We start from the raw sequence: 60,948 nt of genomic DNA, 5'->3' as shown, positions 1-60,948 counted from the left end.
GTGCATTTTGTTTTACTCTTAAAAAATAGATAAAAGCCATACAAAAGTACATAAATTAAAAAGTAAAATATCACATGAGTAATGCAGGAAGTGAAACCTTACTCAGGTAGCACACAAATACAGGAAACAGATAACGGGAAACCATTCAAGTCCTCCTTTGCCTCCTCCACAGTTAACCACTGCGAACTGCTTGGCATTTGGGCATCGTTGGCCATCAACAAGAAAACGCAGCAGGATGGCTGGCTGACTTTTTTCCTTTCACCAGATGTTAACAATGCTGTAGACACATCTGGGCCCAAGACAGATTAGGGCTGGCTTCTAACTGTCTTTCTGTGTATTTTTATCTATTTATGCCCACATGATATACATATATCATTTATTTTCTGTGCTATAAATAGGATCATATCAAAGACTTGGTACTTGGTTTATTTTCTTTTACACGACATTCTATTTTGGGTTTCTTTTTAAAATAAAACCATAACAGTAATAAAACTTAAACTTTACAGAAGGGTAAAAAGGAAAACAAAAACACAAAATCCTTTCCTTCATTGTATCCCTCCATTCCCACTCCCCAGAGCACACAGATAAATATATTTTCATGTATCCTTCTAGAAATGACCATTGTAAATGCATACACAAGGGCTTAAACACATACATACTTGATCTGTTCACTTTATAATAAGAAAGTGAGAACTCAGAAAGGTCAAATGATACACCCAAGGTCACACAGCAGCCTGGGGCAGAGGCAAGTGTAGAAGTCAGTGCTCTGCCTCCCAGAGGGCAAAGGTTTGTCCACTGCATCTCCAACAAGTTGGCCCAGAGCCAGTCTCGGCTAATGTTCCTCATCCCTCCCTACCTTCGACCTTGTCTGCCAGTCTGGTGACTCTCCATGTTGCCCACGCCCCCTCCCCTCCCACGAATGCCCCTGGCTCAGTGTATTAATAGCCTGCACTTGTGCGGCTCATCCGGGAGCGGCCTGCCTGATTGGTCATTTCAGGAATGCCTGCTGTCTCCCTCAGCGCTGTCCTCACAGAACAATGCAGTGGCGCCTGGCAAAGTGGTTCAGTGGCCTTGTGTTTGTGCTTTTGTGCCTCAAATTACAAGTGACAATTAGGTGCAAAAGACCTTTTGTAAGGATAATTCCATTTAAGTAACCCCTTGCCCTGGGAGGAACCGACATCCCGTCTATTCTCTGTGCTAGGCTTCGGGTCCACATGTCTGGCCCTGGGGAGTTTGCCGCTTGATGGGTGAGGATGGGCACACGTGCTGATAACTGGCCTTTGCTCCTTCTCGCTTGTCTTTGTGTGTGTCAGCCTTATCTGTTGTGGGCCCAGATGTGTCTGCAGCATTGCCAACATCTGGTGAAAGGAGAAAAGTCAGCCGGCCATCCGGATGCGTTTTCCTGTTGACGGCTGATGATGCACATGGGCACATCTGGGAAACATCCAGATGGCCAGACCATGCGTGCTATCCACTCACATGTGTGGTCCTGCTGCCTTCAATGACATCCACTGGGGCAGACAGAGCCTGCACCTGTGAACTCTCCCCGAGCCAGGCCTGTTCAGCTCAACTGGACCTCACCGATGGACATTTTGTTGCAAGGAGAAAAGAGGAAAGCCCAGAACTGGACACTGGGTATGGGGAGGGTAGAGTTTTGCGGGGAAGGCGGCGGTGGTGAGAAGCTGACAGCTAGAGAAACTCTGACCTTGAGCATGAAGTCTCTTGACTTCACAGAGATGGAGCCTGGAGGTTTTGCCTCTAGTGGGGAGCTTTGGAACAGGGCGCTGTCTTCCCGGCCCCTTTCTTTTTGATTCACGGCCACTCAGGGACCAGTCTCACTTCCTGGGAAACAAACCCTCTCGAGATCTGTGATTCTGCAGCGCCCTCTCGTGGGCAACTGGAATCTGTCTGGAGAGAAAACCTCAGGACACGGGCATACAGTCGTCACACATGTGGGCATTCATGGATTTTAGAATCGTATGTCCAAGTCCTTCCACCTGCTCCCACTCACTGTAATATTAAGTCCTAAACGAACAACTAACTATCTGTATATATGGGTGGGAGCCTGGTGGAAATTTGTTACAAGACAGCAAAGGACTGAGGACAGGGCTCAAAAGTGTTAAGGCGGTGTAGATAGACTGGAAAGAATCCAAAATGGTGACATGCGAATGTGTGTGTGTATTGAGTGCATGTGTGAGACAGCCTGTGCTAAACAGATTCTGCCACGTTTCCAAATGATTTGGGCACACCCTCTTTACATCCTCCAGCCTAAGTCAGGACACTCTCTTTAGTTTCCTTCTGTGCTCCAGAGAGTGTATTGTCCAAGCCTTCCCAAGCCTGTGCAGAAGGGAAAGTACAGACTCAACAGAGGGAAAGAGGTTCCAAGAGTGTGTGGCCTCAGGCTGGTAAAACTCCAGGTGTGAGTTTCCCCGGTGGGTTGTGTGCCTCCCCAGGCTTGCTGGAAATTAAACACAATCCGGTTGGAAGGCCCCAGCACCAGGTCTCCTGGCCCTGTTGACTCTCGGTCCCGGTAGATGGAGGCTCGGAGCAAGTGTGATCCCCACTTTCCGCCCACCCAAATCGAATTAGCCTCTCCTAGACTGCAGGGCTGGCAGCCAGGCCCCACTCCTCCTCTCACATTCTTCTTCCTGTTCCTCCTCATATCTTAAAGACCACATCCTCACTCCCATCCTGATCTGTCCCAGTCCCCAGGGTATGTTTTGCCTTCCCCTCCCTGGGGCTTGCCTCAGCTTCTTCCTCCACCATCCCTTCCTATTGCCCCTTTCAAAAGACAGCTTTCCCCTACCTTCATTCTTCCATCTGCCCAACTGGCTCATCCCCTGCACGTCACACCCAGCCTCCCCCCCGCCCCCAATCTGCTGCATCCCAGCCCGACCTTAGATAAGGGATGTCATCGTCCAGGTTATGATCTGGCTTCTTCACCTCCCCCTTCCCAACCATGGACTTCCAACCCATGGAAAAGAAAGGTGCCAGCTACTATCCCATTGGAAAGTGCCTAGTTCCAACCCCATGATGGCAGCCTTGGGGAAGGGTGCTTTACACTGTCAAGAAGAGAACCTAGCAGGACTGACTGCAAGGTGGAGGATGCCCAGGAAATGTGGGGCTCACAGGACCTCATGGTGTGGCACAGATGGAAATGTCCAGATCAAACGGAGGAGGTGAGGCCCCCCCCCATCCTCTGCCCAGGGCCGCTCCTCCCCATAGTATGTACTGAGAAAGCCTTTGCTGCCTCTGCTGTTCCCCGCTGTCCAGACAGGGACAGATGTAAACAGAGGCTGGAAAACAGAGATAGAGGGAACCAGGAGGGGAGAAGTGATGTAGACGTACGAAAGCCTGGAGCAGCAAGGAGCTGCACTGAGGTGGGGGAGGAATGTCGTGAGCACTTGGCATCTCATTTCACCTCACAGCAACTGTGACTGAGGGATGGCATCAGCCCATTTCACAGGCGAAAGAAACAGACATGGGGAAGCTTCCAGGGCCACACAGCTGGGGTGTGGCTGAGCTGAGCTTCCGGGCTTAGCCTGCTTCATCCCCAGGCACTTGACCTTTCCACGACACAGAGGGAGGCACGAAAAGAGGCTGTCTCCATCTTGCTTCTCAAGTGACTCAGCACACAGAGAGAAGGAAGAGGCCAGCATACAGAGACTGGAGAGGCTCTGGGGGACGCGCCAGGAGAGAGAGGGAGATGAGGAGACGAAGACACAAGGAGGGGCAGGGAAAGATGCTGCTTATTTCTCCCGATGCAAATGGATTTGGTGGAAAATACATATTTCAGGTTTCATTCCCAGATCATCAGAATCAGAATTTCTGATAGTGGGACCAAGGAATGTGCATTTAAAGAAGGTTCCTCCAAGTGGCAAGGTGTGCTGAGATATCTGCACCTAACTTGAAAATGCATGCAAGGCCGGGCGCGATGGCTCAAGCCTGTAATCCCAGCACTTTGGGAGGCCGAGACGGGCGGATCACAAGGTCAGGAGATCGAGACCATCCTGGCTAACATGGTGAAACCCCGTCTCTACTAAAAATACAAAAAAACTAGCCGGGTGAGGTGGCGGGCGCCTGTAGTCCCAGCTACTTGGGAGGCTGAGGCAGGAGAATGGCGTAAACCCGGGAGGCGGAGCTTGCAGTGAGCTGAGATCCGGCCACTGCACTCCAGCCTGGGAGACAGAGCGAGACTCTGTCTCAAAAAAAAAAAAGAAAATGCATGCAAAAAGTCAGATAAGTTGACAGATGGAAAAGAGGGAAGAGGAACTGATGTCCTATGTGATAAACAGAGCAAAATATTAACGGAGGAGTCTAGAAAGTAGGTAACACTGTTCACTGTATGATTCTCCTCACTTTTTGTATGTTTGAACAATTTTATAAGATGCCGGAGAAACAAGCTTCCAAATGACTGTGATGATTGGGCAGGTTTGGGACCATGGATGTAGGGGAAGGCTCCGTCAGAAAATGTTTGGGGGAGTGGTTGCCCTCGAACCCCACCCCCAAGCTCCAGTCACCAGCCTCTGGTTTCCTCAGTTTCACAGCAACCCCAGAATCTACAGCAGACTGAACAAGGCACTGTCCCTTCCCCTGGGTTCTAGAGGAAGTTCATTTGTCCCTTGGGGTCTCCTGTTTACCGCGTTGAGCAGGATTGGGGGGTACCTAGGCTTTGTCTTATTGGGAGGGTTGTCTGAGGCTGGTCCCTGTGGGAGTGTTTATACTAATGCGATGAAGCAGACCCATGGTGTGGATTTGGGGCACAGCTTGGAGAGGTGAGGCTAGAAATTCTCTTGGAAAAATCGGAAGCTGAACTTCTCACAATGGCCCTTCAGCACCTTGGCCAGAGCTGGGGAGCCACAGAAGAAGACCTGCACCTTGCCTTTCTTCTCAGCAGCCACTTTCTGGAACACCTGGAGTCAGTGGGGTTGAGGAAGAGAAGAGGAAAGATAGGTGGAGTTGCTGACTCACCAGTGACACAACCTCCCGGAGGTAACAGCATAACAGGTCGGCAGCAATAAACATCCCCATTTTCCACAAGGAGCTGCATGGCACAGCTGCTGGATTTTACAGCAGAATTCGACACTCAGCCATTCAACTAACAGCCATTTGTTCAACTGGCAACATGACCCAGAACCCCAGGGAGGGGACCAGGGCCAGAAATAAGTAAGACCCAGGCCCTCCACTCAAGGATCTGCAACTGTGGGAGACAGGCACTAAATTAGATATGCAGAGAGATGTATACAGTGCTCTGGGACTCCCGTGGGAGTCTGAACCTAGTGTTAGTCCCCAGGGCTGGCCACCTGCTGTGATTTAAATCTTTCCTGATGTCAGTCTTTCCCCCAGAGAGGACCCTTTTCTACCCCAAATTCTGCTTATGAATTGCCTTTTTCTGAAAGTCCTCTTTGATGCCCAAGCACTCACCACGGACATTCCCCTCCCACTCAGCTGTCGTGACCCAGACATGGGGTCATCTGCAGCACTTTTAAAAGCAGCACCTTCTGGGCCACTTCCTGCAAACTGTATACCCTGACAGGTGAGTGTTCAGGGAAGGAAAATAATAACAAAACCAATCTGAGAAATAAAATAAAACGATTGCAAACTATTTCATGTCTCTGTGCCTCAGTTTCCCCATTTGTAACAGGAGATGATAAGATCTGGTGTTTTTCCAGGTCCTTGTCCACTCAGGCCTTCTGACACTGGTCCATAGGGAGTCAAGGCTGCAGGGGTCTTTGAGGTCACAGAGACTGACTTCCTCTCTGAACAGATGGGGAAACTGAGGCTAATGACGGAACAAAGGCTAGTGATAAAGCCAGTGTAGGTACCCTGTTTACCTTTTGCACCATGAGGTCCCTGCTGGACTCTGAACTCTTAACCTCACGCTTTGCCCCTGACCTTGCCCCACTGCTGCCTCGGGCTCTCAGCTTCATCCATATCTGCAAGCTGCAGGGCTCCAGTTGGCATTACCTTGCTCCAGTCAGGCCGCCCAGGCTGGGTGCGCGTCTGCAGCCCCGTGATGGAGTCTTTCTTCTCCTTGTTGGCCAAGAGGTCAAGGGCCATCTGCAGGCCAATGGCCTTCATGTCATTCTTGCCCAGTGCAGATGTCATGTACATATGCAGCTCCAGGAAGCGGTCTGTTGGGTAGGGGACGAGGACTGCACTGAGGGTCTAGCACCCATGATGGGCGCAGGGCAGTATGCCAACCACTACCTTACCCTGGGGCTTGGAGGGAGACCCATAGGTCTTTTGCCCACTATCTGTCGTGTGACCAGTGCCATGGAGAGGAAAGGCAGCCCGTCGCTTGAGCTGGCCCTACTATGTGCATGGCACACATTAGTTACTTTATATGCACGAAGGTGAGCCTCACAGCCACTCCAAGAGTTAGATCTTTTATATTTGTTTATTTAGTATTTTTGTAGAGATAGGGTTTCACTGTGTTGCTCAGGCTGGTCTTGGATTCAAGCAATCCACCTGCCTCAGCCTCCCAAAGTGCTGGGATTACAGGTGTGAGCCACTGTGCCTGGCCAAGATCTTTTGTATTTATAGAATAAATGCATCCCAGGGCAGTGAGCATGGCAGTCCCTGGGCTCCAAAGCTCGTGCCCTTCTGTGCCTTACATGTCTGTCCTCATCCTGGCTGGGGACACAAGCCACACACATGAAAAGGTAATTTGGACTAAAGGGTCAAAGGCCGAGTGAATGGATCATAGCGTGAAGGCTACTGATATGCAGGGAAGGGCTAATGCAGACAGAGCTGCTTCCCAGAAGGGATGGGGACTGGGTTAGGCCTGGGATGAGGGGTGAGAGTAAAAGCAGAGGTGAAAGGAAGGCATGCTAAGTAGGACTAGTGTGAGCACAGAGTGAGACGCTGGAACAAATGCGATGTTGGCGGGGCAGGGTGTGGTGCCCAGCTGGAGCCGCGTCCTCGGATGGGAGCAAAAGGAGGTGGGACTGGAAAGAGATTGAGGCCAGAATGAGAAGGGTCTTGAATGCCCAGCTAGGAGAGAGGGGAAGGTTGAGAGTAACTGAGTAGGGCGTGACATAATGAAACAGCGCTTTAGGAAGCGGCATCGGAGAGCTGAGGAGACGGGGAAGGAGACTGGCACGAAAGAGCCCACAAGGCCAGAGAACCTGCAGTTCTGCGCCACAAAGTTACAGGTCTATTGGGATACCGATCCTTCAGCACTCAGGAGCTCCCAGGTGCGCACTTCCGTGTTCCATACTCAGACGTGACATAAGAATGTTATTTTTATGTGTGCCGTGATGAGAAAAAGATTGGTGAGTGCTGCCGTAGGCTTGAGTGTCGCTTCAAGCCAGAGTTGGCAGGGCCTGATCTAGGATGTGGCAAGGAGCATTCCCGAGCTGATGATCACCTCATTCTTCTCCTCTTCCTCTCTTCCCCTACACCCACACTGAAGGAGCTTTGCCGTTTCAACGTGCTTTTTTATTGTTTCCTAAGTCACCATCAGCCCATTTTTCATTTGGCCTAAGGTCTCAGCTGCTGTTACAATGCAAATGGCCCTAGGAGGGATAGCACATTTCATGTCACATGTCACTTAACCCCTAGTCGTGCTGGATGGTGTGGGAGGGAGAGAGATGTATTATGAGATGCCCACCTGGGGGACCCCCTGCTTCTTACCCTGCCTCAGAGTCACCATACCCCAGAGAGGGGTAAGAGGAGGGAAGGGGAGACACCATGGTGGGAGGGAGAAGATAAAGGGGCTGTGGAGGATGACCTGGCATGGTTTTCACCCTCTCCATCCAGTTGTGTTTCAGACAACCATCTAATTTCTGGGACACTTTCCTAAGAAAATCACCCAAAGCAAGAAAAAAACTATGTGCACAAATATATTAATTTCAGCATTTTTATGATTATGAAGAATGAGGAATAAACAAAATGTCCAGTAGTAGGAGCTTGATTAAATAATTTATGGTATAACCACTAACTATACCATTCATTAAATAGCCATTAAATACTACTACTGCTTTTATTAAACAGTTATTACTACTAGAACTTCTACTACAAATAAATTTATTAAGCAGTTACTATTACCACCACCACCACCACTAAATTTATCAAGCAGTTTATTAAGTTCCAGTCACTGTTCTATGTGTTCTGCAGATGACATCTCATCTAATTCCCATGACAATCCTATGAGGTGGGTACTAGTAGCATCCAGATTTTTCAGATAACTGCTTTCAAGGCAAACTGGTTAAATAATATGCCCAAGGTCCTATAGCTATTAAGGGTAGAGTAAAGATACAAACTTAGAATAATTGACGCTTAAGCTATAGAAATTAAAAATTATAAACCAAAAATTATTTAATGCAAACCTTGACGTATAATTAAAGTTGAAATCAGAAGCCACAAATTTCAGCTGCAGTTAATGAGAAACCCTGAAAGAAATTTGATGTGATAGAGTTGTTGACTCGAGTGGCTTTGAGAATACAAAGCACTGGGTTAGCTGTTACCCTTTGTTTACACAGATTAGGAAGAAGCAAACAGCAAATATTTATGTGCCAGTAACTAGAAAATTTAAATTAAATTTGAACTTTTCCTTCAGCTTGTCATCATAAAATTGAGTTTCTAATGAATTAATATAAGTAAAAGCATTTAAGAAAAAGAAGTCAATGGTATATAAATATTTGCTGTAATCGTTATTTACAAGAAAGGGCAAGGAGCTTTACTGAACTATTCTAAGCTTGAAGCGTTATCTTCCAAAGACTGTTGACTTGAACTTTAAGGTTCTGAATGTTTGTTATAGTAAACTAGATCTGTTTGGATAGTTTCTTGTAGAAAACTGTGTTTGATTACTTGAACGTATAAACTGTGTTTATCATAGGAATTTGAATCCACTCATGACAACCTGGTGATAATTAAAGAGTCAAATACAATCTGGTTCTAATGAACTCAACAAGTCTAAAACACTACGCCAATTCTCTTAAAAAGTCAGAAACATATCTAAAGATAGTTCTCCTTCTACAAATTATAAGGAAAACAAAACAATGACTTTAACAGATTAACATTTAAATATAGTGTAAACCCTCGGTATTCCACAAAGATGTCCCATTAAGACTATGATATGATCCAGAGAAATATTTCACCATACTTAATAATGATGAGAGTAAATGCTTAGTAAAATATGTAGAATACAGCAAACATTTGGGCAGTGAGGAGGGAGAGGTTGGAGAGGTTGAGGGGAAGACATTCAAGCCTTCTTTTCTTTTTGAGACAGCGTCTTACTCTGTTGCCCAAGCTGGAGTGCAGTAGTGCTATCATGGCTCACTGCAGCCTCAAACTATTGGCCTCAAGTGATCCTCCCACCTCAGCCTCCCAAGTAGCTAGGGCTACAGGTGCATGCCACCATGCCTAACTAGCTTTTTAAAAAAATTTTCTTTGTAGAGACAGCGTGTGCCTATGTTGCCCAGGTTAGTCTCAAACTTGACCTCAAGCAATCCTCCCTTGGCCTCCCATAGCACTGGGATTACAGGCGTGAGCCACCAGGCCAAAGATTCATTTTTGATAAAAGTATAAAACAAGGGACCAAACAGTTAAAGACTTCATATATACTAAGGTATTTAATCTTTATTTTAAAAAATACGAATGGAAGGAAAAAAGGGTGTCTAATCTTTTTTTTTTTTTGAGACATAATCTTGCTCCTCGCCCAGGCTGGAGTGCAGTGGCGCAATCTCGGCTCACTGCAAGCTCCGCCTCCTGGGTTCACGCTGTTCTCCTGCCTCAGCCTCCTGAGTAGCTGGAACTACAGGCACCCACCACCACGCCCGGCTAATTTTTTGTATTTTTAGTAGAGACGAGGTTTCACCGTGTTAGCCAGGATGGTCTCAATCTCCTGACCTCGTGATCCACCCACCTCAGCCTCCCAAAGTGCTGGGATTACAGGCGTGAGCCACCATGCCTGGCCAAGGTGTCTAATCTTTGTCTTAGATCATTCTCTAAACTTTTTGATTGTCACTCATCAGAAAAAAGGTTGAGCATTCACCCCCAATAAATATATCTGTTTATCCATGTTTGTCTCTAATTACAGCTTGTATACATCAAAAATATATGTTGCAGGCCAGGTGCAGTGGTGCACGCCTATAATCCCAGCACTTTGGGAGGCCAAAGCTGGTAGATCACTTGAGCTCAGGAGTTCAAGACCAGCCTGAGTCACCTGGAGATGACCCATCTACAAAAAAAGGAGATTAGCTGGGCCTGGTGGCACACACTTTTAGTCTCAGCTACTTAGGAGGCTGAGGTGGGAGGATCACTTGAGCCTGGGAGGCAGAGGTTGCAGTGAGCGCCACTGTACTCCAGCCTGGGTGACGGAGCCAGACCTTGTCTCAAAAAAAAAAAGAAAAATTTACATTGCAGTAAAGTGAACCACATTTACCCTTCCACCTGAAACAACCAGAAAAATGTACAAAACACACGAAACAATGGTTTCCAGACATTGGTCAGCAGGTGGCACGGGAATGTCATTGCTGAGAGAAGAGAAACAGATGAAGTAAACCCTACAACAGCCCTGCTTATTGCCTGATGCAGTCTCCTGTGGCGAGGAGACAGAAACTGGCATTCACAGAAGCCAAGACAGCCAGAATATTAGGCACAAAACTGGAAAAGGGAACTGCAGAAAGGAAGAGAGGGAAGGAGGAAAGGAGAGAAGGAGAGATGCAGGGGAGGAGGGGAGGCAGGGAGGAGGCCACTCACTAGCTCTGGAAATCTGCATAGTTTCTCCTAAGTTCCTGACTGAGCAGTAATTTGAATGTGTGAAAGAAAATGACCAGAAAAACTAGGATGGACGATACCTCGAGCTAAGCAGCTGGGAATAGTTTGCGTTCCCACTAAAAGCAAAGAGGCTTTGCCATAAATAGGGCATTAGGTAGAGTCCTACCCCACACTAAAGACTGCTCTAGACTCACCCCAATAGAAGTTAAAAGTGGGCCTCAAGAAGACCCACAGTCTTACATAATTTAACTGTGCACCAGAACGAAGTGCAGTACTATTTAAAGAAATAACACAAAATCCAGGCCAGTGGCTCACGCCTGTAATCCCAGCACTTTGGGAGGCCGAAGTGAGCGGATCACTTGAGGTCAGGAGTTTGAGACCAGCCTGGCCACCATGGTAAAACCCCGTCTCTACTAAAAATACAAAATTAGCCGGGCGTGGAGGCGGGCACTTGTAATCCCAGCTACTTGTGAGACTGAGGTAGAATTGCTTGAATCTGGGAGGCAGAGGTTGCAGTGAGCTCCAGGAGCTGAGATCGCACCTGGGCGACAGAGCGAGATCCAGTCTCAAAAAAATAAAAAATAAAATAAAATAATAAAGAAATAACACAAAATCCATAATACAACAACATAAAATTCATAATGTCTGGCATCAAATAATAAACTATCGGGCATGCAAAGAAGCCAGAAAATACAATTTAACCTGGAGAAAATTAGTAATTAGATACAGACTCACAAGTGACAGAGATGATAGACATAATAGACAAAAATGTTGAAATAATTAATGAATGTGCTCAAGAACATCAAAGCAAAATAAAACAAAACAAATATGATGGTCAGGCGTGGTGGCTCATGCCTGTAATTCCAATACTGTGCGAGTCTGAGGCGGGAGGACTGCTTGAATCCAGGAGTTCAGGACAACCAGCCTGAGCAACATGGTGAAACCCCTTCTCTACAAAATACAAGGAAATGAGCCAGGCATGGTCATGCATGCCTGCACTCTCAACTACTTGGAAGGTTGAGATGGGAGGATTGCTTGAGCCCAGTCTGCAGTGAGGCACAATCACACCACTGCACTCCAGCCTGGGTGACAAGAGTGAGACTCTGTCTCAAACAAAACAAAACAAAACAAAACAACAAATATGTTGACAAGAGAAATGGAGGCTGTAAAGAGACCCAGATAGAATATCTAGAGAAGAAAAATACAGTAACAAACGAAAAATACATTGGGTAGAATCAATAGCTATTTGAAGTCCTTTGGCTTTTTATGTACATTTCAGAATCAGCTGGTCAATCTCTATTTTTCAAAAATCCTGCTGCGATTTTTATTGGGATGGGAATAATAGATAATGTGCTACAGAAGAAAAGATCAGTGAACTTGAAGACATAGCAATAGAAACTACCCAAAATGAAGCAGAGATTGAGAAAGAAAGAGAAGAACAGAGACTCAGTGACCTGTGGGATAATATCAAACTGTGTAACTGAAGTGGCAAGAAGGGGAAGAGGAAGTAAACAAACAAAAAACAGATAAACATGTTTTTTCAAACAGCTGGAAAATTTTCAAATCTCATGAAATCTATAAGCCCATTAAGCCAAGAAGTTCAATGACCTCCAAGTATAAGAAACATAAAACCACACCAAGGCACATCATAATAAAATTACTGAAAACCAGTGAGAAAGATAGACATTTACAAGTGGTGAGATTTTTAAAAGATACATTATGTACGGGGGAACAAAGATAATGGCACCAATCATCTTGTCAGAAATGGTGCAGGGCAGAAGACAATGAGGAGGTATCTTCAAAGTAATGAAAGAAAACATAATCAACTGGTGATAATATCTTTCTTTTTTTTTTTTTTGAGACGGAGTCTCGCTCTGTGGCCCAGGCTGGACTGCAGTGGCCAGATCTCAGCTCACTACAAGCTCCGCCTCCCGGGTTCACGCCATTCTCCTGCCTCAGCCTCCCGCGTAGCTGGGACTACAGGCGCCCGCCACCTCGCCCGGCTGGTTTTTTTGTACCTTTTAGTAGAGACGGAGTTTCACCGGGTTAGCCAGGATGGTCTCGATCTCCTGACCTCGTGATCCGCCCGTCTCGGCCTCCCAAAGTGCTGGGATTACAGGCTTGAGCCACCGCGCCCGGCCGATAATATCTTTCAAAAATCAAAGTGAGATAAGGTGTTTGCGGTCAAAAGCCAAAAGAGTTTCTCACCAGCAGACCTGCACTAGAAAGAACCATCAGTTCTTCAAGCAGAATGGAAATCTCGACCCAAGCATGAAAAATGTAAAGAATCCAGAAATGGTAAATATGTGTATAAAAATAAAAAATTTGTTTTTCTGATTTTTAAATTTCTTTTTAAAAGATAATTGGACAAATGGTGGTACACCCATAAAATGGAATACCACTTAGCAATGAAAAGGAATGAATGACTTACTGATACATGCAACGACATGGATAAATCTTGAAGGTATTATGCTAAGTGAAAGAAGTCAGATGGAACAGACTACATATTATATGATTCCATTTATAGAAAATGCTGTAAAAGGCAAAATGATAGTGATAGGAAGCAGACCAGTGGTTGCCAGGGGTTACAAGTCAGGGGACGGTGTTGACTGCAAAACAGAAAGAGGAAATTTTCAGGAGTAATGGAAAGAAATGCTCCATATTTTGATTGCAGTGGTGGTTACACTACTGTATGCATTTGTCAAAATGCCATTGTATTCATTGTATGCTTAAATTGGTAAACTTTATTGTATGTAAATTATACTTCAAAAGCCAAACACAAATTAGTGTGAATAAGAATCGTTTGAGGGGCATGTTAAAATGTACATTCCTGAGCCCGACTCTGAGAGAATCCATTTGATTTGGAAGGTCTGGGGTGAGTCCTAGGAATTTAAATTTTCAACATGTGCCTATTCTGAATTAAAAGATATGTCATGAAAAAGATAAATTATAAAAATAATGAAATATATTTTTATAAAATGTGAATAAGAAAACAAAAATTGGAAGGGAATCCTTTAAAATGCCTGGCGTCATCTGGACAGCTGGATGAGATTATGAGGGCTTTTTTTTCCCCCTTCTACTTTTTAACTTTACAAAATATTACATTTTAATAGAACCTCCCCCCATCCTGCTTCTCAAGACATGGAATAAACATCTTCTTAAAAAGACTGAATTAGCCTGGGCAATATAAGGAGATTTCCTCTCTACAAAAAAAAAAAAAAAAATTAGCGGGAGTGGTGGCCTGCACCTGTGGTTCCAGCTACTCCAGAGGCTGAGGCGGGAGGATTGCTTGAACCTGGGAGGTAGAGGCTGCAGTAAGCCATAATCATGCTACTGCACTTCAACTTAGGCGACAGAGTGAGACCTTGTCTCAAAAAAAAAAAAAAAAAACCACTCTGAGTTCGCTTAATGGTTAAATGGTTCATTTTAGGTTACGTGGGTTTCATATCAATAAATTATTTTTTTAAAGATGCTGAATGCCCCTGTCCCACTCCCACTGCCCTCAGGCCCTGTCCCTCTCTTACCATGTTGAGTCTCCTGGGCCTGGTCCATCTCCAGTTTAGTCAGCAGGCTCACAAACCACTCAAAAGACCGCTGGTCTCTGTTGATCCAGATAAAGTCCACCTAGGGGGAGAGGCCCTTCAGCTCAGCGGCTGGGTCTCCCTCATTTGCAGGAGGCTCATATCTGTAATCCCTGGGACCCATATGACCACCCTGAAGTAAGCAGGGAACATTCACATACCCATTTAAGGGAGGGAAAAATCAAGGCTCATAGAGGTGAGCAGCCATGCCCAGATCACAGAGCAGCATGGCACCAGAACCAGGTTTCTGACTCCAAGGCGGGGATTTTCTCTAATATCTTCTACTGTTTACAACAAACAGTGTGTTGAAATACTAGCTTAGGATAGCCAGAAAAACATAAATTACTTTTTAAGAAACTCTTCTAAGTGGTATATACAGGATGATGAATTTTCAAAAGGCAAACATGTTTTCATTATTATTATTTGATTATATTATTTTCATTATTATTATTATTTCTTTTTTTTGAGACAGAGTCTCACTCTGTCACTCAGGCTGGAGAGCAGTGGTGTGGTCTCAGCTCACTGCCACCTCTGCCTCCTGGGCTCAAGTGATCCTCCCACCACAGTCTCCCAAGTAGCTGGGACCACAGGTGCCCGCCACCACACCCAACTAATTTTTTGTATTTCTGGTAGAGACGGGGTTTCACCATGTTGCCCAGGCTGGTCTTGAGCTCTTGGGCTCAAGTGATCTGCCTGCCTTGGCCTCCCAAAGTGCTAGGATTACAGGCATGAGCCACCATGCTCAGCCAGTATGTTTCCATTCTTAAAACCACCATAGGGTCATGGATAGGTAGCATTGTGGCGGCAACTGAATCCAGACTGCCTGGCTGTCAAGCTATGCAACCTTTAATGAACTGTTCAGAACATGTCTCAGAGGTGATGGGAACATTGAAGCAGGGGCGGGGCTCAGACATTCAGGAGGCACCAGGGGAACTCATTTAAGAGAATTCAGGGTATCGTGGGGAAAGAAAGATCCCATCAGGAATCACCTATCCGCTCCCACCTTTGCACAGGAGGATGGGCTCCTATTTTAGGAGGTGTCTAGGGGAGAAGGTCTGGAGGCCTGCCTGCAGGAGGTGGTACTCACTTTTTGGAGCTTCATGTTGTCTTGGACACCTTTGATCCAGGAGTGCTGGCAGTTGGGGCAAGTATGCTTTCTTTTCTGGTGCCTGAGGGGAGGCAGGAGGAAGGGGTTGTAAATTTGGGGCGAGACTTTTCAAGACCCCAGAAAATAGTTCAGGGGACAGGGAGCAAGGATGGGGTGGCAGAGTCCACTCTATGAGGAAGGGGAGGGATGAGACACAAAAAGGAGATGGGGGCAGAGCAGGAGAGGCAAGAGAGAGAAGAGCAGAGAGAGACAGGTGAAAGGAGAGGAAGGAGAAGGAATAAAGGGAGGAGGAGTGGAGAGGGTGCCTGGGGGCTCTGACCCAGGATGCCGGCAGGAGCACACTGTTTGCCCACCTGTACATGATACTCTGCAGGATGGAGGCAAAGGGGGTGATGCCGATGCCTGCCCCGATGAGCACGGCGTGCTCAGAGGCGAAGATCCTGCGGGTGGGGGTCCCGTAAGGCCCATCGATGTAGCACTGCGCACAAGAGGGAGTCAGAGAAGGGAGATGGAGGGGTGATGCTAGTCTCCCCTGCTACCAGGGGATGTCCCCAGGACTTCAGGACCCCCTTTATACATAGAAAGACATCTCCTGGGCTGGAACCCAGGTCTAAGTGGCTCCCAATCCAGTGCTCTTTCCACATCCTGTGCTCTCAGCACCAGCCTGGGGAGAGCTCTAGGTGTTAGAATGCAGAGCTAGTGAAAACAAGGACTCGATCCGCATCCCAGGGGTGTGTGCCTGCCACTGCCGGGTGTGTGCTGTGGGTGCCCAGGAGACAGGGACAGAGAGCACGTAGCCCTGTACACTGCACACCCAACCCTGCTCCTGGAGAAGAGACAGGCCGAGTGTGAGGTATGAGGCCGAGCACCCTTGGATATAAAGAGCAGGGAGAGGGATGTGGTTACATGACCCGGATACCTGGATGTCAGCCCATGGGGATTTGAGGAGCTTGAGTACCCACAATCACAACAGCCCTTCCTTAAAGGCAAAGACTTCATTTCCTTTGGTTGGGGCAGGCGTTCTTGCTCATGTCCACCCCTGCAGCCTCTCACCTTGATGTTACAGAATTGGTGGTTCTCCAAAAGTATCCTGGAGCCCTGCAGGGAGTAGAGCAGAGAGTTATGGGTCTTGGTGTGGACAGTATTAGGCATTTCTTAGAAGCTTCTTTGCCTTTGAAGGATAACATCAGGGATGTGCTGGTAAACTGACTTCTGGAGATAACAGTCTTGATTGTTAGCTTCTGCCCATTTCTGTGGTGTAAATCCTGCCCACCGTGGCTCCCACCATAACAACTGTGTTTAATAACCAGCTCACGAAATTCCCGAAAATTTAACAGTGGCTCCTATGGTCTAGCACAAGTCAGTTTCAGGGTGTGACTGGAAAGCACTCCCCTCCTAACCTGAAATATTCTTTTCCCTCTGCCTGAAATACCCTTTCCTCTTTCCCAGCTGTCAAATTCCTTCAGTGCACACTGTATCTTTCATTGTCCAGCTCATCTGAAGTTGCTATTCCTCTTTGAAGCTCTTCCCACCTTCTCCAAGCAGAGAAGCCAGGGTCTCCCCTGGCTCACAGTTCCCCGGGCCCTAGGGCTTTGCTCTGGGGTTGCAGACAGTGTGCTCCTTGGGGGAAGAGAGCAGGCCTCCTCTGTCTTCCTCAGGACTTAGAGCATGGTAGACAGTCAGCCCTGTCCGAGTCAGTATCTTTCCTTCTGGAAGGTGAAGGAAGCAGACCCCAGAACAGGCCTAAACGAGCCTGTGCTATTTCCTGCTCTGGTGCAGGAGGCAGAGTTAGGAGTGACCTTCACAATCATCCAGGCTGAGAGCATGGGAAGGACGTGCCCACATTCCCACGGAGCTCTGGTAAATCCTGGGTCTCCTGCTGCCTCTCCAGGATCGTGACATCATGCCATGTTGCTTCTTTGTCCAGAGATGACTGAAGGCTGCTCCCCTGGTGTGGGGCATGAACTCCTGGTGGTGGTTTGAGAGTTAGGCTATGAGACAGTTCCTCTCCTTTCAATTTTCTTTAGTCCTTCTCATGGCAACGAGAAAGCCTTCCATTCTGGCTAATGCATCTCTACCACCTCTCTAACACTTACTAACCTCTTCTCTTTTTTTCCTTTCTTTTTACAAAGTGAGAAAGGAAAGAAAGAAAAGGAAGAAAGTGTGAAAGAAAGAAAGAGAGAGAGAGGGAGAGAGGGGGGGTGAGAGAGAGAGAGGGAAGGAAGGAAGGAAGGAAGGAAGGAAGGAAGGAAGGAAGGAAGGAGAAAAAGAAAGAAAGAAAGAAAGAAAGAAAGAAAGAAAGAAAGAAAGAAAGAAAGAAAGAAAGAAAGAGAGAGAGAGAGAGAGAGAAGAGAAGAAAGAAAGAAAGAAAGAAAGAAAGAAAGAAAGAAAGAAGAAAGAAAGAAAGAAAGAAAGAAAGAGAAAGAAAGAAAGAAAGAAAGAAAGAAAGAAAGAAAGAAAGAAAGAAAGAAAGAAAGAAAGAAAGAAAGAAGGAAGGAAGGAAGGAAGGAAGGAAGGAAGGAAGGAAGGAAGGAAGGAAGGAAGGAAGGAAGGAAGGAAGGAAGGAAAGAAGGAAGGAAGGAAGGAAGGAAAAGGGAAGAGTGTGGAGCACCACCTCTGGCTTGGAGCGTTAGCAGACAGGCCGTCTAGCAAGAATTTAATAACATTGATTCTCATTGTTTTTACTTTCAGAGCTATCCTGTGTTCATGACATGCAATACTAGTTTTCCATTAGAGATAATAATCTTAAGACTCCTTTTGAAATACAATTAAGTTTAAAGTAATGTTGGGACGTAAGAGAAACACTAAGTAGAAAGTATTACTGGGGCAGTTATTATGCAAAAGTTGGGAAGGTAGCAGGCAGATGATTGGCTTCAGAGACACCCAGGTGATGTGTCATCTTTTCTGAACATGGTTTGACCTTAAGGCATGTTCCAAGGACCCACCATCTATGGGAAGATAAGCCAGCTGGCCCTCCTGCCTCTAGTCCCACCTTCCTCAGCCTTACTAGGCCACTGTCTTCAGAATAGGCTTCCCACCATGTGTGAGTCTCCTCTTTTGTCTTCATGTACACCAGGTCTTCGTCCTGCGGCCAGGGATCTCCCTTGGGCCTGTAGGACGTCAGCTCCAGTGACGTCCTTGGACGCCACAACTCCCTGTGCTGAGATGCAGGAATGGATGGGTGGGGGCTGTACACTCTGCTTTGTTTCAAAACAGAAATTTCTTTATTATTTAAATCACAAATCAATAACGTTAGCTTTAAAAATACAGATATAGAAACTATTAAACAATAGTGAAAAAAGTATCAGAGCACCTAACTACTCAGCATTTTCTCCATGCACTTACAGATTTTTTTCTACCACAGACATACACAATACTTTCACATAAATGGAGCATACGTTTTAGTAGCCTGCTTTTTCCACTTACTACATCTTGACAGGTTTTCCAAGTAAATACATTTAAATTGACTGAATCATTTTCTTAGGAGATTTAATATTCTATTGTAAAGGTGATCAGCAATTTATTTAGGTGTTTTCCTATTGTTGGGCATTTTGATTAGCTTCATTTTCTCATTATTGTAAACAACCACCCTCTCTGAAATAGCACTTTTCCCATCCCTACCTCTTGACACTGACTTATTTATCTTTACAGCATTTATTATCACCTGACATATTATGCATATATTTTATTTGTTCATTGTCTGTCTCCCCACCAGAAGGTAAGCAGTGACTATGCCTTTGTTACTTACTGATAGATCTCCAGCATCTAGAACAGAACCTGGAAAAAAGCAGATGCTGCGCGCCACAAATATTTGCTAAATTAACAAGGAAATTACTATATTTTGTGTGCACCCGTCCAATTAGCATTTTTTTTTTTTTTAGATGGGGCCTTGCTCTGTTGCCCGGGCTGGAGTACAGTGGCATAATCTTGGCTCACTGCAACCTCTGCCTCCTGGGTTCAAGCGATTCTCCTGCCTCAGCCTCCTGAGTAGCTAGGACTACAGGCACGCACCACCCCATCTGGCTGATTTTTGTGTTTTTAGTAGAGACGTGGTTTCACCATGTTGGCCAGGATGGTCTCAATCTCCTGACCTCATGATCCGCCAGCCTCGGCCTCCCAAAGTGCTGGGATTACAGACGTGAGCCACCACGCCCGGCCCCCGGTTAGCTTTTAAGAATACGTCCCTAAAATGGAGTTGCTGGGCATGTAGGTATACATATTTAAAATGCTAACACATACAGCCAGGCTGCCTGCCAGAAAAGATTGTACCAATTTATAGTGGCAGAGGTGACTGAGGTCCCAAGGAAACAGCTTTTAGTGTGTCTAGCCCACTGATCCACAATGTGCCATGACTCGTCTGATTTTGAAAGTCAGTTTCCTCCTTCAGGAAGTTTCCCTGATTAACAGCCGAGAATGTTCTGCTTTTCCTACCTACCCCTGCATATCCCAGAGCTTTGCTCCTGGTGTGGTCCTGGAAAGGTCTTCTGGTCTGGCCAAGCAAGATCTCACCTGGATTTCAACCCTGGACTTTAAATTCCCCAATGGCAAGGCAGGATTGGGCCAGGCCTGGGGACGTCTCCTATGGCAGGGTTTTCATATGTTAACCTGTCTCCCAGCCATGAGGCACAGTCTACTTAGTTTGAATTCAGCCACCCTCAGCCTCAGTGTCTATTCTTATTTCTTTAGCAGTTGCTGTGCCTCTCTCTGTTCCTCCAAAATCTGATGGCACCAGCAGCTCATCAGCTTTATAGGTTTCATCAAGGATCTAAAGAGAATAACATTGCTGATGGTGATGAGGAGGAGGAGGGGGTCCACCTGGACCCTGCTGCCTATTTCATGCAGTACTTTATGTGCATTCATTCAGTTGGTTTTTTAAATAGTCGTAAGAGAAAGGTAAGTAATAGAGGGAACTACTTCTATTTTATAGATGAACAAACCAAAGGACATGCCCAAGGCCACACAGTTAGAGAGTATTAGAGCAGAGACCTGGAGGTGGGTCTTTCTGATTTCAATTCCCACTCTCTTTCTGTTGCTCTCTTCCCCCATCTAATGGGGGACATCAGACTGGGAAGGATCTGGAGTGGTAACACTTCGAGAAGGTTCTTGAACCACGGAGTCAGCAGTTGCCTAACCCCCTTGTGCTGCCATTTGTGTACACAGCAGTTGCTCAATAATTGATACTCACTGAGAAGAAGGAGGCAACTTGGTCTCTGTGGGCTTGCCAGCAGGTTGGACCCCTTCTCTCCAGTAGCCACCTACCTTGGACAACCTTTGGCTCTTTCTCATTGTCACACTCCTCGACAGCCTCTTGGAACCACAGCCCAGGGGGTCTGATACCTTGAAGGACTCATATAGCCTGTTTGTCCACTGGCCTTGGGACCGGATGTGCAGCCAGATAGTGTCTGAGCAAGAGAAGAGTGGGAGGGGAAAGGAGGTCCATAGTGACCGGCACCAGGGAGCAGGCCTCACCCCACCGGAGGGATTGGTGCTGGGCCTCAGCCCTCCAAGTCCTGGTTTGAATGTCCTTCCTCAGGACCAAACTAGCAGCCACAGCCACAGGACTCGGAGAGTTGATCCCTTTGGGACAGACCTTGAGATCTTTCTTGATGAAGTCAACCTGAGCTTAATAAGGGTACAGACTCCTGTAACAAAGAAAGGATCAGAGCAGCTCACTGGAAATTTTCTAAAGGCAGTGACTCTGCCACCTCCATCAGGCCAAGGTCTCACCAAAACAGGCCCTCCTGCTAGTCAATGGCTCTGCACACAGTAGGTGCTCAGTCCATGGTGGTACCAACTGCTTTCATGGTATCCATGCCTGGAATGTAATTACTAAGGTCCTCTGTTGAATGAATGACTGACGGAAATGTGGTGTAAGGTGATGTGAGTCCTCTGCTGAGTGGTACCAAACAGAATCCACAACATCAGAGTGAGGAGGATGCAAGAGATCTCCTGCTCTGAACCCTTGTCCTTTTCCTTTTTTTTTTTTTTTTTTTTTAAACCACGGATTCTTTTAGCAGTCCTGCAAAGGCAGTGGATAGTCTCCTTCTCAGAATAAGGGTCTAAATACATGAAACAGGGATGGCCAACCTTTTGGCTTCCCTGGGCCACACTGGAAGAAGAAGAATTGTCTTGGGCCGCACGTAAAATACATTAACACTAACAATAGCTGATGAACTAAAAAGAAAAAAAAATCACACAAAAAAATCTCATCATGTTTTAAGAAAGTTTACGAATTTGTGTTGGGCCACATTCAAAGCTGTCCTGGGCCACATGTGGCCCAAGGGCCATGGGTTGGACAAGCTTGACATAAAGTAATATACAGAGAAATTACATATGAATCCAGTTATAATTAGTTATCAAAATGTTAAAAAAAAAAATTTGTGACAGGAATCCATGTGCTTCTTTGTTAATACATGAATTAATGAGCTCTAGCAGGCCCCAACTAACCCTGGGAATCAGAAGCAGTAGTGAGCATAAATACTCTTGAAGCATTGGCCGCAGCTGTAACATGATAGAAAGACATCCATGGTTTTCACCGTGAAAAAGTCAGAGGTACCATTAATGCTCCTGGGGTTTGTTACTCACATTTATCGTTGAAGAAAATGCTAAATTTCAGTTAGAGGTTAGTGAAAATAAAGATGTCCCATTCAAGTTGATGAAGGAATTCATGACCTGGTGTTACCATGTATTTTACAGAGGCTTAGAGAGGTGCTTCACAGTTTTATGAGGAGCGGATTGAAAAGTCAGGACTGGAGCTCAAGTTCTAGGATCCTAGCTCCATCCACCTTTCTGAGGTTTCCTCCTTCATTCGGGCATCAGCACCCTTAGGTGCTTGCATGCCTTGGCTACATAAATATACCCTGAAGTGCCTCAAGCAATGACTCAGACCTAGGAAGTCTCCAACAATGGTGGTTGAATTCATTTAGCCACAGTTGCTAAACTGAGTCCCACTCCTGAATCCAGTAAACAAGCTCTATAAACAAAGTTGGTATATTTACCAGCCCCCTACATGAACCCTTTCAGCTCAGGGCAGGAGACTCTCCCAGGGTCCAAGGACAGGCAGATTCCAAACTGAGACCCAGAAGAAATCCCTTCAAGAAATGGTGAAGGTCGGGCTCATGCCTGTAATCCCAGCACTTTGGGAAAGGCGGGTGGATCACCTGAGGTCAGGAGTTCAAGACCCAGCCTGGCCACCATGGTGAAATCCCAACTCTACTAAAAATACAAAAATACAAAAAAATTAGCCGTGCATGGTGGCTGTAATCCCAGCTACTCAGGAGGCTGAGGCAGGAGAACCTGGGAGGCAGAGGCTGCAGTGAACCGAGATCATGCCACTGCACTCCAGCTTGGGTGACAGAGTGAGACTCTAGAAAAAAAAAAGAATTGGTGAAATATAACAAGTTTGGAAAGTTAGGGGAGAAAAAGAATGGGTGAAACACATGACACACCCATATAATATTAATAATAGTCAATAACCATATTAGTATCCATACACTGCAATACCATGCTGGCATAAACAGGAAAAGCTCTATCTTTACTGATATACAAAGATCTCCATGACATACTGCTGCTATGAAACACTGCCTCTAGTGTGAGCCCATATATACAAAATCTGTCCATCTGGTTAGCCATGTAGATAGACAGAGAGAGAGCTGGAAGCCTATTCACCAAATAATTGGCAATGGTTTCCCTTGGATAACATTATTTGAAGGATTCTCATTTTCTTCTGTATATATTTTGATATTGTCTGAGTTCTCTGAAAGCACAGACGTTCTTCACAAAGCAGAAAAGAAAAGGAAAAAACTAGGGAGAAAATAGCCTCACCCTCTCCAACCTCTACCTTTGTTCCATGGTACATCGAGGGCACAATTCAGGTGATTCCAAGGTAAGGGGTATGCAGCCCCACATGTGGAAACCCTGGCCTTGGGTCTACATTGTGAGCTGAGGGATCTGGGCCAGGGGTCCTGCTGGGCTGGGTCTGGGAGGCATCCTGAGTGACACTAAAGCTTGTAACCAGGATGCGTCAGAGAACCCCCAACACGCAGGGCCGGGTAACCCTCATGAGGCCAAGCAAGGGTCTTACTGTAATAGGTCACTCAAGGCCTTCCCTGTTGGAAATGTCAGTGCAAGCCACCCTTGCCATACTTGGAGGCACATCTCATGGTGGGAAGAAGGGCAGGGGTCCAGGTGGCAGCTCCAAAAACAGCCTGGGACTGGAAGGAAGGCACGTGCATGGGTGAGAGTCAGAGAACAGCTGAGCAAAAGCGTCAGCTGAACTGTTCTGTGTGTGCTGGGGACCCAAAAAGCAGTGGGAATGGTTCAGGGCTGGAGGAGAAGGGTGTGAGGGATTCTGCTGCCTTGGGGCTCTATAAAGCCCAAGTCCAGGTGGGAGTAGGGAAACCTGGTCTCCCATCACAGTCCTCTTAAAAACGCCTATATCCTCTCCTAAGCCAGGTACTCCTCTGCTTAAGAACCATTCATGGCTCCCAATTGGCTGCTCCATCCATCTGGATTCCAACTTTGCTTCTGAAATCCTCCTTAGTCCCATCCTAGCTCTAACTGGCTTTGCCAGCAACATCACCTGCCTTTCATGCTCTTTTTCTCTCTCTGTATGTCCCTCCCTTCTTTCCTTGCTACTCCACCTGCCCACCCACCCCCTCCCCATAGCTCTAGCTATAGGAGACTCTTCTGAGTCTCCAGGTTCTCATGATTTTACTTCTGCTTTTCCCTCTGCCTCCTCCCCATCTCCTTCCCTATCTGGTAAACTCCTGCTAGCCATTCAAAGTCCAGCTGAATGCCCCTGTGTCTGCAAAGGCTTCTCCCCACCAAGCCAGGCCCTCCCTGTAAGACTTCAGTGCAACTGGTACAGCCCTTGCCATGCCAATCGGTGTCTGCATGCCGGCTCCCACTTCAAAGAGAGCTTTTTGAGGCTGACTTTGTGTTTCTGGCCTTGTTCAGTGCTGTGTTCCGAGTTCCCAGCCTGTACTTGGCCCACAACGGGAACTCAGTGACTATGTGCAGAGTGACTGGAGGAGGTCGCCGTTACCTTTTTGCTCAGGAGCACTGCTGATGGTGAAGGGGTGCCACTCATAGCGAGCGATGGTGGGGATGTTCAGATACAGGTAGTCACCAGGTCTATAGTGAAAAAAAGGTGGCCGCTTGATGAGGAGATGAGTGACCTGGGAAAGAGGAAGGAGATCAGTATCATTCCTGCAAGCCCAAAGCCACCAGGGGCTCCAGGATAAGAGGGCAGAGGCTGGGCTGCCCTCCTCCTCCATAAAACAGACATGCCCCGAGACACGACACTCTTCTGTGCTTCTGAGTGGGGGCCCACCTCAGCAGCCAACCTGCCGATCTGGAAGTGGGCAACAATCCTAGAGGGGGCAGCCAGGCTGCGTCTGAAGCGGGGCCCCTGGTTTTACGCTGCTTCTCAGGGTGTAAGCACTGCTTTTTAGTGGACCCTCTGTGACGTGTCCCTGTGATGCCTCCCTGGCTGCTCCAGCCCTTTCTTGGAACTTCGGCCAGTGCTTGGCCAGCATTCCAACCACCAATGCGCATCTCTCCTTGGACAACAACATCCTTCCAGACAATTGCTTCAGAGCACTGTGCTATCTCTAGGCCTCACAGCAATTGTATGATGCAGGTACTATTTTCTCTCTACTTTAGGGAGGAGAAGAGGAGGCTCAGAGAGGTTAAATAACTTCCCAAGGCCACCGGGTAAGAAACCGTGGGATCTGAATGCAGCTGAGGCTGTTGGATGCCAGAGCCTAGACACACAGCACAGCCTCATTCTTCAGCCTCCCAGGTCCTCCAATGCAGTGTGTCCAGAGCTAAGCCCACCTAGAACTGCCTTTCTTTTCTCTTTTCTGATACCACTCAGACACCTGGGAGACGTCCTAGACTCCATCCTCTCTGTTGCCGCAAAACATAACCAGTTGCTTCTTGAGTCTTTCTGTGATGTGCGCCTGCCTCCATCCCAGGGCCTCTGCCTCAGTGTCAAGGCCCTCATGAACTCTCATCTTTGTATTTGCAAGAACCTCCCCCCAAGCCCCCTCCAAGTCACCTTCCACAGAGCAACTAAAGAAATCTAACTAGAGTATAAATGGTCCCAGTTTAATACCACCATCTCCTCCCAGCATGCTCAGGGGTTCCCCATGGCCTGCGGGGTGGGTCTCCTAGCTCAGGAGGCCCTTCATGAGCAGGCCTTACTCATCTCTCTGGCTTCCTCCTGGCAACTTGGCTCCAGCTATGCCTAATTACCTGTGGTCCCCCAAGCACAGTATACCCTTTCACAATTCTTGTCTTTACCATGCGGTTCCTCCTGCCAGCAATACCCTTCCTTGTCTTCTCTATCTGACAAACTCCTATTCATCCCTCAAAACCCTGATATGGCATCTTCTCCCTTATTCTGAAGCTTTCTCTGACCTCCCAAAGACAAAGGGTTTAATACCTCCAGCAACACAGCCCTGCACTGTAATGAAAGGGCTGGCTCCCCTAGAAAGCAGGACAGTGCAAAACCTTCTCTGTTTCTTTGTAACCTAGTTCAGGGCCTGGCACCCTGTAGGCACCAATAAATGCTTACTGAGCTGAAGGAGAATGTTCTCCCCAAAACTGGATTTTAGAGGTGTATTGCCTGCCCTGCCATTCACCTTCCTAAAGTCTCCCTCCTGGAGGGCTGGACTGGATCTTCCATTTTGCTTGTCTCCTCCATAGCAAGGGGGCTGCAGCTATACTATTCCCTATTTCCTTGGGGGTCTGACGGGGTACCCAACTGTTCCACCCCACAAACTGTCTCTTGGGATGAGTGGGAAAAGTCTCCCCCCGGTCCTTTGTACCTTGGAGGGGAGGAGGTTGACTTCCATGATGCACACGGCTGCCATGCGGGACACTGCCAGTCCGATGGCCTTCTCCAGGAAAAACAAGATTCCAGGAACCAGCAGCCACTTCCAGAAGTTGGGCCCGTGAAAGATGAGCAGAAGCCACACGAGGAGGTAGGACAGGTGAGTCCAATAGAACACCTGTGGGGGTAGAGGGACAGTAAACTTCCAGAACTCAAGGCTTGGGGGATGGAACAGAGCCAGGACTCAGGGTTATCCGCAAAGCCAGGACAGTGCCCAGAGCCTTGACTCTCTCCCGGGGATGGAGTTGGGTAAGAGGTTGGGGTTGGGAAGCTTCTTTTTCTGGGGGCTTGGCCAAAGGAGGCTGTAAGGGAAGCTTCCTGATACCAGAGGCAAACATCTGAAATATCTGCCTGGGGAGGTTCTGGGCAGACTGGAGTGCTCCCACAGGGATCATGAGCGTCAGTATCCCTGCCCCTTGACCCATTCTCAGAAGGAAGAAAGGAAAGACAGCAGTGGCTTCCTGGGAGTGGAGAAGAAATAGCAGAAGACAATTTTAGCACCCGCTAAAGCTTTGGTATCTTGGGCAATTTCATGACTTTTCTGAGTATCAAATTCCTCATCGGTCAAATGAGGATTCTGATTCCTACTTCAAAGGCTTGTTGCTGGCCCACAGTAGGTAGGTGCTCAGTATATGCCTATTTCTGATGTGGGCAGGCCAGGAGACAGTCAAGCTCCCCAAACCAAGTCCTCTGTGACTTTCTGCATCTTGAGGACGCTGGAGAGACAGAAGCGAAGATGGAACTAACATTTTCAGAGCACCTATGTGCTAGGTATGTAGTTAGTGGTTTTACATGTATTATCGCCTATAATTCCTAAAATAACATAGAGAATTACACCTCCATTTTACAGATGAGAGAACCGAGGCTTGGAAAGGTTGAGTGACCAGTAAGCAGTGGAGTGGGGATTCAAAACTTGCTGAGCCTATTGTCCATCCCCTCCCTGTGCTGTTTTAAGCCCACTTAATCTAAATAGGCTAAAGGGATAAGCCAGCAAAAAGGCAGACTCTTCCACAGCAAAACGTCTACATTTGGCAGACATAAACCACAGTCCAATGGCAGAATCCAGCGGCAGGTCCCAAATCACATGCAAGTAATAGGCAGACCAGCTTGGGACCTTCCTGGGCTCTGGAGTAAATCAGACGGGACACGGAAAGAAATGAAAGTAGAACCCTGGCCTTGGGGGAAGCAAAAGGGCAGGGACTGCGGCACCTCAAAGTGGCCACTTCTGCGGACGCAGGAACTGGAGCAGATGAACATGAGGAGGAGGAGCAGCAGCAGAGCGACACCCGTCGGGGAGGCCGAACCGTGTACCCAGCCTATGCCAGGCCGTGTGGTGAGCAGCAGCTCCCAGAACTGGAAAGGGCTGGCCTCCGCCTGAGCCTGGAGCGCTGAAAACAAGCTCGGAAAGGTTGAGTGACCGCAAGACCAGCTCTTCCCACTCCACCTTCCCTTTGGAATCCCCACCCTGCATCATCAGATACTAGCACAGGCAGAAACTTTTGACCAGAGCATTGGCTTATCCAAGGCACCCCTTCTCTGCCCTCTGTGCAGGTAGCACACATAGGTCCTGGGTCCCACATCCTGGGCTTGAAGCTGCTCAAGCTTCTCCCTGACCCAACTCTGCCCCAGATCACTCACCAAAGTTCACAATGTGGGCCACGCTGTGCACGAGGGACAGCCCCACCACCACGTAGCCCATAAGCTGGTGGAACTGGATGTTCTGGTCCAGTGGTAGGACTTGAGCCAGCCACGTGGCCCGCAGCCAGGTGAGGCAGCGTCTGAGCATCAGCACCTGGCCAGGCAGAGTGGGAGAGAGTCCTGCCTCACTCTCTGTCTGTCTTGTCCTCTTTTCCCAGCCACCTCCCTGCATCCTCCTGAGCTAGCTGTGCTTTCTGAACAGGACACTCACCAAACTCCCCTGCCCCCATGCCTTGCTGCTTCCCTGGATTCACACCTGGGACCGCTAGAGGAGGGTCTCCAGAATTGCGGTGGGAAGAGAAAGTTACAGAATGTCTATTTGTATTAATTTTTATCTAAACACATGAGAAACATCTATACTTTCACTAATATTTAATACATGGGCCAGGCACAGTGGCTCACTCCACTAATCCCAGCACTTTGGAAGGCTGAGACAGTAGGATCACTGGAGCCTAGGAGTTTGAGACCAGCCTGGGCAACACAGTGAGACCCCTGTCTCTATAGAAAAAAAAAATTGTTTAATTAGCTGGGCACAGTGGCACGCACCTGTAATCCTAGCTACTTAGGGGGCTGAGGCAGGAGGATTGCTTGAGCCCAGGCGTTTGAGGTTACAGCAACCTATGACCACTCTACTGCACTCCAGCCTGGGTGAGAGAGAGAGACCTTGTCTCAAATAAATAAAATATATCTGTTGACTTGGTGTCCTCATTCAGTCCATATGTCAGATGGGCACGTGCCGTGTTAGTTCTCAAGGTGCCTTGCAGGAGGACCAGACTTTCGCAAATGCGGAGTGGTTGACCAGGGTTCTCTCATTACTCATTTGCTTTCAGTATATTTATGTTTGCCAAGGATGTGGACTTGTAGGGCACAATATTTGACTTTACCAAAACTAAGCTAACTACCCCTCACAGGAAGGACAAGTAGCTTTAAAAGTTTCCCAGCAGAGAAACCACAGATCAACAGTTGTGCTAGTAATGCAAGAGCAAATGACCAAGAAAACAAATCACACATCTCCCACTCCTGGAATAAAGTCTTTGTCAGCTCGTTGAGCTGTTAACACAAAACCCACTCTAGGGATGGGTACCCCATTTTGCAAGATGTGATTATTACACATCGTATGTATCAAAACATCCCACGTATCAAACCATCCCATGTACCCCATAAATATCTACAACTACTATGTGCCCACAAAAATTAAAATTATCAATTAAAAATAATAAAAATAAATTTAAAATAAAACCTATAAAACCCACTTGAACGAAAAGCTGATATCCAGAAGCGTATCTGAGCTAGAGATGGGCATCCCTGCTCATCAGTGATTAATCTTCCCCTGTAGTTACATTGTGCCATTAGTCTATTAGCTAATGATAATAGGGCATGCATATAAGCATATGTTTTGTTTTAATGGTAGGAGTTGTGTGATCAAAAACTCTTAGAGGTCAGGTGCGGTGGCTCATGCCTGTAATCTCAGCAGTTTGGGAGGCCGAGGAGGGCGGATCACCTGAGGTCAGGAGTTCGAGACCAGCCTGGCCAAAATGGTGAAACCCCATCTCTACTAAAAATATAAAAATAAGCCGGGCGCAGCGGCGGTCACCTGTAATCCCAGCTACTGGGGAGGCTGAGGCAGGAGAATCACTTGAACCTGGGAGGCAGAGGTTGCAGCGAGCTGAGATTGTGCCATTGCAGCTGGGAGACAAGAGCGAAGCTCCATCTCAAAACAAACAAACAAACAAAAAAAAAAAAAAAAAACACCTCTTAGAGACCTCATCCAGGAGCCAGAGAACCACATTCCAACTCCATGGTCTGGTATTCAAGGCTTCTTACAGGATTTCTTCTTGAAGGCAGACCTGCACTGGGGTCTACCATAGGGGAGTTGTGAAGATCAAATGGAGCCTGCTCAGCACCGTGCCTGGTACATAGTGCACAAAATTGCCACCTATGTTATTATTTACCAACTGTGTGACTGTGGACAAGGTACTGTCCCTCTCTGGGCGGCATCCTCCACCTCTGGGCGTTTGCCCAGCTGATTTCTAAGGTGTCACCATGCCCTGACATTTCAGGTGTCCTCTGTGGGTCGCTCTGTCTAGGAGGAGCCCACTTCAGCTCCTAACATTTTCAGAGCACTGTATGCTGGCAGAGCCTACCGCGATGAAGCTGCAGTCGAAGTTGAGGCACTGGCCGCAGCCCTTGGCCACCATGACGCTGGCGCCGAGGTGACGGTGCGCGCTGGCCGCCAGCGCGAAGAGCAGCACGTGGAGGCCTGCATAGGCGGCCAGGCAGAACAGCTGACTGCGGTGGTTGTGCCAGTAGGCGCGGGTCAGCTGGCGCGGCCGGTGCGGGCGTGGGTGGGGGGCGGGGGCCATCAGCCAGCTGGCAGCGCTGCGAGAGAGAGGCGGGCTCCGCTCAGAGGGGAGCGGTGGGGCGGGGACCACCCATGTCTAAACTTAAAGACCCCCTCCAGCTGTGGCCGACCAAGTCTGGCAAGCAGGCCGGCTTTCTTCACACCAGGAATCAGAGAGGTCAAGTGGCTTGGTCACAGTCGCACAGCTCCGTGGAGTTGAAAGGGGACTCTGGTCTGCCTAATGCCACAACCGTGGCTATTTTTATTACTTCTCTTTACTTTCCAATTTTAAAAGAGGCAATCGAAAAGGATGGAAGAATCTGAGATATGTTTTGGTAAGTAAGCCCCAAGAAAGTTAACACGCAGGTGCCCAGTGCGGGGGCTCACGTCTGTAATCCCAACACTTTGGGAACCCAAGGCGGGCGGATCACCTGAGGTCAGGAGTTCGAGACCAGCCTGGCCAACATGGCGAAACCCCGTCTCTACTAAAAATATAAAAACTAGCCGGGCGTGGTGGCTGGCGCCTGTAATCCCAGCTACTCGGGAGGCTGAGGCAGGAGAATCGCTTGAACCCGGGAGGCGGAGGTTGCAGTGAGCTGAGATCATGCCACTGCACTCCAGCCTGGGCAACAGAGTGAGACTCAGTCTCAGGGGGAAAAAAAAAAAAAGAAGTTAATACACAGGAAGAATGAGCTACAAAACCGGCTCTATTCAGAGCCTGGATTCGGACAGACGGGTCTTGTTGTTACACTCTTATTTTCTCCACAGCACTTATTAATTTCGTGCTTCTCTAGTTTATGTGTTTGTTTATTGGTGTGAATGACCTGTCTCTCCGCCTGTAACGGAGTCCCAGCAGGGTGCAGACCTCATTCACTGCATTATTCAGAACAGTGCCGGGGGCATAGAAGTTGCTTAAACATTTGTTGCATAAATAACTACCTTTGTTAATTATTTGTGTGATCCTAGGCAACTTACTTCAGGCGAAGTAACTTCCTTTTAAAAATGAGTATTGCTATAAAATGCACTGGTATATGCAAAAGTGGTCAGCACACAGTAGGTGCCTCATACCGTGAGTTGATTCTGCAGACACTACAGGAAGTGGAAGCAATGAAGATAGCTGCCCTGCAGGACAATCAAGAGTGGATTAAACTGGGGAGTGGAGGGGCGGGGCGGGGCGGGGCGGGGCGGGGCCGAACCGCGGTGAGTTTCTGCCACACTTCCGACCAGGAGTCTAACGCTGCCGCGGACAGTGCCAATCCCCGAGACCCGGCCGTACCTGATGGTCAGGTTCTCCATGACTCCGGGGAAGCGCTGCAGCTCGTCCCGGAGCTCCTCGAAGGTGATGGCCCCATTGCCGTCCGTGTCGGCCGATTCGAAGAGCGCCAGCGTCAGCTGGTCCAGCTTCTCGTCGGGCAGCGAGATGGCGCTCTCGCGCAGGCACGACTGCAGCACAGTACGCAGCTCATCCGGGTCAATGGAGCCACTGCCTGTCCCGAGTGGGGATGAAGCCGGTGGGAGCCTGCCCCAGCACCCGACGCTGTACCTGCAGACGCCCCCTGCCATGCACACACTGCAAGAAGTGGTGGGCCTCTTCTGTTTACCCACCTCCAGCTTTCTGCCCATCAGCTCTCCTTGAGGGTATAGACCATGCAACTGAAGGACCAAATGCCACCTTCAGCTCAGAAACCTTCCATGGTTCCCGACTGCCTAGCTCAAGAGCAATGGACGCCTCCCCACGGGTGGAGAATCTTTGGCTTCAGTGGATGCCTGTCTCCAGAATCTGTAGCTTCCGAAGTACTACTCAACTTCCAAGACCATCTGCCCAGAAAATGCACCTGCTTACTTAATCTATAAGGGGCTGTGTGCCCACAGCCTCAGTTATCCAAAGGCACACTGTATGTGGGTTAGTGCTGAGGGAGTGTGCCTTGTTCAGCTTGGAGCAAATGCTCTGTTTATCATGTTGTCTTGAGAGGGGCCACAGCTAGGCATTCTAGTCCAGCGGTGTGGCCTTATGTAAACATGGGCGGTTGAAAGTGATGGGATAAGCAAGCCAAATCTACCAACAGAGATGCCATTTTTATTTTATTCTTCCTGAGCAGCAGAGCCCGTGATTAATGATCTCTTGGCCTGCTTTGGATGTGGACACACCCAGTGTGGCATCCTGCTCCTGCCCCTCCTTAACTGTGCAATAGTGGACTCTAAGTCCTCTGCGGTAGTGGACCTCACTTTGCTCATCTCTAAAATGAGAGCAATCATTTTTCCCTCTCAGAACTGGTTCAAGCAAACTAGATGATGGTAAAACACCTAATGCAGTATCTGGAAGACGGAAATTGCATATACATGGAAATTCTCATTAGTGTTGTGACTTCGACCCAAGCCAAAGTCCGTAATCACATTACGATGCAAAATCTATTAGAGTATATTATACCACTCTCCAGTCACACCTCCTGTTCTGCTCTCCTAGTGAAGAGCCATGATGGCAGCAGGTTTCTGGACTCATCCAGAGGACCAGTCTCCCCCTGGCCCCTTCATGGCCTCTTCTATCTGCTTTAATCTCTCTGTTGGCCAATTTCAAATCCAGGGTCCTCCTTCACAGTAATTCTCAAGTACACATTCTCCTTCCTTCTCCCTCTAACCTTTCATTCTACTGACTCTAAGAATATCCCATCCCTGGGTGACAGAAGCCAGCTACCTGTTTCCTGCCCTCCTGCATCAGGGCAGCAAAGTGAACATTGCTGAAGAAAAGCTTTTCAGAAGGCAGGTCCATCCCTGGGAATCCCTTGCTCAACACTCTTTGATGGCTCCCCATTGTGCATAAGTTAACTTACTTAACCTTCCTCTCAACCCCATGAGTATGAAATATTATTATCATAATTCCTATTTGATAAATAAATTGAGGTACAGAGAAGTTAAGCAGCTTGTCTAAGATCATATAATAAGTGATGGAACTGAGATTTGAACTTAGGTAGCTTGTACTTAGAGTCTTAAATACTACACGATGATGCATTATACATATAGTGGAGTATAATGCAGCCACTAAAAATGACACTATTACAGTGAGTTACCACTTCACACCCATTAGGATGGCTATTATCAAAAAGCAGAATAGAAGGCCAAGCACAGTGGCTCACGCCTGTAATCTCAGCACTTTGGGAGGCCAAGGCGGTGGATCACTTGAGGCCAGGAGATAGAGACTAGCCTGGCCAACATGGTGAAACCCTATTTCTATGAAAAATACAAAAATTAGTGGGCATGGTGGCAGGCGCCTGTAGTCCCAGCTACTCAGGAGACTGAGGCTGGAGAATCACTTGAACCTGGGAGGTGGAAGCCGCAATGAGCTGAAATCACGCCATTGCTCTCCAGCCTGGGCGACAAAGTGAGACTCCATCTCAGAAAAAAAAACAAAATGCAGAAAATAAGTGTTAGCAAGAATGTGGAGAACTTGGACCACCTGTACATTACTGGTAGGAATGTAAAATAATGCAGCCATTGTGGAAAACAGTAAAGCAGTTCCTTAAAAACTTAAAAATAGAATTACCATGTCATCAAGCAATTCCCCTTGAAGAATTGAAAGCAGGAACTCAAAGAGATATTTGTGCACCAATGTTCATAGCAGCATTAATCACGATAGTTAATAGGTAGAAACAGCCCAAATGTCCACTAATTAGTGAATGGATAAACAAAATATGGCATATACCTACAATGGAATATTATTCAGCCTTATAAAGGAATAAAATTCTGTCACATGCTATGACACGGATGAAGCTTGAAGATACCATACTAAGTGACATAAGCCAGATACAAAATGACAAATATTGTATAATCCCACTTAGATGAGGTGCCTAGAGAAGTCAGATTCTTGGAGACAGAATGTATGAATAGAATGGTGGTTGCCAGGGACTAGGGGAGGAGGAATGGGGAATCAGTATTCAGTGGGCACAGAGTTTCAATGGAAGGATGAAAAGGTTATGGAGATGGAGGGTGGTGATGGTTGTACAGGAATGTGAATGTATTTAATGCCACTGATCTGTATACTTAAAAATGGTTAAGATGGCAAATTTTACATTATGTATATTTTACCACGATAAAAAACGATACTGTAAAGCAATATATTTTTACATTTCAAAATGTTCATTTTTGTAAGTGAAGAAAGGCAGTATGTATAGTATAATCCCATTTTGTTAAAAAAAAAGGTGTGTGGAGTGTGTATGTGCAACCAGTTAGAAGGCAATATAGCAAAATGTTACAGGTGATTTTTGAGTTCTTTCTTATACCACTCTGTATTGTCTCCAATGTTCAGAGTGAGCTTATACTGTGATGAAAAGGAAAAAACAACAGATTTTTTTTTTTTTTCAAACATAGAAAAGAACAAAAGAAGGTTCTGGCCTCTTGTAAGTTGAATAGAAGGCATTTGTCTCCTGTGCCAGAGCCCCCCTTTTCTCCCCACTGCCCCAGAAAGGGAGGCAGGGATCAGAGAGACTGAGGACTGGGGGAGAGATGAGAGGGAATGAAGTGTCAGCCTCACCTGGAGAAACCAGTCCCAGGCTGGGCTCAGGAGGCCGGGATGGCACCTCCAGGCCTGCCAAGGTGAAATGGCCAGTTCTCACTGAGGCCCCCACTGCTCTCCCCACCGCAGCCCACACCCAGGAAGAGCCCTTACCATCGATGTCATACACCTGGAAGAGGAATTTGAGTTTGTCCATGGGGCTGCCGTGGATGAGCAGGGCCAGTGCCTCCTGCAGCTCCTGGAGGGTGATGGTGCCACTTCTATCGGAGTCAAATAGGGCAAAGAATCGCTCTGCAAAGAAGGACTGTGGGCGAGAAGGGTGGAAGACAGCACAACTGTGGCCGCAGGGCCTGGGCTTTGAATTCGTTCACTATCTCCCTGTGTCTGGGGTGGTGGTGGGGGGCTGCACCATGGGGTGGTGGTGTTCAGGCAGGACTCAGGTGCCTGAACACCCATCGTGATCCGCTCTAGTGGAAGACCTGTTCCGATCCCTGCAGTAAGGATGGGCTTGATTTGGGCTTCAGGCTCCCTTCAGGCACTGGGCTTTGTAATTTGTGTGGGCTCTTTGCCCCCTACATACAATCACCCCCACCAGCCTTTAAATCTCAGCCTCTGGGTGGCCCCTTAACCAACATGGGAAAGGGTCAGACAGAGGGTCCTCCTGCGGGCTCCTTCCAGCCCTGTCTCACCCCACTTGGGGTGAGTGCAAGGGATGAGTGAATCTGGGAAGGACTTACAGATTTCACTGGAAGGTCTGAGTCCTTTCTTTTGCTTGTTCTTAAGGCTGCCTACATTTTATACTTAAGGCTTGTTCTTTTTTTTTTTTTTTTTTTTTTTTGAGACAGAGTCTCGCTCTGTCACCCAGGCTGGAGTGCAGTGGTGCCATATTGGCTCACTGCAAGCTCCGCCTCCTGGGTTCACGCCATTCTCCTGCCTCAGCCTCCCAAGTAGCTGGGACTACAGGCGCCCGCCACCACACCTGCCTAATTTTTTGTATTTTTTAGTAGAGACGGGGTTTCACCGTGTTAGCCAGGATGGTCTCGATCTCCTGACCTCGTGATCCACCCACCTCGGCCTCCCAAAGTGCTGGGATTACAGGCATGAGCTACCACGCCCAGCCAAAGCTTGTTCTGAATCACCAGTTCCCTCATTCATTCACTGAGCAGTCTTGTGCTGTGTAGCCTCTGCCTGCCAGGCCTGGTGTTAGACCCTGGGAGCACAGAAATTAAGAAGACAGGCTTGGATGGGTGTCCCAAAGATGCTGTGTCCTGGGATGCTCCCCTGAAGGCAGGGAGAGGACCCTGTGGAGCTCTAGTGTCTGACTTAATAAAACCATGAGGGGCTCACAAGTATGAGGTATAGGCCGAAGGCTGCTGTGGACTGACAACCTTGCCTTGGCTTTCTTCTTCATCCCAGAATCCCTGGGTAGTACTTTTATCAGTCTCTACCATTCGGAATGCTCTTTGTCTTAAGATGTTTTACACCCTCCCATTTGGATGAGATTATCTCATTAGGCAGAATGGGATTTTTTCCTTTTTCATATTTGCTGTGGGAGGAGGCGTGGCGTTAGAGTTCTGAGTAGTATCCCCAGGACCAGCAGGGGAGGATCCTTCTGATTCAAGCAGGGCATTCAGATGCTCATCGGCTAGTCCCTGTCAAGGTCCAGGCCACTATTCAATGCTAGTCCCGAGGACAGCTGGGAGAGGCTGGCGTTTTAGGTTCAGTCCTCTCTTCTCTGCTGGTGTCTCCTGTGTGTCAGGACATGCAGGCTGTGTGGGGTGGGCAGGGTAGCTGTGGAGCCTGGAGGACTGGGAACAGTGTGCCACGGCAGACAGGGCTTTAATGGGTATAGACCATTGACAAGCTTATCTTGAGAGGAAGCTTAAGTCAGAGCATCCGCTCTGCCCATGAGCCTAGTGGAAATTGTGAGGTTAATCATAATGCTTAAGATTTGACAAGCTACTGACTTCCAACTTCATGTGTTGTTTCGAAGACCCAGGAGGCTATGGCTTCTAAGAGGAATGGGAGGGTGCCAGAAACATCCCGCCAGCCCTGCTACAAGGTGGAGACCTCAGGAACCCCAGGGAGCTCCCTTTCCCTCCTTGTAAGGGCTATGCCCTGAGAACCAGAGCACATAACAATAAATGCAGGGCTTCCGCCTTGGTCCAACACTTGCCTCTTTCACATGCAGAGCTGATTTGAATTCTTGCAAGCTGATCTCCCCATCTTCTCCCGCAATGGTCTTAAACTGCTGAGTCACCCACCGGAGCCACCTGGCATCCTCCTCGGCACTCATGGTGCTGGGAGGCAAAGGAAACAGGTTTATGGGCTTGGGGTGGCCAAAGCTTTATGAGGTCTCATGATGGTCCTAGGGCCTCCGCCTTGCTCTAACTAGGGCCTTAGGCATCTCCGAGTTGAATTGGGTCAATCAGTTCTGGCTGTGGATTGGAGCTTCCTACAGCCGTTTCTCCTCCTCTCTAAGCCTCAGTCTCTTCCTCTTATCCTGAGTTGGCTGGCCCAGGCTTGCTTCTCTTTAGGTTCTGAAATGACAGGGCCTGAGTGAGGTGGACCCACACTGTGGGGATCAGGTCAGAGAGTGGCATGCTGCGACTGCATTAATTAACAGCATGACAACAATGACTTTCCATCTTGCGTTTACACAGATCTTTATGGCTTTCCAAATATTTCCCAACACCACTACTTCCTTTGGTCTCTCTGACAGCCTCGTGGGCTCAGACATTTTGCAGAGAAGAAATAGGCCCAGAGCAATTAAGTAACTTAGCTAAATGTATTCAGCAAGTTAGAGACAGAGACAGAATTCAAATTCAAGTCCAGCATTTTCTTCCATTCTGCCCCACCCAAAGCCTCCACCCTCTGCTTAAATGCTTGTAGTACAAGATGGACCAAGCCAGGATTCAGCCCTCAGGTCTTAACTCTTCAGGCCCAGGTTGTCTTCTATGATGGCACCAGGATATTGGCTGTCTAAAACCCTCACAGGTGGGCTGTCTGTACTGTGATCTGAACAGAGGTGAGTGATGAAATTAGGACACTTCCGTGGCATCAGGACCCAGGAAACCAAAATTGAGGCAGTGAGTGAGGAGTTACAGATTCTTGTTACTGTAAATGTCCGCCTAGGAGAATGGCCTTGTCTATAGCTCAGAAGTGTAACATAACCCTAAATGAGTTAGCTACAGTAATCCTCATTCTTTGTGGATTTTGTATTTGCAAACCTGCCTACTTCCTAAAATTCATGTGTAACCCCTGAATCAGTACTCACAGCCCATCTGTAGTCATCTGTGGACATGCACAGAGCAGTGGAAACTGAGTCACCCACTGGTTTACTCCCCACTGAGGCTGAGCAAGGCAACGATGCATGCTTTCTTGTTTCAGCTCTCAGACAGTAAGTGTCCTTTTCCTGATCTATCTAGTACTACATTTTTCACACTTTTGTGTTTTTTGTTGGTGTTTTCACTGTTTAAAACAGCCCCCAACCATAATGTTGCGGTGCTGTCTAGTATTTCTAAGCGAGCAAAGACTGTACTGTGCAGTATGGAGGAAGTACGTGTCAGGCACAAGTGACAGTGCTATTGGCCATGAGTTCAATGCCAACGAATCAACAATACATATTTTAAAGATGTCTTTAAATAGAAACACACATAGAACAAGGCGACTTATTTGACAAAAATATTGTGCCCTGAGGCTCACATGAACCTAACTCTGTATTTCCTTCTAAGAACAGTGATTCCAAATTCACCAATTCGGTGTTTGAGGTGACTTTATAGAACATGAATGAGAATTGATTTTATTTTTAAAGATTAAATAAATGTTAAAAATAAATGTACCAGTTTTCACATAAGCAACTAGACAAAGAATAAAATACATATCACACAAATGTAAGTACATACTACTAAATATAAAGTCAGAAATTAATGTATTAGAAAATCAAAAAAAAGTCAAAATAATACATTTATTTCAATTATGGAAATGGTTTTACAGATGTATGCATATAATACTTCTCCCTTATCTGTGGGGGATACTTTTTAAGCCCCTTAGTGGATGCCTGAAACTGCAGATAGTAGCAAACCCTATATAGACTATGTGTTTCCTATATAACACATACCTATGATAAAGTTTAATTTGTAAATTAGCTACAGTAAGAAATTAACAATAACTAATAAAATAGAACAATTATAACAATGTACAATATACTGTAATACAAGTTATGTAAATGCGGTCTCTCTCTCTGAAAATATGTGATTTTACTGTACTCACCCTTCTTCTTCTTGAGATCTGTGGATCTGATAACAGAGAGAGCAACTAAGTGACTGAGGGGTGGGCAGCGTGTATAGCGTGGATTCACTGAACCAAGGCGGGACAGAGCAGAAAGGCTCGAGATTTCATCAGGCTACTCAGAATGGCTGCAATTTAAAACCTATGAACTGTTGATTCTAGAATTTTTCATGGGATATTTTTGACGTTGGTTGACCATGGGTAACAAACCATAGAAAGTGAAACTGTGTATAACAGGAGGCTATACTGTCCCTCAATACTCATCAAATTACTCTTTTCCTTTTTCTTTATTTTTTAAAAATCATGGTCTTATTTTTTATGCGAGGACAAATCATAGTAAATTAAAGGGAAATTTAAGAATATTTTAAAAGAAATAACAATTTTAGGTAGGCAAATCAGGAAGATAACCATCATACAAGCCAAGGCTATATGATTCTTCCACAAGCCCCAGGGTAAGACATTGATGCCATGGTTTGTCAAATATTCCTTGTCAGTACACATTGGGTAGCCACAGGTATTGTTTACTATTTCACTGAGTCCTGGGCAGAAGTTTTGTTCCAAAAATTCATCAGGCAGCAAAGCTGTAAAACCAGAATGCTGAAATACTTAAACCATAACAGCCAAGATGCAATGGTTGCGAGATTTACTAACAGACCTGAAAAAACCATCATAAACACAAAAGAGATGGTCATGAGAAGCATTGCTATGGAAACCACACTGACCTGCTGCTATGGCCAGTGCCAAATAAGTCATCATCATGAGGGTAAACATCATGATGAAGAAGGTGTCCACCTTTGTATTTAATCCTAACAAGATTAGGATTATTATACAGCATTATTTTTATAATGCAGGTATCATTACACAGGTAAATATAATACTTGGTAACATCTTGCTGGGTAGTAAATTAGCTAACAGTTTGCCAAAGAAATAAGATGACACTCTGTAGTATCCACTAAGATATCTGTGTATAAAGAGCTTCTCTAGCACAAAGAGAGCTCTATGACCGATATGCTGCTGAAACACTGGCTGGTGGTCAAGAAGAGAACCCTGGCTCTATTCGGGATTTCAGTAGAATCATTTTTTAGCCCAAAGTAAATGGCACCTATAACCAGCCTTAGTATGGTTGTGACAATGACCTGAGCTATGGAGGCTGGGGATTTACCCAGCAAGTTTTTGAATAAATGTATGAAAACACATCTGAGAGAAGGAGGTGGCATAGGTGACCTTGAAAGCTGAGATCTTCTTCTTTTTCTTACCCTCTGAGAGTTGATCTAATTCAGCTTTTGTTTCTCTGTTGAAGGAGGAGTTGACATAAAACTCAGCTAATTTTTCTGTGAGTGGCTTATCTCTCTTAGCAGTCTCCATCGTCTCCATGGCTTCACGGTCTTCTTCCTCTCTGTTTAATACCACAGCAGTGAATCTCCATTAATGACACCCAGGAAGAAGCCTGCAGGGTTATTATTGAACTCATAGTGGTAACCAGTTGACGCAAAGTACCCCAAGGCCTCCTAAGCAGACCCATGGAACATTCCTCTTCCTGAGGCCAATAAGGTGAGGCTATCAAACAACTTGAAGATGGAATATCGAGGCTGATGAATGGGGAGAAGATGATTGTTCATCCCTGCTTAGACATCCTTTTCGGGAACAAAAAGGTCAGCATTTGCTGTGCTTGAGTCCAATCCAGTTGTGGGCTCATCCAAGAACAAGATGAGAGGATCAGTAATAGGCTCCATTCCTATACTAGTCCTTTTTCTTTTTCCTTCTGACACACTGCAGATAAATTGAATTCTAACCTTGAAATCTACTGCTTTATCCAGACCTAACTCTTGAATGACCATATTTATCTATTCATTTTTTTCATGATTCATCACAGTTGTTGGAAGCTGAAGAGCTTCCGAGAACTGTAAATGTTCTCTCACTGTTGGGGTGCTCATCATGACATCATCTTGTGACATGTAACCTGAATTACATTTGAAATTGGTAGGTTGAGGTGCTGTGTTCATCAGAATGTCTCCAGATAATACACGTGGGTCTTTCCTTGAAACTAAGACATCTTATAATGCCTCCACTTGTGGGTCCTAGAATGGCACTGAGGCCAGGTTTCACGATCCCATTGGTATTCAATTGTATTTGTTTCTCAACTGGCTTTTGACCATGTAGAAAGCTGCTCTTCACTTTTTCTCGAAAACAGATGTTATGAAAACACAGCTCTTTCAGTAAATGCTTTCAGGTCTTTGGAGGTCATCTTGGGTAAGCCACTGGTGTTTCTTTGTGACATTGGGATAAAAACTTCGACATTACTGGAAGACATCTGGAGAGTTTCTGCCTTTCTTTCCAGACACACACTCTCAGCGCAAATGGCGTTCACTATTTACTCACTCTGCTTAATAGCGCTTGGGTTTATTCGAAGTTTTCAGTCTCAGGATCCATGTGCTCAGAGGCAGAACATTGACCATCATTTATATAAATATTGAGATGAGTCAGCTGGACTTTCCAAACAAACCCTAAAGAAGCAGCTTCCACTTAATAATGCCACCAAGCATGTGCACTGTGCTTTCTAAATCATGAAGAGCTTTCTCGAATTCTCCCAGGCTCCTTTCCAGTCTGCCTCCTTTCATGTCAAAGTATCCATTTTAAATATGCAGATTACGGTACATCAATTATGCCTCAATATAGTGAAAAACAAGTTGGTTCTTTGAAAAAACTAAGAAGAAAAGCATGATTAAGGATAAAAAAGAACAAAACCTCCAAATATACATTAATATTGAGAAAGGCAATAGAACTACAGATAAGGAAAGGGCTACTGAACTATAAGAATACTGTGTGCAAATGTTTGGTGGATTTAGAGAAATGGATTAGCTCCCAAAGAAGGTAACAATCAGAACGGACCAATAATTATTTAAGAATTCAAAATGGCAATTAGGCCAGGTGCGGTGGCTCACGCCTGTAATCCCAGCACTTTGGGAGGCCGGGGCAGGCAGATCACGAGGTCAAGAGATCAAGACCATCCTGGCCAACATGGTGAAACCCTGTCTCTACTAAAAATACAAAAATTAGCTGGGCATGGTGGCACACGCCTGTAGTCCCAGCTACTTGGGAGGCTGAGGCAGGAGAATCACTTGAACCCGGGAGGCAGAGGTTGCAGTGAGTTGAGATCGCAGATGCTGTCTCAAAAAAAAAAAAGAGAGAATTCAAAAGGGCAGTTAAATGCCAACCATTGAAAATAACGTCAGGACCAGCTTGTTTTTAGAGCCGAGTTCTATCTAATCTTCAAAGAATGATAAACCCAATGGTAAACCATCTTAGATCATAGAAAGAGATAATAAGATTCCCAATTCATTTTACAAAGCAAGCATTACCCATTTCCAATGAAAAGAGCATACGAAAAGGAAATTCTGTACAAGTTTAACTTATACAAAGCTTTAAGTAAAATACAACCGAATTAAATCTAGAAGTTTACTTAAAAAAAAAACAGCCTTAGTTTAGTTAGTTAGAACCTAATTCGTTAGTTAGAATTACTTAGTTTAGTAATGTAAGGATGGGTCATTATCAAGACACCTATCAACATAATTTTTGATGTCAACAAATTAAAGAAGAAAAATAGTTTTTATCATGTCAATAAATGCTAAGGAAGCACCTGATAAAGTTCAACATTCATTCTTATTAAAACTATAAGAAAAATGGGATGAAATTACCTAAACATAGCATGGATGTTTACAAACTAGTAATTTTTTCTCTTGTTCTATGATATTTGCAATGTTTATTTAGTTTCTCTAGTTTAATGCATTAAATTCAATCTCCAAATACTAGGTATTAGTGATGGCTAGTTTCTGGGCTCAAGGGAAATAGACCAAAATCATTGATCTATATCTATCTATATTTATATGCATATAAAAATGAATATCTATATCTATATTCATATTTATTTACATCTTTACTATCTACCTTATTAGCCAAAACAGTTACAAATGGAAATTTTTAAAAATCATATTGATAATTGTTATTAAAAGTTGGATAATTAAATAAATGCTTTTGGCAAAATGTCTACATAGAAGAAAACAATTAGATAACTACTGTATATTATCTTATTTACATTTTCTGATCAAATTATAAATACCTAAATGTAAAAATAAATAAGATAATGAGAATTAGCAGAAATTATAGGAAGTTGTATCATCTTTAAGTAGGGGCACAAGATGGGAATCCCAAAAACATTAAGGAAAATGATCTGTAGATCTGTAGATGTAAAAATTAATTTCTGCATGATAGAAGACAATCAATTCAAAAGACAATAGGCTGAAGGAAAATCTTCGCAATAAGCATGATGGAATGGGCACACCCGTTATAAAATAATAACAGCTGAAAGGGCAACAATAACAGTTAATGCTTTTATTAGGTATTGATAAATTGAGCTGTGTTAGTGTTCTTTTAACATAGAAGTCCTGTAAGTTTAATAGAAACAAAAACAAACAAACAGAAACCACCGATGGAAAGTAGCAAAAGACATAAAAGGACAATTCATAAGAGAGAACTTATATTGGTTGATAAACATTTGAAAAGATGGTCAATTCACTTCTCATGCCTGGGGAAATGGGATTTATAACAATTATATCTTTTGTAGTTGGGGGAAGAGCTATCAGAATGACAAAAATTCAAAAGATTGGTAATATCCAATACACATAGTGCTGGTGAGAACATGAATTGTACAATCTTTCAGGGAGTTCAATTTTTAGGAATGTATCCTACAAAAATAAAAGTGTTATTACATAATGGCCCGTATCCATCATCCACCCCCTGTGTACTAGATTGCCATTTGAAACAGCTAAGACCGCCCAAGTTGTCTATAATAGTTGTGAATCGATTTGAATAAATACAGTAGCACTGTGTGGAAGGGAATCGTCAGGCTGTCAGCACTGGGCCTTAAAGAGGCAAGACTGGAGGGGAGAAAGAGGATTTCAGTTCCGTGTTGCTTTAAGCCTCAGTATGATTGATCTGATGGTATCCATGAGTATATACCATTCTTGTGATAATCTTTGAAAACTCTTATTTTCAGATAATTATGGATTCACAAACAGGTATGAGGAATAATTCCTTTATTCCTTTATTCCATTTCTCTCAATTGTAATATCTCACAAAATTGTAGTACAATATCACAAAGAGGACATTGACATTGACAGAGTCAAGATGCAGAACTTCCCACCACTACAAGACTCTCTCAAGTTGCCGGTTCACAGCCATACCCACATCCCTCCCCGTCCCCTTCCATGGAGAGTGGGCAGTGGGCAAAGTCCTGACTCTCCACTGGGCCTCCTCTGACCGTCCCAGTCAGGAGAAGGAGGGGGTACCTCGTTACTGCCAGGTACGACAATTAAAAAGCAAGCAAGGCTGGGGTTGGTGGCCCACACCTGCAATTCTAACACATTGGGAGGCTGAGGCAGGAGGACTGCTTGAATTAAGGAGTTTGAGACCAGCCTGCACAACATAGTGAGACCTCATCTCTACAAAAACTAAAAAAATTAGCCAGGCATGGTAGCATGCACCTGTGATCCCAGCTACTCTAGAGGCTGGGGTGGGAGGATGGCTTGAGCCTAGAAGGTCGAAGCTATAGTGAACTTTAGTCGCACCACTGCACTCCAACCTGGGCAACAGAAAACCCATCCCTAATAAAATAAAATAAAATAAAATAAAAAGCAAGCAAACAAAAAATCCCTCTCCATCCCCTGACCTTTAATCCTGTTCCACCAGTGAGCTCTGGCCCCGGATATGGCTTCCCAGGGCAGCTTCTCCAAAAGGTGATACCAAGGGTGTTACTGGCCTCTTATCCCCCAGCAAATTAATACCTCAGTAAAACAAACATTTTACACGGCAGAACCTCACCCCAGAACACACCTGTGAGGCAAGTGGCTCAACAGGTACAGCCCACTGATCAGATGAGAACCCGCCCTCCCAAGCGCGGTTCCCAGCTTCAAGGGTCCAGTAACGCAAAAGAGTCTTGTGGGGGTGGGGGTGGTCTTCACTTGGTGGGAGAGGTGCACTGTCAGCCTCTCCCTAGGTTGTGTTCCAGCATAACTGTAATTCCCTATCAGAGCAGCGTTTTCTAGGTTAAAATAAGGGGTTATGGAGACCAAGGTTTCATCATTCAGGTAAAGCCTCCAGGCAGCAGGCTTCAAAGACAATAGAGTGTAAATGTTTCTTATCAGACTTACAGAGTCTGTTCTATCAGTAATTCCACAAGGGAAGATGTGTAATGGTCCCTCCTTCCCATTACGGCCTGAACTAGTTTTTCAGGCTAACTTTGGAATGCCCTTTGCTAAGACGATGGGTCCGTTCAGATGGCTGAGGGGCTTGGATTTTTATTTTTGGTTTACAAATATATGTTTTAGTGCGTGTATGGATGTGTGTGTATATATATGCATCTATCATATAGGCTTTAGTGTGTGTATGGATGTGTGTATATATATATGCATATATCACATATGCTTTAGTGTGTGTATGTGCATGCATGCTTCAGTTTCCTCATTTATTAAAAGTGTTAGTGATAGCTCACCTTGCAGAGTTGTGACGGTCATAGGACGTCTGTCTAGCACCTGCCGATTAGGTACGTACACCTTTCTCTTCTCTTTTTCATGCCTATTAACTCACTTCACTTTCCAAGTCAGCAAGTCCTATATGGATTCCCATTTCCCAGAGGGAGCACAGAGAGATGCCCTCCCAGGGCCCCTGCATTGACTTAGGGCAGAGCCAGGCTTAGGTCCCAGGCTTCAGACTCCTCAGGTTCTTCTTGCAGATCACCTGTCCAGGTCCTCACTCTCTCCTCGCCTATAAACTTGTGGTCCTAGTGAGTTACTGGAGCTGCAGGCAGCAAGGAGGGTGCTCCAGGCAGCCCCTGCTAGAGGCCAGTCCAAAGCCCCCAGGGCCCAACTCACTGTGGAGGAGGGGGATGAGATGGGGCATTGAGAGAACCTGTAGCTAGAAGTGTTAAGGGCCAGGGCAATGCCCCCGCCCAGCCTCCCACGGAGATAGGCCAGCTCCTGCAAGCTCCCAGGCAGGGATTCCAGGCCCTCCAGTGTTCCAGGCACTTTCCTGAGTTTATTGGCCTCTTCTGTCTTTGGTGCAGCCCAGTGAGGTAGGTATTATTCCTGTCCCTGTGTACTAGAAGCAGCCCACAGCTGGAAGGGAGCTTCCCACCAGAACTTCTCATCCCTCGTGGCTTCAACATGAGCCAAGGAGCCTCTTTTAAGAGCTTCCCAGGTTTTTTCACACCCGCCCCAGAGAACCACTGTCCCGGGCCCAGCCCCACACACTTCTTCCCACCCGCCACCCAGCAATGACTCTGCTTCAACCTTCACTGAGGGGACGCTCACTGCCTGTGCAGAAACCAAGCTTTGAGTGCCTGCTTCTCATGTTCCTGAGCTGAAGCCGGCTTCCCATCACTGCTGCCCAAGACATTCACGCTTCCCACTGACTTCTAGCCACCTTTTAGTGGTTTCAAGACAGCCCTCCGCAGCCCAAAAGGGCATTCACCTAACAACTAGCGGTTCCCAAACTGCAATATGTTCTTGCCAGAAACATGAGAGCTTGTAAGTATGTGCATTCTGACCCACCAACCTTGGGGTGGGGCCCAGGAATCTGGACATTTCACCTGCACCCCAGATCTTGTGACCCACGCATGGGTGACCCACCCATGCACCTGGAGAAATGCTGCCCTGGGGGTTAAACACCCTCCACCTTCTTCACCTCTCAGAACCCTCGGGAAGGCATTCCACAAAGCATTCTGGAGAATTCTGGAAAAAGGGCTGCACGCAAGTGCTAACCCAGGGAGGGCAGGGAGGAGGTATCTGCCGTTCACCTCCCACTTCTCAGAAATAAGATCAGTGTGGTGAGCTTGTGAGAGGGGAGAGGTAACTCTGGGAAGGGACTGAGAAGAGACTGGGACAGCCAGAGTGATGTAGATGGTGAGGGAATAGGGAGGGAAGGAAGGTAACACTGTAGGTAGCAGGAAGGAGCTAGGAATCTTCAGATTTCAGAGCTCAAGGGGAACAATGTGCTCACCAGAGGCCAGAATTTACCCTAGGAGACCAGGATTTTAGGTCCAGCCTTGCTTTGCACCAGCTGAATGACCAGCCCACAAGCATCTCTCCAACAAAGGGCTATGACGACTAAATGAGATGCTGTTTGGAAAAGTGCAATTGGAAAGCATTGTACAAATGCTGTATATTGCTATTACACTGACTTGGCCAGTTCTTTATTTTACAGATGAGAAAACAGGCCCAGAGAGGGCTGGTGACTTATCCAAGATTGCCCAGTTTGCTAGTAGCAAGGCAAGAATAGATCTCAGATCTTCTGACTTCTGCCCAAGGCAGACACAGTCACCTTTTATAGATCCCACAAAGGCAAATAATCCCACCTTTCCCTTGTCCCTGGCATGGAAAGCTGGACAAATGAGCCACTCACCCTCTACAGCCTTCAGGGCCTATCTGGGCTGGGTCTCCAGACGTGTTCATCTTCTCCTGTCTTCTAGATCACAGGTCCCAGAAAGACTGCTGTCCATAGAGCTGCCGGCACTGTGTAGCCACCCCCCTAACTCCTCCTCTTCCTGACGCCTGAAGACCTGCTCACACCCACAGTCCCTCATAAGACTGGTGGCTGAGTTGGTCTAGAAAAATCCCAACCAGGAAGCATGGAATGCAGTGGGGCAAGAGTTTTATTCGGAAGGATGAGCTGTCTTCCATCTGGCCCAGTATCTTCTCTTTCCTTTCCTCAAAAATACTATGATGAAGCTAGGTTATCTAGGAATATACTGTGAAGACAATCAGCAACTCCAGGCAGGCCCTGCTTATAAGTCAAGCAAGACTTCGCCAATAACAATAATATCAATTATCAACAAAAATGTTTAAGCACTTACTCTGAGCTCTAAGAACTTTGCACGTATTGCTCAGTTTAATTCATAACACAGCCCTGTCTGGTGGGTGTTGGCATGATTCTATTGATTAGGAAAGTGAAACAGAGAGGTGAAGTAATGTGTCCAGTGGGCTCAGCACAAATTTTACAACTACATTGGGCTGACTGTGGAGACTGTGCAGTTAACCACCCACGGAACTAAACTCAGTCTCGACATACTGTGTAAAACTATATTGAAACAATCACATGCACGGGTTCCTAGCCCTAAGAGCCTGGGGAAAAAAGTGGGACTTGCAAGCTATTTTGTTTTAAAGTTAAGGGAAATTGTGTAATTACTTAGGTAATACTGCTCTGTGATTAAAATTCAAAGTGTTTATACTTTTTGTTTTGCCTGGAAAGAGATCAGCTCTGGCTGATAACCCTGGTCATCTGGTGCAGATTGGGATGTCCTAGTGGTGATTTTAGATGTCTCTGGTTAATTTCCAAAATCAGGGAAATGATTCGTTATCATCATGATTTTGTTTTAAAGCAGAGTGCTACAGGAAATTTCTCCCCGTATGTGGCTCATGGTGGGGGTACCCTAAAGGGATCCTTTGGTGCTAGCCATGTCAAGTCTTCTGAACCAGCAGGGGCTCACTGGAAGCCCCTTTGCTGTCACTCACATATTTTTCTATCTACAGGCTCAGCCAGTTCTCATTTGTTTGGAGCCAGTCCCAGGACAAGTTCTATAGAATCTCAGTGATCTTTTGGTAATCTCTGGAAATGGAGTGCTCCCATGCCTGGAGAGCAGCAATTTTGGAGGCTACTTTGACTATTTCGATAGTTTTCCTGGCAAAGTAAAGAGAGATACAAACGCATTCCATTAAATCAGTTCAGGAATAATATGTAGGAAATAGAAAATTCTTTTGAGGAAATAAGCCAAGCAGTATATATGAATTATACTTTAAAGTTATGGCCAGTCAAGGGAAAAAAGCAAGAATGAGAAGATGTGAGACAGAGCTGCTGGTACCCACTGTAATTGTAACTATCTGTATGTGTCTCTTTCTGTCCCACTGGACTGTGAGCTCCTAAAGGCAAGATCTGTGCCTCATTAATTTTGAATCCCAGGAAACTAGCATAGTGCTCACTATATTATGGGCATTCCATGTATGCTTGTGGAATGAATAAACCTGCCTCAATTCAACAAATACTTAGGAGAAACTATATGCCAGAACCTGATTGTATATAGAGAGACAAGTAAGATAATCCAGCATGGTAAATGAAGATACAGAAGTGTGTTGTGAGACAGCACTGGGAAGGGAGAATCGGGAAGACTTCCCAGTGAAAGTGACTGCTCTGTGGTGGGTTTTGGAGAATGAGTAGGAGTTTGCCAGGTGGAAACGGAAAAGGACATTCTGGGCAGCTGGAAGATGATATAGAAAGGCGTGAAATGAGAATGCATTCTGTGTTCCCGGAACTATAAGCAGTTCAGGTAATGACCTGGAGATGCACACGTTTGAAAGCAGAACTGGGTGGGGGAACAGGAGTCAGGTCATGACAAATTGGGCAGGAAGAGAGCTAAAGGCCTAGGATTACCTAGGAGCTGGGAAGCCAGTAAGCAATGCTAAGCAATGGAGCAACACATCAATACTCGCCAAAGTTCTGACAACTATCTAGTTCATATCCCAGTATCTGGACAAAATGCAAGTTTTTACAAGGGAAGTAATAAACATTATGAAAAAAAAAATTTTTTTTGAGATGGAGCCTCACTCTGTTGCCCAGGCTGGAGTGCAGTGGCATGATCTTGGCTTACTGCAACCTCTGCCTCCTGGGCTCAAGCAGTTTTCCTGCCTCGGCCTCCCTAGTAGCTGGGATTACAGGCATGCACCACCAGGCCCAGCCAAGTTTTGTATTTTTGGTGGAGGTGGGGTTTCACCATATTGGTCAGACTGGTCTCGAACTCCTGACCTCATGTGATCCACCTGCTTCAACCTCCCAAAGTGCTGGGATTACAGACGTGAGCCACCGTGCCTAGCCAGAAAATGTATTTTTGGAAGAGTCTTTTTTATAACAAAACTTTTGGAAGGAGAGATTTTTTTTTCTCTCAATGACACTTTTTTTATAATTACACAAATTATAAACATTAATTATCAGGCGAAGGCTTGTGGATTGCTTGAGCTCAGGAGTTCAAGACCAGCCTGGGCAACATGGCAAAAACCCATCTCCACCAAAAATACAAAAACATTAGCTGGGTGTGGTGGTTTGCACCTATAGTCCCAGCTACTCAGGAGGCTGAGATGGGAGGATTGCTTGAGGTAGAGGCTGCAGTGAGCTGAGATCACACCACTGCATTCCAGCCTGGGTGACAGAGTGAGACCCCATCTCGATTTTAAAAAATAATAATTATTATTATTTAAAAATTAGGGAAAAAAAGCTTAAAAGCACAAAAAAAGAGTAAAAATCAGTGCAATCCACTTACCCAGATTAAAATCACTGCTAAAATGGAATGTTTGTGTATTTCTGGTTGCATACAGAAGGTAGCCCAGCGTGGGATTCAGAGGGGGGTTGTGTCTGATGAGCTCACTTGCCCGAGCTAGTTTGCCTTGTTGAGGCAGGTTTGCCACTGAGGAGGAAGCTGGATTTGTGGGCTTCAGGTGGTTCCTGGGGAACAAGGGAGAGTGTGGGTCTCTTCTCCAGCTTTGCCCTGGAACTCTGATCTGAGGCCTGAAGAAAGAAGTGGGGCACTCTCCCTAATTTTGCACGGAATTTGATGTGGTTCTGGTATTATTTGGCTACTCAGGGGTCGTGAATTTTGGAGGCCGAGGAGAGAGCTCCTGCACTGGGAGGTGCTTTCCAAAGAGACACAAACTCTGGGGCAATGGAAGAAGAGATCCTCTCCAAAGTCTGTCAGAGTGACTGGATGCGAGTGGCCGGCTTGTGAGTGCCTGTGAGGTGCCTACCCAAGAAATAGCTGGGGAGTATTGGGAGTTGGCTGAGGGAGGTTGAGACCCTGCAGTCAGCCAAAGGGGTGCATTCATGCTAATATCCCTTCCTTCACACCCATGAGCTGGAGCCAGAAAAGTAAGAAGTGGTCTTTTGGGACTTCTGGTTGAGATGCATCAAGTTAACTCTTTGAGTTCACTCTTTGAGACCTCCCCATCTGTGCCACACACAAAGCGATGAGAGATAAAGTGTTGTTTTTTTTTTTATTTTATTCAGACGGAGTTTTGCTCTTGTTGCCCAGGCTGGAGTGCAGTGGTGTGGTCTCGGCTCACTGCAACCTCCACTTCTGGGGTTCAAATGACTCTCCTGCCTCATCCTCCCGAGTAGCTGGGATTACAGGCGCCTGCCACCACTCCCGGCTAATTTTTTGAATTTTTAGTAGAGATGGGGTTTCGTCATATTGGCCAGGCTGGTCTCTAACTCCTGACCTCAGGTGATCCACCCGCCTTGGCCTCCCAAAGTGCTGGGATTACAGGTGTGAGCCACTGCACCCGGTTTAAAAGACTGCCGGCTCTTGAAAAACAGATAAACATCTCTATTGACCAGAGATAAGGCAGAAATACTCAATGGAAAGTGAAACTGAAGCTACAGTCCTGCACAGCTCCACATCCAGAGGCAAGCAGAGGCTGCTGCAGGTGAAGCGATGTGAACCCCTCATCTGAGGGGGCAGCTTGTGACTGCAGTGAGCACCAAGAATGAAGTACTCAGACAATTCCAGCTGAGCAGGGTGGGGAGCAGCTCCTCTGAGGGAGTGCAGCTCCAAGATCTGTCCACTGAATATTTATTGAGAGAGCTTGTTTAAACTACAATTCAAACAAAAGGCATCCACCAGGCGGCTCTTTGAAGCTGGGCCATGAAACACATATGGCCTTGGAAAAACACATAGACCATAGTCTCAAGAGGCTGTTTTCAGTGCTCCTTATTACACATTCCTTTCCTTGTCTTGTTTTCAGGGTCAAGGAGTTTCAGTCTCATGCACAAACAACATGCACAGAGTGCCTCGGTATTTTTCCATGTCTCGACCTCAAATGCCTTGTACATAAGCTTGAATATACTGCCATGCACCCTCCACAGAGAGGACCCTGCCTATGGCAGATCACTGAAAAGAGTTAGGACTGGCCATTGTTGGGACGATTATTTATATCTTGTATTTAGGAGAGAAGAAGAAATTGACGTAGCCTGATAGTGAAGAAGTAGACTGGGCCAACTGCTCCTTGGTGATTGAACACACAATAGCCTCAGAATTTCCATGGACAGGAGCCTTGAGACACCAATACAAGGCCAGAATTGAACTAGGGAGCCCAGGAAGTGGGGTGAAAGCTACCACAAAACTTTTAGATGAGGACTGAACACTAACATGCACATGCTTCCACACACATACACGCACATACCCACACACGTGCTGACACAATTACCATTCAGGGTGAACCAGTAAGCTGCCATTCCAAAAGATCTGAAAAAGAATATAAAGAATGCTAAGAAAGATAGCCAATCAAACCAGTAATAGGGAGAAGAACTCATACTTTAAGAAGTGAAAATCATAGACTTTAAGCATGTTTAGAATCCTCAAAAAAGAAAGGAAAGAAAAACAAGTATTAAAAAAAGAATAAGAACTTATAAGATAGGCAGCACTGAAGTGAAATAGCCAGTCACGAAAAGATATTGTACGATTCCACTTATATGAAGTACCTGGAGGAGTCAAATTTATAGAGACAGAAAGTAGCCAGAGGCTAAAGGGAGAGGGGAAATGGGGAGTTACGGTTTAATCATATAGAGTTTCAGTTTTGCAAGATGAAAAGAGTTCTGAAGATAGATGGTAGTGATGGTTGCACAATGTATTAATACCATGAAACCAGGAAGTATTAACTTTCTGAAGCCTTTTGACATAGCCAAATAGCTTTCCAAGAACTGTGAAACAGCCGAGTACAGTGGCTCACGCCTGTAATCCCAGCACTTTGGGAGGCCGAGGCAGGCAGATCACTTGAGGTCAGAAGTTCGAAACCAGCCTGGCCAACAAGATGAAACCCCATCTCTACTAAAAATATAAAAACTTAGCCAATCGTGGTGGTGCATATCTGTAGTCCCAACTACTGGGGAGGCTGAGGCAGGAGAATCGCTTGAACCTGGGAGGTGGAGGTTGCAGTGAGCCGTGATCATTCCACTGCATGCACTCCAGCCTGGGCGACAGAGTGAGACTCTGTCTCCAAAAAAAAAAAAAAAAAAAGAATTGTGAAACAATTTTCACTCCCCACCATGTTCTAAGAGAATGCCTGTTTTGCCAAACATCTGGTAATACTAGGAATTCTGTCTTAAAATAATAGTCCCATTAGGCACAAAATATTTTGCTGCTCTTATTTGCCTTTATCTGATTATTAAGTAAGTAAAATATCATTGGGGAAGGAAAAAAAAACCCATGAAATCCTCTTTTCTTCATTTCTTGGGTAAAGTGGAGCATATTTTACTGTAGAAAAGAGAGCCAACTTTTTAAAATCTCTAGCCATGCTCCCAATTTGTTGTGGGCTTTTTTTGAATAAAGTGCTTTTTTTTTTTCCTACATTTTTCCCCAAAGGCAAGGCATGTTTTGACTCTAGCCCTCCACTAGATTACTTGTTGATTCTTTTCTTTTTGTTTTTTGAGACTGAGTCTCGCTCGGTCGCCCAGGCTGGAGTGCAGTGGCACGATCTCGGCTCAGTGCAAGCTCCGCCTCCCAGGTTCAAGCCATTCTCCTGCCTCAGCCTCTCAAGTAGCTGGGACTACAGGCGCCCGCCACCACACCTGGCTAATTTTTGTATTTTTAGTAGAGATGGGGTTTCACCATGTGAATGTAATTTTAGCTAACAAACAAAAGCTAAGTTTAAAAGATCACCTAATGAACTAAAATACATACTTCTGGCATTTAACTGGCTACCCATAAATGCTTTTATAGGAGAAATTTAAATCTATGAAGGAAATTTCCATTTGTAAAGGTCTTAGCTCTATTCTTTTGAGATATACATTTTCTACCTTGTTTAACCTGTTGAATTATCTTTGTAAAAGGCAAATTGTTGCACAGATAACAATTGCTTAGGGCAATAAAACAAATAATTAAAAGATTAACAGTCTAAATGGAGAAAAAGCTAAAAGCTGACAAGTAAGAATTACTTATTAAAAACTGTAAGACCTGCTTCTGTTTGTGTCTGTATGACTATATGTCACTATGTGGCATGTGTATATGATAATATTTGATAAATAAAGCTAGGTTTTAAATGTTGGTAAAATAGAAATGACTCCAAAATTATCAGTTAAATATAATTCAGACATTTTTGCCTGGGTTTACTAGTCGGACAGGCTTATGCTGTCTTTGTTAAATGTTTCTAGGTCATAGTACTACTGTTTCTGTAATATTTTTGTTATTTGTTTGATTTGACTTTGAGCTTACATTTTGAGTTTTAAGCACCTGGATTCTGAATAGGTGATCATGGTGAGGTCTGTTATATATAAAGTTTTGGTGCCACAAAAGGAATAGCACTCAAATATAAAATTTTTAAAAAAATTCTCAACAAGGCAAGGTACTTCTATATAGAAGGGTGCACCCTTACAGATGGAACAGTGGTGAGTGCACACTCAGACAAGGGAGGGGAAGGGCTTCTTATCCCTGAAGCACATGACCCCAGCTGCTGTGATGTTCCTCTATTGGCTAGGGTTAGACCACACAGGCTAAGCTAATTCTGATTGACTAATTTAAAGAGAATGATGGAGTGAGTGCTTTGGTGGGAGTCAGGGCAGAGCAGGTAGCAGGTAATCAGAATGAGTTGGGGGGAACAGGTGATTGGAATGAGTTAAGGTGGTGTAGGTGATTGGAATGAGTCAGGGTGGAGTAGGTGATCAAAAAGGATTGCTTTAGAGGAAGTTAAGTTTAAAAGTAGAAGGCAAAGAATTGAACATATTGACATATTAATTCTTTGAAAAGAAATTTAGAACTCATACCTAACAGGCCTGGGAACATGTTCTCAGTGCCTACACTGAAGCTATGAGGCAGAATCAAGCCTAATATGGCCCCTTCTTCTCTGACCCAGCTTTACCTCCTGGATATTCTGGGAGGGGTCTGATCCTTCAGGCACCATCTTCACAGCAGTGTCTTCTGTCCTGAACTCTATATCTGGTATGTAAATTCAGGACTCAGGCCTTCCTCTTTATAGCCATCCTGGGTGCTATGTAGCTACTTGAGACCCAGGATGACTAAAAAAGACAAAGGGAGGGTACTTGTGTTATAGTTTCAAAATTACTTTCAAAAACTTAAAATATTGAAGTTATATTATGTTAGACAATAGATCATTATTAAGTATATGAGTCATTTTAAGAATATTAAAATACCAAAATATTAATTAAACATAAGTTTATATAGTTTGGCATCTTATTTTTATATGGTATTAAAAAGCTAAATGTATGTAAATGTAATGGTAATCTGAAGAAACACCTTTCTAAAAAATTATAAAACGGTTTTCATCTACAAATACTGACACAAGACAGTTCAAAATTACTTCCTAGAATTTCACTAGAAATTAAGGTCACTAAGAGTTAAAATGATAGATAATATACATAATCAGAACCACCAGATATAAGAAAAACAATTTTTTATACAGAGTGTATAAACAACAGAAATACATGGTTTTGATAAAAAGTTATAAAGGTATAAAATATATTTGTTAAAACAATAATTTTTTCTGGTTTAAAAGTTACTTAAAAGTTGTTTCAAATTTAAAAATAGGTAACACTAGCTAAATACAAAGAATTGAGAAGAGAAAATATTTTAAAAATCATAAGAGATTATAAAAGGTTTATAAAAATCTGTTGCGGTCAAAAGCTAACTAAGATTAGATAGATCTATTTATAAGGTTTCTTAAAATTAACTTTAGTGTTAATAATACATAAATACCACAGTAAAATTCAGTTTTCTCTTTTAAACAAAAATTTCATGTAGTGTTAATAAGTCACAGTAAAATATTTTTGTTCACCTTTTTTGTAAACTGAAAAAAAGAGAGAGAGGGAGAGTGGAGAGAAGAAAGAAATATTCTGTCTCATGCTGTGTCTTTCTTGGGTATTTTGATTGGAAAACTGAGCCTCCTCTATTAAAGAGTAAAGGTTTTTGCTTTGTAAAATCTTCGAATTATCACTTTGGCTAAATAAATAAATATTATTTAATAGTAACCCATGATCCTATTTTGATTGTTTTAAACCTTTTATATATTTGATAGATTTCCCAAAATCAAATTTAAAATTTAAAATTAAGTCTTCCTTTTTGGCCTCGAACTAACTTTGGGATGCTACAGAGAGCCCCTGCAGCATCCAATGAAGAGATAAACAGGATTAATTCATATATTAAATTCCAAGGGATGCACTGTCAAATAAGAAATGATGTTTAACCTTCTTCAAAATAGATTTGTATAATTATGTTATTAATATATGTTACAGAATTGCATGGGATTCCTAAAAATCTGATCTATCTGGGTATATTCTATCACTTATAATTATGGTTTTATTAAATTATTATAGGTATAAAAAGTAAAAAGTTTCCTCTTCAAAGTTCCCCTTCTTGTTAAAGAATAAATCGTAAGTGTTACAAATAATAGTTTCTTTTAAAGATTAACTTTCTTCAAGCCTCCTTGCTTTGTGCTAATAACTCTTTATTAAGCCCTATCCTATGTAACTGTTGGACATGCTCACAGGCACATCCCAGCTCACAGCCTATGCCCTTTCCTTATATGGAAATGTTATTGCTTCCTTAAACCTTTTGTAAGCAACTTCTTTGTTCTTCCTTGCACTTACCTGTTTAGGAAAGTTTTAGGCTATTAGTAAATCGGGTATCAGTTTAAGACTGTGAGGTCCGACTCCAGCCAGTGGATGCAGGACAAAGCAGTAAGGACGACCCAAATGCATAAGAGATAAATATGTCTGCTTTTCCTCTGTTCAAGTGTGCTCTCACCATTTTTCCATCTGTGATTAAGCAACCTTTCTGCAGAAAGTAAAGATGGCCTTGCTGAGAGATCTTTAGTCTCTGTGCTGACTTTTCTTCGTGGCACCGATTATCTATTTCTAACAATTTTGGTATTTCTAATAGTAGGTCACAAAAATGACCAAATTTCTTTGTCTATTGTGTCTTTCACTATGACCATTTTAAGTCACTTTTATAGTTAATTGCTTAATTCTGATGCAGTTTCTGTAAACTCTTCACAAGCAAAGTAAAATCCTAGATCATTGTGTCTTCAAGGAGGTTCATAAAAAGGATGAGAAGGACGCTGAAAAGCACTCTTAAATACAGGTTTTCCGTCATTTTAGGATCATATCATTTGGACTGGGTAAGAATTCCCAGAACTCCAAGAAAGGAGCTGATTTATAAAACTGCTAATGCAAGCAGGACAAGAATTAATTGAATACCAAGAAAATACTCTTCTAGATTTTCATGCTAAATCAACCAGTATTAAAGTTGTTTAGATGTGCAATTTAAATATTGCACAACTAAACATGGTCCAAACCAAATTACTTATGATAACCCATCTAATAAACAGTGCTATGCACCAAAATTGTAGAAAAAAATTGGTATTTAAGAGCATATAAGTCTAACATTAAGCATGGACTAATGGAGAGCCTGGACAGCCGCCTGGTCCTTCCTGAGTCCTCAAAGCTTCCATTATTAAAAGTTCTGCATTCCATGACTCATCATGGAAGAGAAAAAATAATCCAAATGAAACATATATGTATATATATTTACCTGATTGGCCATTTCAACATTTACAGAGAGATTTCATTCATCAGTTTCAATGCATGTTTTCTGGTTATATAAAAGCTTTCCTATGCAAGAGGGATGATGTATAAACAGTAGCTAAAAGGTTATTAGGAAATGTGTTTTCTTTATGGGGTATTCCTGGACAAATCTCCAGTGATAGAGGTACTCGCTTCACTGAACAAGTTGTATAACAGTTAAATAAGGTATTACTGACACAATAGCATTAGGCAAAGCCAACTGAATTGACTGGATTGCCTTGGTCAAAAGTATTGCGGATTGATGCCAATCAGATCCACTTCCAGTGGAATAGTCACTGTAATGCCTATGTACCTAGTAATAGAATTTCATGTATCTTCTCCTACTAAACTCTGATATGACTAAATGCTGCAAGGCTTTACTACACTGTGCCAAAGTGTATTTTCACCAGATAAAAGAAGCTTTTCATGGTCCTCAGAAAACATGGACAATCAAATCCTTCACAATCTCACTCACTCTCTAACTCCTCAGCTCGTCACTTTATTTAATCTTTATGTTAAAGATTGGATCTTTAACATACAGAGATTGGATCTTCTGAAAATGACATCAGAGAAAGACTGCCCTACCCATACTGCAAAAAAACTTCAGGACCTTCACCTTTGGGTTCATAGTCTCACAGCTCAGAAGGGCCTGCCTGTCCAGACCCTTGGAACTATACATCCATTGGAGACATTAAGGTAAAGCTAAGCAGCTTCTCACTAGAAGCAGATGGCATCCTAGATGTGGGCAGCCTTTTCCCAAGATCATGGATCAAGGCTTCTCTGCTATCACAAGACTCTCGTCTCTCATTTTTTTCCTTGCTTATCTCTCTATGAACAATAGAACTAAAAAGGGGATCTCTTGTGTTCACTCATGGGGTATACTTTTCTTTGCAAGGGATTTAACAGCCAACCTTATACATGGATAGCCTTACGCCCTGGTAGACAGAAGACAAAGGGCCAATGTGGGTAAAAACATTTTAATGATATCCTTGTTGACTCATAGTCAGTCAGAAACAGAACACGGATCCACTCCTCTTAACCTACATCATAGGTTAAAGAGAATATTGACGGCATAGGTTAAAGAGAATATTGTTTGGAGGCCTTCCCTCTTCTGGATGGGCAAGATATGTTAAGTCTCTTTTTCCATGGTTTGGAGTAAATGAGACAATAATTCAAAATGTATCCCTCGTAAATAGGCTCTATAGCACATTCTGCTACAAAGGCTATGGCTACACAGTAGACTTTAAATTCTCTTGCTAACGTTGTGCTAAATAATAGAATCACTCTAGATTACCTCCTTGCTAAACAGAAAAGTATCTGTGCAGTTGCTGACACTTCTTGATACATATGGAGAAATACATCAAGTATTATGGAAATTCAGTTGTAAGGGATTAATGAAAAGGCTGCTTGGTTAAAACAAATGGACTCTTCATCTAGCTTATTATTTAATCTATTTAATTTTAGTTGGCTTCATTCATGGAGACCCTGGTTACAGAACACACTCTAAACTCTTGGTATTATCCTCTTGGTAGTCATAATGGCAACCTCCCTGGGGCACCGTATTCTCTCAAAAGTTTTAAATGTTTGCATACAGCCATCTGTAAAGATTCAGATTATCTCTCTTCAAGTGGACCAACAAAAATTCAAATAAATGTGTTACCATAAGGACACCGTAATCTATAAATAGTGTGCTGAGACCAAAAACCCAAAATGATGGTACCTGAGAGTGGTGTTAAAGACCTAAGTGTTAGTTATACCCTTACTTAATTGAGAACTTAGCCAAAGGGAGGCCGTTCTTGCAAACTGATTTTGTGAACTAGGCCCCAACTGACCAGACCAAAACAAAATGGAATCATTCATGCTAAATGCGAAATAATCAAATTGAAACTTTAAGGAAATATATCCTAAAACAGATCAAATTTTGTTTTTCTCCTGTAAACAGGAGATTCCAGCACAAGGAAGTCTCTACTCTAATCCTTACTCGCCTTACAAAACACACTGTTCTGATTATTTCCCAGTGGGATTTGAGACCAAGTAAATACATTTATGATGGCAACAAAGTGATATCAATGCCTGAAATTTTGGTCAATGTCTGTTTTGTGGGGGGAATTGTTAAGTTTAGCCTAAAGCTGCCTCCTTACCTATTTTAAGTTTGTCCCTAAAGGTTTCTCCATACACAGTAAACTGCAACCTAACTGAACGTGTGAACAAACTATGACCTATTCTTGGCCAATGGCCAACTATAACCCAGTTTCAGCCAATCAAAGGTGGCCAACTGTTCAAACTTTGTTCAAGAAAAGCAAACCCCCAGTTATAACAAATCCAACTATTTCCATACCTCATTTCTGTTTTCTGAACCTCATGCTCCTTATTCTGTGCATAAGTCTTCAACCACACAGCAGCACCAGAGTCTCTCTCGTTGTATTCTGGCCCTAGGGCTGCCCAATTCACGAATTGTTCTTTGCTCAATTAAACTCTGTTAAATTTAATTCATCTAAGGCTTTCTTTTAACAAATAGTTGCTGGGCTATAGTAGTCACACAATTGCTATTAGATGAATGAAGTAGGCTAGCTGCATCAGCACCCTACAGAGAATGCCCCCACTCCAGTCAACTGCTTACAATGCCCCTGTCCAGTTCTAAGGAGCAATCAGGAGAGGTGCTTCCCACTCCCAGGCTGCTAACTCACTGCATGATCTGGGCAAGGTCACCTTCTCTCTACAGGACTCAGTACTTCATCTGCTCAGTGGAGATTTTCTTCCTCTGCTCCCTGCCTCGGGACACCGTGTAAGAGCAGACATAGGGATATATAGACATGTTTTTTGTTGTTGTTGTTGTTTGTTTGTTTATTGAGATGGAATCTCACTCTGTCACCCAGACTGGAGTGCAATGACATGATCTTGGCTCACTGCAACCTCCACCTCCCAGGTACAAACAATTCTCCTGCCTCGGTCTCTCAAGTAGCTGGGATTACAGGCATGTACCACCATGCCCATCTAACTTTTGTATTTTTAGTAGGGATGGGGTTTTACCATGTTGGCCAGGCTGCTCTCAAACTCCTCACCTCAAGTGATCCACTAGCCTCAGCCTCCCAAAGTGCTGGGATTATAAACATGTTTGTTTGTTTGTTTGTTTGT

General features: G+C 44.9%; 1 protein-coding gene and 1 pseudogene across 2 annotated transcripts; both read right to left on the bottom strand.

Annotated features, from left to right (window-relative positions):
- Positions 1-4,359: 4,359 nt before the first annotated feature.
- Positions 4,360-47,695, bottom strand: NOX5 (NADPH oxidase 5). Of its 2 annotated transcripts, none has more exons than XM_005559914.5 (16): positions 47,605-47,695; positions 37,037-37,160; positions 35,014-35,164; positions 31,630-31,840; positions 30,157-30,391; positions 27,953-28,106; positions 27,524-27,702; positions 26,250-26,432; positions 24,461-24,593; positions 20,674-20,816; positions 16,468-16,512; positions 15,768-15,892; positions 15,394-15,475; positions 14,250-14,349; positions 5,968-6,155; positions 4,360-4,913 (listed from the first exon to the last, which is right to left on the bottom strand). In XM_005559914.5, exons 1-16 carry the CDS (start codon positions 47,652-47,654, stop codon positions 4,782-4,784), a joined length of 2,235 nt encoding a protein of 744 aa, XP_005559971.3. In that variant the 5' UTR covers positions 47,655-47,695; the 3' UTR covers positions 4,360-4,781. The 2 variants fall into 2 exon arrangements, with proteins under 2 accessions (XP_005559971.3, XP_005559972.3); XM_005559915.5 differs by having other exon boundaries at positions 5,968-6,134.
- LOC135971642 (broad substrate specificity ATP-binding cassette transporter ABCG2 pseudogene) lies at positions 38,625-41,847 on the bottom strand (annotated as a pseudogene).
- Positions 47,696-60,948: the final 13,253 nt, after the last annotated feature.

This window comes from Macaca fascicularis, chromosome 7 (assembly GCF_037993035.2).
Source record: "Macaca fascicularis isolate 582-1 chromosome 7, T2T-MFA8v1.1".
Classification (NCBI taxonomy): domain Eukaryota; kingdom Metazoa; phylum Chordata; class Mammalia; order Primates; family Cercopithecidae; genus Macaca; species Macaca fascicularis.
Note: the sequence above shows the minus strand (reverse complement) of the source record. Positions and strands in the feature narration are given on the sequence as shown.

What these genes read in the sequence shown, in the direction of transcription:
- NOX5 (XM_005559914.5), bottom strand. Translation starts at nt 47,654, where the DNA reads ATGAACACGTCTGGAGACCCAGCCCAGATAGGCCCTGAAGGCTGTAGA. An exon ending in TCAACCTCCTCCCCTCCAAG is followed by an intron (nt 24,594 to 26,249) that starts GTACAAAGGACC and finishes CCTCTTTCCCAG; the next exon opens with GTCACTCATCTCCTCATCAA. An exon ending in GGCGGCCTGACTGGAGCAAG is followed by an intron (nt 4,914 to 5,967) that starts GTAATGCCAACT and finishes CACTGACTCCAG; the next exon opens with GTGTTCCAGAAAGTGGCTGC.